At 44.2% G+C, this 72,089-nt stretch overlaps 1 protein-coding gene across 1 annotated transcript; it reads right to left on the bottom strand.

The window, feature by feature from the left end:
• Positions 1 to 21,110: 21,110 nt before the first annotated feature.
• Positions 21,111 to 54,577, bottom strand: LOC141133564 (vitelline membrane outer layer protein 1-like). Its single transcript, XM_073623024.1, has 3 exons — positions 54,359 to 54,577; positions 51,189 to 51,301; positions 21,111 to 21,525 (listed from the first exon to the last, which is right to left on the bottom strand). The coding sequence occupies exons 1-3, from the start codon at positions 54,521 to 54,523 to the stop codon at positions 21,237 to 21,239; spliced, it is 567 nt and encodes a 188-aa protein (XP_073479125.1). The 5' UTR covers positions 54,524 to 54,577; the 3' UTR covers positions 21,111 to 21,236.
• Between the last annotated feature and the right edge of the window lie 17,512 nt (positions 54,578 to 72,089).

The raw sequence follows: 72,089 nt of genomic DNA, 5'->3' as shown, positions 1-72,089 counted from the left end.
TCCCAAAAACGCAGTGTTAGCGGGATCAGCCCAGATACCTGCTAGCACCTGCGTTTTGCCCCTCCGCCCAGCCCACCCAAGTGCAGTATCGATCGATCACTGTCACTTACAAAACACTAAACGCATAACTGCAGCGTTCGCAGAGTCAGGCCTGATCCCTGCGATCGCTAACAGTTTTTTTGGTAGCATTTTGGTGAACTGGCAAGCACCAGCCCCAAGCAGCGTCAGATTAGCGCCAGTACCACTAACACCCACGCATGCACCGTACACCTCCCTTAGTGGTATAGTATCTGATCGGATCAATATCTGATCCGATCAGATCTATACTAGCGTCCCCAGCAGTTTAGGGTTCCCAAAAACGCAGTGTTAGTGGGATCAGCCCAGATACCTGCTAGCACCTGCGTTTTGCCCCTCCGCCCGGCCCAGCCCAGCCCACCCAAGTGCAGTATCGATCGATCACTGTCACTTTTTTTTGTAGCGTTTTGGTGAACTGGCAAGCGCCAGCGGCCTAGTACACCCCAGTCGTAGTCATACCAGCACTGCAGTAACACTTGGTGACGTGGCGAGTCCCATAAGTGCAGTTCAAGCTGGTGAGGTGGCAAGCACAAGTAGTGTCCCGCTGCCACCAAAAAGACAAACACAGGCCCGTCGTGCCCATAATGCCCTTCCTGCTGCATTCGCCAATCCTAATTGGGAACCCACCACTTCTGCAGCGCCCGTATTTCCCCCATTCACATCCCCAACCAAATGCAGTCGGCTGCATGAGAGGCATTTATATGTCCTCCCGAGTACCCCTACCCAACGAACCCCCCCAAAAAAGATGTGTCTGCAGCAAGCGCGTATATAGACGTGACACCCGCTATTATTGTCCCTCCTGTCCTGATAATCCTGGTCTTTGCATTGGTGAATGTTTTGAACGCTACCATTCACTAGTTGAGTATTAGCGTAGGGTACAGCATTGCACAGACTAGGCACACTTTCACAGGGTCTCCCAAGATGCCATCGCATTTTGAGAGACCCGAACCTGGAACCGGTTACAGTTATAAAAGTTACAGTTACAAAAAAAAAGTGTAAAAAAAAAAAAAAAACACAAACAAAAATAAAAAAAAATAGTTGTCGTTTTATTGTTCTCTCTCTCTCTATTCTCTCTCTGGTGTTCTGCTCTTTTTTACTGTATTCTATTCTGCAATGTTTTATTGTTATTATGTTTTATCATGTTTGCTTTTCAGGTATGCAATTTTTTATACTTTACCGTTTACTGTGCTTTATTGTTAACCATTTTTTTGTCTTCAGGTACGTCATTCACGACTTTGAGTGGTTATACCAGAATGATGCCTGCAGGTTTAGGTATCATCTTGGTATCATTCTTTTCAGCCAGCGGTCGGCTTTCATGTAAAAGCAATCCTAGTGGCTAATTAGCCTCTAGACTGCTTTTACAAGCAGTGGGAGGGAATGCCCCCCCCCCACCGTCTTCCGTGTTTTTCTCTGGCTCTCCTGTCTCAACAGGGAACCTGAGAATGCAGCCGGTGATTCAGCCAGCTGACCATAGAGCTGATCAGAGACCAGAGTGGCTCCAAACATCTCTATGGCCTAAGAAACCGGAAGCTACGAGCATTTTAGGACTTAGATTTCGCCGGATGTAAACAGCGCCATTGGGAAATTGGGAAAGCATTTTATCACACCGATCTTGGTGTGGTCAGATGCTTTGAGGGCAGAGGAGAAATCTAGGGTCTAATAGACCCCAATTTTTTCAAAAAAGAGTACCTGTCACTACCTATTGCTATCATAGGGGATATTTACATTCCCTGAGATAACAATAAAAATGATTTAAAAAAAATATGAAAGGAACAGTTTAAAAATAAGATAAAAAAGCAAAAAAATAATAAAGAAAAAAAAAAAAAAAAAAAAAAAAGCACCCCTGTCCCCCCTGCTCTCGCGCTAAGGCGAACGCAAGCGTCGGTCTGGCGTCAAATGTAAACAGCAATTGCACCATGCATGTGAGGTATCACCGCGAAGGTCAGATCGAGGGCAGTAATTTTAGCAGTAGACCTCCTCTGTAAATCTAAAGTGGTAACCTGTAAAGGCTTTTAAAGGCTTTTAAAAAGTATTAATTTTGTTGCCACTGCACGTTTGTGCGCAATTGTAAAGCATGTCATGTTTGGTATCCATGTACTCGGCCTAAGATCATCTTTTTTATTTCATCAAACATTTGGGCAATATAGTGTGTTTTAGTGCATTAAAATTTAAAAAAGTGTGTTTTTTCCACAAAAAATGCGTTTGAAAAATCGCTGCGCAATTACTGTGTGAAAAAAAAAAATGAAACACCCACCATTTTAATCTGTAGGGCATTTGCTTTAAAATAATATATAATGTTTGGGGGTTCAAAGTAATTTTCTTGCAAAAAAAAATAATTTTTTCATGTAATCAAAAAGTGTCAGAAAGGGCTTTGTCTTCAAGTGGTTAGAAGAGTGGGTGATGTGTGACGTAAGCTTCTAAATGTTGTGCATAAAATGCCAGGACAGTTCAAACCCCCCCAAATGACCCCATTTTGGAAAGTAGACACCCCAAGCTATTTGCTGAGAGGCATGTCGAGTCCATGGAATATTTTATATTGTGACACAAGTTGCGGGAAAGAGACAAATTTTTTTTTTTTTTTTTTTTTTTTTGCACAAAGTTGTCACTAAATGTTATATTGCTCAAACACACCATGGGGATTTGTGAAATTACACCCCAAAATAAATTCTGTTGCTTCTCCTGAGTACGGGGATACCACATGTGTGGGACTTTTTGGGAGCCTAGCCACGTACGGGACCCCGAAAACCAAGAACCGCCTTCAGGCTTTCTAAGGCCGTAAATTTTTGATTTCACTCTTCACTGCCTATCACAGTTTCGGAGGCCATGGAAAGCCCAGGTGGCACAAAACCCCCCCAAATGACCCCATTATGGAAAGTAGACACCCCAAGCTATTTGCTGAGAGGTATAGTGAGTATTTTGCAGACCTCACTTTTTGTCACAAGGTTTTGAAAATTGAAAAAAGAAAAAAAAAAATTTTTTTTTCTGGTCTTTCTTCATTTTCAAAAACAAATGAGAGCTGCAAAATACTCACCATGCCTCTCAGCAAATAGCTTGGGGTGTCTACTTTCCAAAATGGGGTCATTTGGGGGGGGGGTTGTGCCATCTTGGCATTTTATGGCCTTCAAAACTGTGATAGGTAGTGAGGAGTGAAATCAAAAATGTATGCCCTTAGAAATCCTGAAGGTGGTGCTGGGTTTTCGGGGCCCCGTACGCGGCTAGGCTCCCAAAAAGTGCCACACATGTGGTATCCCCGTACTCAGGAGAAGCAGCTGAATGTATTTTGGGGTGCAATTCCACATATGCCCATGGCCTATGTGAGCAATATATCATTTAGTGACAACTTTTTGTAAATTTTTTTTTTTTTTTTTTTTTTTGTCATTATTCAATCACTTGGGACAAAAAAAATAAATATTCAATGGGCTCAACATGCCTCTCAGCAATTTCCTTGGGGTGTCTACTTTCCAAAATGGGGTCATTTGGGGGGGGGTTTGTACTGCCCTGCCATTTTAGCACCTCAAGAAATGACATAGGCAGTCATAAACTAAAAGCTGTGTAAATTCCAGAAAATGTACCCTAGTTTGTAGACGCTATAACTTTTGCGCAAACCAATAAATATACGCTTATTGACATTTTTTTTACCAAAGACATGTGGCCGAATACATTTTGGCCTAAATGTATGACTAAAATTTAGTTTATTGGATTTTTTTTATAACAAAAAGTAGAAAATATCATTTTTTTTCAAAATTTTCAGTCTTTTTCCGTTTATAGCGCAAAAAATAAAAACGGCAGAGGTGATCAAATACCATCAAAAGAAAGCTCTATTTGTGGGAAGAAAAGGACGCAAATTTCGTTTGGGTAGAGCATTGCATGACCGCGCAATTAGCAGTTAAAGCGACGCAGTGCCGAATTGTAAAAAGTGCTCTGGTCAGGAAGGGGGTAAATCCTTCCGGGGCTGAAGTGGTTAAGTAGTAGTATAATATTAGCTCTCGTCATGGATGTTGGTAGCTTTCCTAATTTAAAGGCAGAATTGAATACCTCCAGCAATTTCGGTAAAATAACCTCCCCATATTGGGTATACACCTCCACTGGGAGCCCATCATCTCCCGGTCAGGGGCGGACTGACCATTCGGTCAGTCGGTCGCTGTCCGAGGGCCCCGTGGTGGGGGGGGCCCGGGCCGGCTCAGTCCGTCCGTCCCTGGAGGTGCCCGCAGCATAATCTGAAAAACAATACCCCTTCCTAAGCAGTGAAGTGTAGCCTTTAAATCCGGTTGATGCGGCTATATGAGCAGAGCTGGCCGGGATGGATCATTCATCAGCTCAGTGGCAAGCCGTCAGCCATTCGGGGATGATTTAATGACAGGCGCTCCGGCCACCTCTCCCCCTGGGGAATTCAGCCGAGGGGGGGGGAGCATTCGTCACTGCCGCGGGGGGACCGGTAAAGAAGCTGGAGGCTGCAGAGCGCGCCGCACAGGCTGAGCAAAGTCATCTGGCATCTGGAGAGAAGAATTTCCCTTTCCCAAAGGAACCCACACTGACCTGCCTTGTGTGCAGCAGCAGGTCAGTGTGATAATGACAAAGAGGAGAGCAGTTGCCAGTTAGTGTATTATGTGTGTTGTAAACGAGAGAGTCATGCTGCTGAGTGTTCCACTTCATTCTTGCCCTGTGCTGTGCCTATTTACCAGGTGGCAGGTGCTATTCACTAGTGCACACTGACATCTGGTACATTGAATGCCACTCAGTGTATAGATATCAGTGTTATATATAGGGAATAGCACTTAGCCCTGGTTCACATTGGAGCAATTTGCCATGCGATTTGACATGGCAAATCGCATGGCAAATCAGCGGCAATTGCCGGCAATGGCACTACCCGAATTAGTGCAATACCGCATTTGTGGCGCAGCACTGATTCCCAAAAGTAGTTTCTGTACAACTTTTGGTGACTTCTGGGTGCGATTTCCATAGACATCTGTGCAGCAACCCGCACAGATGTCTCTGAAATCGCTGCCAAACTCGCACTGACATGCAGGTATGAAATTGTGCGAGTTTAGCTGAACTCACACACTTTCATTCCCGCTGTCAGTGTGAACCTAGGCTAAGTGCGTTTATTATATATATATCACTAAAATCTGTACACTATAAATGTTCCATACATTGGTGGTCAGTGAGAAGAATGTTCCTTACATTGGTGGTCAGTGGGAAGAATGTTCCTTACATTGGTGATCAATGAGAAGAATGCTCCTTACATTGGTGGTCAGTGAGAAGAATGTTCCTTACATTGGTGGTCAGTGAGAAGAATGTTCCTTATATTGGTGGTCAGTGAGAAGAATGTTCCTAACATTGGTGGTCGGTGAGAAGAATGTCCCTTACATTGGTGGTCAGTGGGAAGAATGTTCCTTACATTGGTGGTCAGTGGGAAGAATGTTCCTTACATTGGTGATCAATGAGAAGAATGCTCCTTACATTGGTGATCAGTGAGAAGAATGCTCCTTACATTGGTGATCAGTGAGAAGAATGCTCCTTACAATGGTGATCAGTGAGAAGAATGTTCCTTATATTGGTGGTCAGTGAGAAGAATGTTCCTAACATTGGTGATCGGTGAGAAGAATGTCCCTTACATTGGTGGTCATTGGGAAGAATGTCCCTTACATTGGTGGTCAGTGGAAAGAATGTCCCTTACATTGGTGGTCAGTGGGAAGAATGTCCCTTACATTGGTGGTCAGTGGGAAGAATGTCCCTTACATTGGTGGTCAGTGAGAAGAATGCTCCTTACATTGGTGATCAGTGAGAAGAATGTCCCTTACATTGGTGATCAGTGAGAAGAATGTCCCTTACATTGGTGGTCAGTGAGAAGAATGCTCCTTACATTGGTGATCAGTGAGAAGAATGCTCCTTACATTGGTGATCAGTGAGAAGAATGCTCCTTACAATGGTGATCAGTGAGAAGAATGTTCCTTACATTGGTGGTCAGTGAGAAGAATGCTCCTTACATTGGTGATCAGTGAGAAGAATGCTCCTTACATTGGTGATCAGTGAGAAGAATGCTCCTTACAATGGTGATCAGTGAGAAGAATGTTCCTTACATTGGTGGTCAGTGAGAAGAATGTTCCTTACATTGGTGGTCAGTGAGAAGAATGTTCCTTACATTGGTGGTCAGTGGGAAGAATGTTCCTTACATTGGTGGTCAGTGGGAAGAATGTTCCTTACATTGGTGGTCAGTGGGAAGAATGTTCCTTACATTGGTGATCAGTGAGAAGAATGTTCCTTACATTGGTGATCAATGAGAAGAATGCTCCTTACATTGGTGATCAGTGAGAAGAATGTTCCTTACATTGGTGGTCAGTGAGAAGAATGTTCCTTATATTGGTGGTCAGTGAGAAGAATGTTCCTAACATTGGTGGTCAGTGAGAAGAATGTCCCTTACATTGGTGGTCGGTGAGAAGAATGTCCCTTACATTGGTGGTCATTGGGAAGAATGTCCCTTACATTGGTGATCAGTGGGAAGAATGTTCCTTACATTGGTGGTCAGTGGGAAGAATGTCCCTTACATTGGTGGTCAGTGAGAAGAATGCTCCTTACATTGGTGATCAGTGAGAAGAATGCTCCTTACATTGGTGATCAGTGAGAAGAATGCTCCTTACATTGGTGATCAGTGAGAAGAATGTCCCTTACATTGGTGATCAGTGAGAAGAATGTCCCTTACATTGGTGGTCGGTGAGAAGTATGTCCCTTACATTGGTGGTCATTGGGAAGAATGTCCCTTACATTGGTGATCAGTGGGAAGAATGTCCCTTACATTGGTGGTCAGTGGGAAGAATGTCCCTTACATTGGTGGTCAGTGAGAAGAATGTTCCTTACATTGGTGGTCAGTGAGAAGAATGCTCCTTACATTGGTGGTCAGTGAGAAGAATGTCCCTTACATTGGTGGTCAGTGGGAAGAATGTCCCTTACATTGGTGGTCAGTGAGAAGAATGTCCCTTACATTGGTGGTCAGTGAGAAGAATGTCCCTTACATTGGTGATCAGTGAGAAGAATGTCCCTTACATTGGTGGTCAGTGGGAAGAATGTCCCTTACATTGGTGGTCAGTGAGAAGAATGCTCCTTACGTTGGTGGTCAGTGAGAAGAATGTCCCTTACATTAGTGATCAGTGAGAAGAATGTTCCTTACATTGGTGGTCAGTGAGAAGAATGTCCCTTACATTGGTGATCAGTGGGAAGAATGTCCCTTACATTGGTGGTCAGTGGGAAGAATGTCCCTTACATTGGTGGTCAGTGAGAAGAATGTTCCTTACATTGGTGGTCAGTGAGAAGAATGCTCCTTACATTGGTGGTCAGTGAGAAGAATGTCCCTTACATTGGTGGTCAGTGGGAAGAATGTCCCTTACATTGGTGGTCAGTGAGAAGAATGTCCCTTACATTGGTGGTCAGTGAGAAGAATGTCCCTTACATTGGTGATCAGTGAGAAGAATGTCCCTTACATTGGTGGTCAGTGGGAAGAATGTCCCTTACATTGGTGGTCAGTGAGAAGAATGCTCCTTACGTTGGTGGTCAGTGAGAAGAATGTCCCTTACATTAGTGATCAGTGAGAAGAATGTTCCTTACATTGGTGGTCAGTGAGAAGAATGTCCCTTACATTAGTGATCAGTGGAAAGAATGTCCCTTACATTGGTGGTCAGTGAGAAGAATGTCCCTTACATTGGTGGGCAGTGAGAAGAATGCTCCTTACATTGGTGATCAGTGGGAAGAATGTCCCTTACATTGGTGGTCAGTGAGAAGAATGTTCCTTACATTGGTGATCAGTGAGAAGAATGTCCCTTACATTGGTGATCAGTGGGAAGAATGTTCCTTACATTGGTGGTCAGTGAGAAGAATGTCCCCTACATTGGTGGTCAGTGAGAAGAATGTCCCTTACATTGGTGGTCAGTGAGAAGAATGTCCCTTACATTGGTGATCAGTGAGAAGAATGTCCCTTACATTGGTGATCAGTGAGAAGAATCTCTCTTACATTGGTGGTCAGTGGGAAGAATGTTCTTTACATTGGTGATCAGTGAGAAGAATGTTCCTTACATTGGTGATCAGATGAATGTTCCTTACATTGGTGGTCAGTGGGAAGAATGTCCCTTACATTGGTGGTCAGTGGGAAGAATGTCCCTTACATTGGTGGTCAGTGAGAAGAATGTTCCTTACATTGGTGGTCAGTGAGAAGAATGTTCCTTACATTGGTGATCAGTGAGAAGAATGTTCCTTACATTGGTGGTCAGTGGGAAGAATGTTCCTTACATTGGTGGTCAGTGAGAAGAATGTTCCTTACATTTGTGGTCAGTGAGAAGAATGTTCCTTACATTGGTGGTCAGTGAGAAGAATGTTCCTTACATTGGTGGTCAGTGAGAAGAATGTTCCTTACATTTGTGGTCAGTGAGAAGAATGTTCCTTACATTGGTGGTCAGTGAGAAGAATGTTCCTTACATTGGTGATCAGTGAGAAGAATGTTCCTTACATTGGTGGTCAGTGAGAAGAATGTTCCTTACATTTGTGGTCAGTGAGAAGAATGTTCCTTACATTGGTGGTCAGTGAGAAGAATGTTCCTTACATTGGTGATCAGTGAGAAGAATGTTCCTTACATTGGTGGTCAGTGGGAAGAATGTTCCTTACATTGGTGGTCAGTGAGAAGAATGTTCCTTACATTGGTGGTCAGTGAGAAGAATGTTCCTTACATTGGTGATCAGTGAGAAGAATGTTCCTTACATTGGTGGTCAGTGAGAAGAATGTTCCTTACATTTGTGGTCAGTGAGAAGAATGTTCCTTACATTGGTGGTCAGTGAGAAGAATGTTCCTTACATTGGTGATCAGTGAGAAGAATGTTCCTTACATTGGTGGTCAGTGGGAAGAATGTTCCTTACATTGGTGGTCAGTGAGAAGAATGTTCCTTACATTGGTGATCAGTGAGAAGAATGTTCCTTACATTGGTGGTCAGTGAGAAGAATGTTCCTTACATTGGTGATCAGTGAGAAGAATGTTCCTTACATTGGTGGTCAGTGAGAAGAATGTTCCTTACATTGGTGATCAGTGAGAAGAATGTTCCTTACATTAGCAGTCAGTGGGAAGAATGTTCCTTCCATTGGTGATCAGTGGGAAGAATGTTCCTTCCATTGGTGGTCAGTGAGAAGAATGTTCCTTACATTGGTGATCAGTGAGAAGAATGTTCCTTACATTGGTGATCAGTGAGAAGAATGTTCCTTACATTGGTGATCAGTGAGAAGAATGTTCCTTACATTGGTGATCGGTGAGAAGAATGTTCCTTACATTGGTGATCAGTGGGAAGAATGTTCCTTCCATTGGTGGTCAGTGAGAAGAATGTTCCTTACATTGGTGATCAGTGAAAATTATATAAAGTTAATAAAAATAATTTAAAAAAAATGTAAAGCACCCCCATGATCCCCACACATGCTCTATATGAAAAGCTTTATGTAGGATGAGCACATGTATGTAAACATGTGTCTATAGACGCAAATGCTGGACACGGGAGCCCACCTGCAAGGTAACCCCCCCCGGAGAGCGCTTCTCCTAGGAAGTTATCTGATGTGGGGAGGAGCTGCGAGAGCCACCCCCAGATGTCGAGGTTCGGGGCCACTCTGTGCAAAACGAGCTGCACAGTGGAGGTAAGTATGATATGTTTGTTATTTAAAAAAAAAAAAAAAAACGAGCCTTTACAATCACTTTAATTTTGGAAAGGTACTGTTGTTGCACTTTAATGTAATTCTGTGACGAACGCATGTAGTGTGGGCAGTGCAAAATGTAGGTGGGGATTTGTGGGGGTGTGGCTGGAGTGTGGGTGGGAACACATGAGCGGGGACAGGGGGCCCCAGGATCTCCTATTGCCCGGGGGCCCCATGAGTTGTCAGTCCGCCCCTGCTCCCGGTGCCTTGCACGTAGAAAAGGAGGCAGCCACCTCCCTTAATTCGTCCAATGTGAGTGGGGCCTCAAGCTCTATGCGCGCCTGGCTCGACAGGGCAGGTAAAGATATTGTGTCTAAGTATTTCTGTAGTGCCTCATCTGTGTAATTTTCACATGGCTTGTATAGGTTTTCATAGAAGGATGCTAGTTCTGTAATTATCAATTCGGGGTCATTTACTAGTCTTCCAGTTGAGCATCTTATGGCTCCTATTGCCGGTGAGGACTGTTGAGACTTTGCTATTCTAGCCAATAGTCGATCAGTCTTTTCCCCTTCCTCGTAAAAAGCTTGCTTAGTAAAAAAACGCTTCCGTTCTGCAGCGGAGGATCTCGGGAATCCTGTCCCGATATCCATGCCTCCCTCACAGAGTCGGATGGGTCCGTCACATATGTTAGCTCAAGCCGTTGCACCTGGTCTTCAACCTGTTTCAGAAGGGCTGTTGAATTATGTTTAATGGCTTCTATTTCAGTTATAAACGTACCTCTAAGGCATGCCTTAAAAGCATCCCATTTAGTTGTAACATCAGGATGGCCTCAGTTGTCATAAAAGTATTGTTCAATTTGTTTGCTTACTCTTTCTTGAGATGTAAAAAGTTTTAGCCAGAATGCATTAAGTTTCCAAGGGGCTTTAGGCAAAGAAACTACTGGGCGCATTGTCACATGTGCAACTATTGGGGAGTGGTCTGACACCCCTCTGGGTAAATATTCCACTTTAGTGATAAGGTTCACAACATGGGAGGACCCCACGCATAAATCGATGCGTGAGAGCGAGCCATGTTCTCGGCTTCTTTATCCCCTTTACGGTGCTTCATGGGGTCTGTACAGCACCGGGTGAGCACTGCGGAGTTCACAGGGGTGTCCGGTGGCAGATGGGAGCGGTAGGGGTCCAGATCAGTAGCGGGAAGAGGATCAAAGGAGGATTAACAGCGGGAGCTCCGTGAAGTGCGACCGCTCACATGCCCTGCTCAGGCCACGCCCCCTTGGTGCTGTTATATGCATGCATGCATGCACTAAAGCGGCAATATGCTTACTCCAGTTGGGCTTTTGCTCAGAGGTTAGGGTCCCCAACATATTAAGAAGAGTTCTATTAAACCTCTCCGGCTGAGGGTCTCCTTGCGGATGATAGGGTGTAGTTCTGGACTTTTTGAATTCCCAATAGATCCAGCAATCTCCTGATGAGTGTACTCTCAAAGTCCCTTCCCTGATCTGAGTGGATCCTCTGTGGTAAGCCGTAATGGACGAAGAACTTCTCCACTAATGTCTTTGCCACTGTGACTGCCTTCTGATCTTTTGTAGAGAAAGCTTGAGCATATCTGGAAAATGGTCTGTGACTACCAGAACATTTCCTTGCCCACTCAAGTCAGATTCTAGACACAGGAAATCTATGCAAACTAGATCCATGGGACCTTGGCTTGATAAATGTCCCATCGGGGCTGCCCGTTGCGGCAGAGTCTTTCTCTGGATACACCTATGGCAGGAGTGACAGTAACTCTCCACTTATTTTCTCATGTAAGGCCAGTAGAATCTCTTATCAATTGAAGAGTTCTTTCTGACCCCAAATGTCCATGACAATCATGTAGAGCGATTAACACTGTCTCTCTGTGCTTCTCTGGCAGAAACAGTTTCCACTTCTCCTCCGGATCTTCAGAGGGGCCCCTTCGGTAGACCACCCCCTGCAACAACTGCAACCGATCCCACTCTTAATGTAACAACAGAGCTTCTTTTTGGGTGCTTCTCAAAAGTAAATCAGGGTGTTTTCCCTCCAGAGCTTCCAATACCAAGCTGCAGAGTGGATCTGCTTGTTGATCTTTCCTAAGATCTTTCCTTGATAACTTAGGTAAACCCTCTGCAGCAATCTGGGAGACATTACAGTAATACCTGGGTACTCCTGCTGTAGTCACTCCAATCTCTTCAGCTCTGGCTCCGCCTTTCTCCTGCTTTTCTGCTCCTTCACAAAGGGCTCTTACCCCTTCGGGGGGCAAGTTGAGTCCAATCCTCTTGGGAGCTCAGGGGACTGTGGGGTCTTCTTGACAGCGCATCTGCATCTCTGTTACCCACTCCCGGTCTGTATTTGAGGCTGAAGGAGAATGTTGAGAGAGCAGCCAACCACCTATGGCCTGTGGCATCCAATTTTGTGGTGGTGAGTAAGTATGTGGGGGGGTTGTTATCTGTTTTAACCACAAATTCGGCACCATACAGATAATCTCTCAACTTGTCTACCACGACCCACTTCAAGGCCAGAAACTCAAGTTTATGAGTTGGGTAGTTCTTCTCAGCAGGAGACAGGCTCCGGCTCACATAAGCAACAGGCCTTAAATGTCCATTATGATCCTGATAAAGCACTCCGCCTAGCCCATCTCGGCTGGCATCCACATGCAGTTCATAGGGCTTGGTAGGATCCGCATAAGCTAACACTGGAGCAGTTGTAAGACTCTTCTTCAATTGACTGAATGTCTCTTCACATTCCTGAGTCCACTGATCCAGGATAGATTCCTTTTTCTTCCGGGGCCCTTCTTTTTGCCTCCCAGGTTTCTCCGAATCCACATCAGCCTCTTCCTGATTCTTCAATAGTTCTGTGAGTGGGTGGGCTATCTTTGCGAACCTCTCCACAAACCTCCGGTAGTAGGAGCAGAATCCTAGGAATGACCTGAGCTCAGTCGCATTCATGGGCCTTGGCCAAGAGGTAACAGCTTCCAATTTCTCAGGGTCAGTTGCTATCCCTTCTTTAGACACAATGTGCCCCAGATAGTTCAATGAAGATTGATAGAACTGACATTTCTCCATTGAAAGTTTCAAACCCTCTTCATGTAATCTCTTTAGAACCTTTTCCAGTCGCTCTTCAGGATCTTCAACAGTTCGGCCAAATACAATGATATCGTCTAAGTATACTAAGACCTCAATCAAGTTCATGTCGCCTACTGTCTTCTCCATGAGCCACTGGAAAGTTGCTGGGCCCCAGACAGACCTTGTGGCATTCGGTTGAATTCATAGAACCTCACAGCAGTGATGAAAGCAGTCTTCTCCTTATCCTCAGGACTCATGGGGATCTGATAATAACAACTCTTCAAATCTAATACACTGAACCACTTCGCCCCTGACAGGCTCTGTAGGGCATCTTCTATACGAGGGGTAGTGTATTGATCAGGAATGGTCGGTTCAGAGTCCTGTAGTCGATACACAGCCGGAGTGACCCATTTTTCTTCCTCACTACCACTATCGGAGAGGCGTATGGACTCCTGGACTCCTTGATAATCCCAGTCCTTTTCAGTTCAGCCAGTTGTTCTCGGAGGTCTTCAAGATCTCCCAATGGGATCTTCCTAACCCTTTCCCAGAAAGGTTTGTCTTCTTCCAGCCGGATCTTATGCTCTGCACTCCTGGCATACCCCACATCAAACTCACTCTTTGAGAAAACTTCTTTCCATCTCATGAGCTGGGCTTTGGCCCTCTCCATCCACGCAGGCGTAAGGGAGGTGTTTTTCGGGTTAAAATTCTCTATGGGAATCTCCTCTTCTGGTCCCCTTTTTACATCTCTTGGCGAAACCGGGGTTGCTTGATTCGCCTGCCCAAGCAGCATTCTTGCTGGTATCTTCACAGGCAAGGCTGTCGTGTTCCGAACACTGACTGAGACTCTCCCCCTACTTCTCTTAAGTGCCTTAGTAGATAACACTTTTGGGAGTATCTCCAGACCCACATCTTCTTCCTGAGTGTCCGTCTCCAAGACAATGAAAGGACCAGGTTGTCTCCAACTCAACTTGACAGAGGCTCTCATGCATACCACTTTACCCGGTTGTAGCAGTTCTTCACCTCGGTCTAAACGCCAAACCTTTCTCACCCCTTCTGGTGGGGCCTTCTGCTCATGTACTATGTCCTCATACACTTGGGTTAGCATGGAGTGCACTTTCATAGCCAGGGTACTTTCCTTTTGTACAAGTGGTGTACAGGAGTCTTCTGACCAGATCAGTATTTGTTCCGATGATAAGGTAACTTCTATGGGCCCCAGGGGATCGGGGACATACAACCGCCAGAGTGTCGAAAGTCTCCGCCTTTCCAGCCACACTTGGGTCAAAGGTGAGTTTGATAGGGATATATCCCTCATAAGGAAAGTTCTGGGTACCTAGGCCCCATATCTCCAATTCTTCCAACTTTTGCAGGGGCAGATGCCTGAGGTGCTTCATGTAGAAATCTTTATACAATAAGGTCACTTGGGCCCCAGTATCCAGCAGTGCCTTGGCATAGATTCCTTCTACCTGGATTGGGATGATTGGAGAGGGTCCCACTAAATTGCGGGGAAATTCACCCTGAGTGTTCGGGTTCTTCTGCCTGTTAGTGCGCATCTTGACTTCTCTTTTCCATGGACGCTCACTCAACTTCATTCCTCCTCTTACCCTCAAAACTTTGGGAACTTGGGTTTCGTTGGAGTTGACGACAGTTACAGGGCACCCAGTTGACTCCTTCACTGGGGCCTTTTGAAGTTTTCCGCCGGTTTTTGACGTTGTACTGCTGCCCTTGGACTTGGGCACACGTTCCCGAAATGTCCAACCCCTCCACAGTTGAAACAAAGTCCAGATTGGCTTCTGAAGGTGGAGCCTGATACTCTCTTCAATTTTTTTGTTCCTCCATTGGGCGGATTTGGGGGTCTTGTGGTCAGCAAAGCCATCATTTGCATTAACTGAGCCACCTGAGTCTTAAAGCGGGGTTCCACCCAAATTTTGAACAATATCTGTATGTATTCTCTTCCTTGCCTAGATGCTGACATGCCGTTTAAAAAAATTTAAATCGCCGTAATTACCTTTTATTTTTCTATTCTTCTTTGCACTTCCTGGTCATCCTCCCGTGGGAGTAGGTTTGTTTCTAGCCTCTCCCAGACTCCTGAGAGCTAGTCTCAGGCTTCCCAGGATGCCACTGAGCATGTGCAGGAACGAGCGGTGAATGCTGGGAGCACAGCATTCACCACATCCAGGAAATAAATGCTTGTGGGCTTCAAATGCCCACAATGAAGATGGAAACCGCCTGCAGTGAATAATATAAGTTATTCTTTCCGATGAAATCTGACACAGGCGGACATATTACACACAATATGTGAGTATGTAATGCTGAGAAGAAAAGTTTGTGAATGAACTCAAAAAAAAAAAAAAAACGATAGATAGGTGGACCCCCGCTTTAAGAAGCTCAATCTGGGGATCCTCCTCCATCACACTAACTGTTCGGACTCCAACAGTGTGCTTTGGTTCTTGAATGTTCTCCTTCTTCCTTTCTAGAATAGCCTCTTCCTCCTGTACAATCCGAATTTGATCTGGGTGCTTCAAGATGCCTCCATCTTGGCGAGTTCTTAACTGGAGGGTGATGGGGTCCAAAGGCTGGGCACCCCTTAAGACTTGTTTGGCTCAAATTCATCCACTTTACTAGGATCTAATCTCTTCTTTAGCAGTATCTGGTGAATAACCTTGTCCAGCCATCTCATATATTCTGACAACTTCTCTCCTGTTTCTTGGTAGGTGTGTTCTAATTGATAAATTAGGTCAGAGACCTTTTCAGTACGTCCGAACACATCTTGCAGGATATCTAAGTAGTCTTGGGCTACACAATTCTGTTTACTGAGCTTTAAATTTCGAATGGCCTCTGAAGCAGGTCCTTTCAGACTCTCAGTAATCCGCTGTTTCTTTTGGGACATCAGGGATGTCCTACTCATCCAACACTTGCGTGGCCTGTTCCAACTACTCTTCAAAGGTGTCTTCTCCTTTGGGTACAGGCCGTTGGCCCGAGAAAATGCCCAGTTTTCGGTACCCAGTACCTGAATATGTTGGGTTCCCTTTTTGACATTGGGACACCAAATTTCCCAGGGCTGTGATGAGTTCTGGCTCAATTGCAGCCGGTGCTGACTGTGATGGAACCTTAATTTCCGCTGAACTCATCTGGGGGAAGGTGGCAAGATTCTCCCCTTCTTCCCTTAGGTGGGTCAGATAAAATTTGGTCTTGTCAGCGAGTTCAACACTTGCACCCCTGAAATTTTCTGAAACTCCCTTCCTCCACTCCAATAATGCATAAGTATGGAATGTCTCATGATTGGGTCTTACTGCGACCACCTTGGCTCTTTGTTCTGGGGATAGTGTTTTTACCACTCGGTTAATGTGTTCCTTCTCCCAGATATCTCCCCAGAGTTCCATGGCCACGCTCGCTTCTGAGCGGGTGCCTTCCGCCTCACACCACTGTGCCACAGTGGGGGGATCCATTCTTTGGTTATTAAGGGGGTGCTTGATTTCAGAGTGACAGTGATCCCGGACGAGCCCCTACATGTAGCAATAACTCTCGGTGGAGCTGATGGTTTAAAGCGGACCTGTCCTCTTTGCTCTCCACCCCTCTTAAATAGTTCAATCCCCTTGGCACAGCTGTAGTGCATTGTTGTAATGATATGAGTATCAACTTTAACCCACCATATACACTTATATTTATATTTACCTCTACCTGGGTGCTGGTAACTCCACCTGCAGGAGAAATAACAACACTGCACACAAACTTTAGTAATAACCAAAAATAACTTATTTCTTTGTCTAAATAATATATTTATGTAAAGGGTTATTACAATGACTACACTATCACACCAACGTAGTGCAATAGTATAGTAAATAGTTATGACAATTGGTAACATACACAAATATACCTAATTGTATATATCTATACCAGGGAGCTCCCCCCTGCTCTAAACTGTAAAGTCACTATCCTTGGTAACTAAATGCAGGGCCCTGCAATAAAAGAGATAGTCCTGACTTCTTCAGTCTTCGCTAGCTTTTGTAATTGTAATCCACAAAGGGTTCCTCCTGTGTGTTGCGCAGTGTAATGTAATACACTAAGACAATTGTAATCCAGCAGATTGACTAATGCCCCGTACACACGGTCGGATTTTCCAATGGAAAATGTGTGATAGGACCTTGTTGTCAGAAATTCCGACCGTGTGTAGGCTCCATCACACATTTTCCATCGGATTTTTCGACACACAAAGTTTGAGAGCAGGCTATAAAATTTTCCGACAACAAAATCCGTTGTTGGAATTTCCGATCGTGTTTACACAAATCCGACGCACGCAGTGCCACGCATGCTCAGAATAAATAAAGAGATGAAAGCTATTGGCTACTGCCCCGTTTATAGTCCCGACGTACGTGTTTTACGTCACCGCGTTCAGAATGATCGGATTTTCCGACAACTTTGTGTGACCGTGTGTATGCAAGACAAATTTGAGCCAACATCCATCGGAAAAAATCCTAGGATTTTGTTGTCGGAATGTCCAATCAATGTCCGACCATGTGTACGGGGCATTAGTGTTCTTATATGAAGAAGACAAACATCTAGCATCCGTTCTTGAATACTGAAGTCTATTCAGATGCAAGGTTCTCCAACTTAACTTGTACCGTGGGACTATCAGTCCCAGCAACACTCTGTAACAGTTCTAAATGTGTGTGTATTATTTAAACAAACTTCTGGGTGTTTACCCTCTCACCACACGGGATCCGGGCGGATGGATGCCTCTGTTTCAACAGTTCTCAGTCCGTATGGAACCACCGCCACACCATCACACTGCTCCGTTCACTAACGACCAGGAGTCCTTGGTTACCTTCCCACAGGTCTCCGGAATGATCACTTCAGCTGCTCCAGCACACTGTGATACGATGACAGGATCCCTGCTGCTGCTCCTCCGAAAGGTAGGCCACAACCCTATGGGACACACACACCCACAGAGTTCTGCAGGCAGCCCACGCGTCCCAGGAACAAGAAACTTAAGATGGCCACTCCCAGCCCTTTTATATCCTCCCACAATGCATTTCAGTTCTCCTTTTGTCCAGGAGCATTGTGGGTAGGTCATAGTTAAAGTTCAGAAGTAAACAATCAATTACTTCCATGTCACTTCTCTTAATCATGAAACATAACAGTATTGTACCTTTTCAATTGTCCACAAGATGGCACTATAACAACTTATGTCCTGTATAACACACATATGGCTAAAAACAAAAGTTGTCAGCGCTACACTTGTGCTGTAAACGTTTTCATAAAACAATGAAAGAGAGATAAATAAATAAATAAATAAAGATTGAAAGAGAGAGAGAGAGAGAGAGAGAGAGAGAGAGAGAGAGAGAGAGAGAGAGAGAGAGTGAGAGAGAAAGAGAGAAAAAACAAAGAATGAGAGAAAGAAAGAGATAAATAATTAAATAAATAAAGAATGAATGAGAGAGAGAGTGAGAGAGAGAAAGAGAAAGAAAGAGAGAGAGAGAGAGAGAGAGATAAATAAAGAATGAAAGAGAGAGCGAGAGTGAGAGAGAGAAAGAAAGAGAGCGAGAGAGAAATAACAACAGATAGATAGATAGATAGATAGATAGATAGATAGATAGATAGATAGATAGATAGATAGATAGATAGATAGATATGGGCAACTTGAGCGATCTGAAAGTGCGTTCTCTCTCTGCTGTTACTGAAATTACCGCAGGGGATCCTATATCTGGCACCCCCCACCTTGAAATGTAAAAACATCACATTGTGCCCCCTGCACCCTTCAATATCATTTTGTCACTACTGTGTACCCCCTCTCCACAACTGCACCTCTGGACCCCTTCACATTACACAGAACCCTGCACCTATGCACCCCTTTACATTACACAGCCCTTGTACCTCTGGACCCCTTTACATTATACGGCACCCTGCACCTCTGGACCCCTTCACATTACACAGCACCCTACACCTCTGGACCCCTTTACATTACACAGCCCCCCACAGTTCTGGATGCCTGTATGTTACACAGACACCCCCCTAACATTTCTGGACCCCCTGCATGTTACACAGATCCCCTAGAGGGCAGACCCTCTCCCTAAAGTGCAGACCCCCCCTACAGTACAGACCCCCCAGTACAGACACCCCCTACAGTGCACAGACCCCTGCTACAGTGCAGACCCCCCACTACAGTACAGACCCCTGATACAGTGCAGACCCCCCACTACAGTACAGACCCCGCTACAGTGCGGACCCCCCACTACAGTGCAGACCCCCCCACTACAGTACAGACCCCCCACTACAGTACAGACACCGCTACAGTACAGACCCCCCCACTACAGTACAGACCCCCACTACAGTGCAGACCCCCCACTACAGTACAGACCCCGGCTACAGTGCAGACCCCCTGCTACAGTACAGACCCCCTGCTACAGTGCAGACCCCCCGCTAGAGTACAGACCCCTGCTACAGTGCAGACCCCCCACTACAGTGCAGACCCCCCACTACAGTGCAGACCCCTCACTACAGTACAGACCCCCCACTACAGTACAGACCCCTGCTACAGTGCAGACCCCCCACTACAGTGTAGACCCCCCGCTACAGTACAGATGCCCGCTACAGTGCAGACCCCCCACTACAGACCCCACACTACAGTGCAGACCCCCCACTACAGTACAGACCCCCCCTACAGTACAGACACATGCTACAGTGCAGACCCCCACTACAGTGCAGACCCCCCACTACAGTGCAGACCCCCCACTACAGTACAGACCCCCCACTACAGTGCAGACCCCCCACTACAGTACAGACCCCCGCTACAGTGCAGACCCCCCGCTACAGTGCAGACCCCCCACTACAGTACAGTCCTCCCACTACAGTACAGATCCCCACTACAGTGCAGACCCCCCACTACAGTACAGACCCCCCACTACAGTGCAGACCCCCGAATACAGTACAGATACCCGCTACAGTGCAGACCCCCCACTACAGTGCAGACCCCCGCTACAGTGCAGACCCCGCACTACAGTACAAACACCCACTACACTACAGACCCCCCACTACAGTGCAGACCCCTCACTACAGTACAGACCCCCCACTACAGTACAGACCCCCCACTACAGTACAGACCCCTGCTACAGTGCAGACCCCCACTACAGTACAGACCCCCCACAACAGTACAGACCCCCCTACTACAGTACAGACCCCCACTACAGTGCAGACCCCCCACTACAGTACAGACCCCCCGCTACAGTGCAGACTCCCGCTACAGTGCAGAACCCCCACTACAGTGCAGACCCCCCACTACAGTACAGACCCCCCACTATAGTACAGACCCCCACTACAGTACAGACCCCCACTACAGTACAGACCCCCGCTACAGTGCAGACCCCCCACTACAGACCCCACACTACAGTGCAGACCCCCCACTACAGTACAGACCGCTCACTACAGTACAGACCCCCCACTACAGTACAGACCCCCACTACAGTGCAGACCCCCACTACAGTGCAGACCCCCCCAACACAATACAGCCCCCCTACAATACAGACCCCCCTTTCAGAACACACACGGAGAGCCCGAGGTAGTGGCTTCACACCCGATCCCCTTCTCTCTCTGGTCGCGGCTCTGATCAGTCTCCGCAGCGGCTGTCACAGCCGAGCAGAGTGAAGCCACCTCCCCCGCCTCCTGCATGCACAGCATTGTGTAGACATAAAGGAGGAGGGGGAGGCAGCTTCACTCTGCTGTGACAGCCGCTGCCGAGACTGATCAGAGCCATGACCAGAGAAGGGGATCATTGTGCCGACTGGCCTCACACCCCCCCCCCTGCAAAGCCACTACCTCGAGTCGGGCGGGCTCTCCGTGTGTGATGTGTGTTCTGTCATTACCGTACTCATTGTAATAGGCGTACACACTTTTTTTTTGGCGGCTGGCTAGACCGTGCATTTTCAAACCACAGCTGGGTTGACCGCAGTGTGTGAAGGGGATCTCACTGGTCAAAGACCAATGTGTATGTGAAGGGGGATCTCACTGGTCAAAGACCAATGTGTATGTGAAGGGGGATCTCACTGGGGAAGGACCAATGTGTGTGCTGGACTTATGTGTCAGTACTGGAGAATGCTCTGCATTCAAAATTGGAAACATAATCCACCAGTGACACATGGCAAAATTAAATTAGAACTTATGCATTATATCAGTAAGGATATTCCATACCCAATGTCATATTTAGATTAAACTTTTATTCATATCCTTTAAGTTCTCGTTTTGTTATTTGATACGCATTTATTGTAATGTATCACAACACATTGATCATATTTAAACACAACACAACACACTGACCATCTCATCTGATTTATTTATTAAAGTATTATTTATTTAAAACAATAGCATGAATCATTTTATTTCAAGTAAATCTTCATATTACTCTTATTTTTTTTTTTTTTTTTATTGTGATCCTGATTTTAACAGCATCTGAACTTGACATCATTCAGGGCCGTGTCATCTCCACCTCCTTGGTCAGGCTCCACTCTGGTTATGATGCCACAAATTCCAGATTGGCAGATGTCACTCAAGTAACTAAATGTTCCCCATCTTCCACCATTACCTGTCAGGATATTATTATCAGAGCATTGGAACATGATATTGTTGGCTGCAGTATCGTCACCATCGCCCTGGGACGGCTCAACTTGCAGAGCAAATTTGACAAGAAACCCAGAGGGACACCACTGAATACCAGTCCAACTTCCCCATCTGTAGTGAAAAACAAAAATAATTTCATTGCTGGTCTATGGAGATCTGCTTATTTTGCACTGCAGCAATACTAGGCAATTGGCTTTACATTCAAGTTACATTTGAACTTTGACTATGCACCTAGAAGCTTACAGCCACTGCTTATACACACCTCCCCTTTCACTGTTCTGAAAAGAAGAACACCAATGTAAACTTCAAGCCAATCTAAGGACTGTCCTGCATGGGAAAATCACAAGTTCGCTTTTAAAGACAAGCAGAACTTCTGTGAAGTTGTCCTTTAATCAATGCTCCCACTTACTTGAGAGTAGCTCATCTGGTAATATACAAACCTTCAGCTCTAATCCAGCGATGTTCTCTGTGTGGCCAACTCTGGTGCCAAACGTTCTTCAAATAGAAAGCCTCTGACTGTCTTTTTCTTCTTCTTTCATGAGCACTACGCCCCTATTAACTCTTATGGGGCAGTTGTGCTCTACAGAAACACTGGAGGCCACCATCAATACAGCTAACCCATAGGAATGAATGAGGTGGTGGTCACATGCACAGTGTGAATAGGAGCCAGTTGGTATTCTTTCTGGAGGCTGTATGATGCCGATCAGAACTATACAGCAAAAATTACTAGATTAAGGCTGAAGGTAAGCACGGTATTGGGTAAGCTGCACTCAATGGGGTGAGGGAATTTATTAACCCCCTGAGTGACTGAGGGTAAAACAAATCCTAACGCCTGAGCACAATTTTTCAGCTTTGACTTGTGTTAGTAAAACTGTATATATCTTCAGTTCACAACTGCTTTGTGTATGCAGGTGGATTATACAATGTTTTTTTTCAGGAAAAATTGGGCTTTCTTTGTGTGGTATATTGTTATGGATATCTCCTGAATTTTTTTATTATCAAAGCCAGTGGCAGCCGCTCATAAGGGGCACAGGGAAGCCGCCCCCCCCAATCTTTGCGCCCGGCCCCTGATCTCCATGCAGGGCGCCGGATAATTTTTTGAAGCACATGATTAGTGTCTGAGGTTCTAATTGGCTTCAAAAAGGGTGGGCTTGCCACCATTGCCTGCCACCAGATGCAGAGTGCCACCGTCACTTGCCACCAGATGCAGAGTGCCACTTGCCACCACCGCCTGCCACCAGATTCAGAGTGCCACCGTTGCCTGTCACTAGATGCATAGTGCCACTTGCCACTGTCGCCTGCCACCAGATGCAGCATGTCACTTGCCACCATCGCCTGCCACCAGAGGAAGAGTGCCACAGTCACCTGCCGCCAGATGCAGCTTGTCACTTGCCACCGTCGCCTGCTACCAGATGCAGCGTGTCACTTGCCACCGTCACCTGCCACCAGATGCAGCTTGTCACTGGCCACCATCACCTGCCACCAGAAGCAGAGTGCCATTGTTGCCCGCCACCAGATGCAGAGTTCCACCGTTGTTTGCCACCAGATACAGAGTGCCACTTGCCACCGTCGCTTGCCACCAGATGCAGTGTGTGAAAGACCAGTCTGTGTTCAAGGGGTGGGAATGGGATCTAACGTGGAGAAGGATCTGTGTGCTGGAGGTGGGATTTTACTGAGAAAAGAACAATGTGCGTGTGAGCTGGGGTAGGGATCTCAGCAGGGAATGGCCATTTTGTTTGCTTACCACCACTCAATATTCAATTGACCAATGTGTGCTGGGGATGGGACCTCACTAATGCAGGCCAAACACAGAGCAAATTTCTTTCCTGCAACCACGGTTTCATAGACACAGAAAGTATTGGCAGGCCGCCAAGCCATTGTATTGTGCTGGCGGGAAAGGGGGAGCAGGGGAAGCCATCCCCACCAGGAAAAGACAGTGATTATTGCTAGTGGCCATACTAGCCGCTACAGCGACTTTACTTCCAAGTGCACTTTCAGTGCGCTTTCAAGTGCATTTGCAGTGCAAAGTGGATTTTCCTTTAGTAAATAACCCCCAATGCATCTTTCTCTCCATTCATAAAAAAAGTAAACCCTTGGGTGGACTGCCCAGTGTCCGATCACTGTGATAGCCAATCAGAGACTATCACAGCGATCAGGTGACCGAGAACCGGGAGTCCAGGGTCCTATTTGTTAGTACAGTACCTGGGGCTCCTGGTGAGAGCCTGGCCTCTGTGAGGGAACATATCTGTGTATCATCAGTGGGAAAGGGTTAAAGGACAACTTCACCAAACACTGTAATCAAAGCGAATTCTGATTGTGGTTGGTGTTAGCACAGCAATGAACTAGGCTTGTATCACAATCCACTTCTCACCTTATGTACACAGGATCAGAAATTCGGCCCTCAAAAGACCGATGAGAGTTTTTCATCGGAAAATGCATCCGTGTGTATGCTCCATCGGACTTTTGCTGGTGGAATTCCAGCCAGCAAAAGATTGAGAGCATGTTCTCAATTTTTCGGCCGGAAAAAGTTCCTATCCGAAAATGCGATCGTCTGTAGCAATTCCGACAAGCAAAATTCCTACGCATGCTCGGAAACAATTCGACGTATGCTCGGAAGCATTGAGCTTCAATTTCTCGGCTCGTCGTAGTGTTGTACGTCACCGCGTTCTTGACGGTCGTAAGTTCAGCGAACTTTTGCGTGACCGTGTGTATGCAAGGCAAACTTGAGCGGAATCCCGTCGGAAAAGCCGTCATATCTTTTTCCGATGAGAAGTCCGATCATTTGTACGTGGCATTATGCCGCGTACACACAGGTGGACTTTTCCACAGAATAGGTCCGGCAGACTTTGACGGACTTTCTGGCAGACTTTCCAACGGACTTTCGAATGAACGGACTTGCCTTTACACGATCAACCAAAGTCCGACGGATTCTTACGTGATGACGTATGACCGGACTAAAATAAGGAAGTTGATAGCCAGTAGCCAATAGCTGCCCTAGTGTCGGTTTTTGTCCATCGGACTAGTATACAGACAAGCGGCCTTTTCGACCGGACTCAAAAAGTCAGTCGGAAAGATTTGAAACATGTTTTATTTCTAGGTCCGTCATACTTTTGGGAAAAAAAACTCCCCTGGAGCCCACACATGGTCCAATTGTCCGACGGAGTCCAGTCCGCCGGACCTAGTCCGTTGAAAAGTCTGCTCGTGTGTACGCGGCATTAGAGTTGCGATGGAGGAATTTCTCTGCAATCTAAATGTTTGAGAAGAAGACAAATCCAGTCTCCTTCAAGGGTCTGACCATCCCATTCATTTGGATTATTTTTATGGCAGTTCATTGGGAAAACCATATATATATATATATATATATATATATATATATATATATATATATATACACAGTCAGGTCCATAAATATTGGGACATCGACACAATTCTAATGTTTTTGGCTCTATACACGACCACATTGGATTTGAAATGAATTGAACAAGATGTGCTTTAATTGCAGATTTTCAACTTTAATCTGAAGGTATTTACATCCAATTCAGGTGAACAGTGTAGAAATTACAACAGTTTGTATATGTGCCTCCCACTTTTTAAGGGACCAAAAGTAATGGGACAATTGGCTGCTCAGCTGTTTCATGGCCAGGTGTGTGTTATTCCCTCATTATCCCATTTACAAGGAGCAGATAAAAGGTCCAGAGTTCATTTCAAGTGTGCTATTTGCATTTGGAATCTGTTGCTGTCAACTCTCAATATGAGATCCAAAGAGCTGTCACTATCAGTGAAGCAAGCCATCATTAGGCTGAAACAAAACAAACCCATCAGAGAGATAGCCAAAACATTAGGTGTGGCCAAATCAACTGTTTGGAACATCCTTAAAAAGAAAGAACGCACCGGTGAGCTCAGCAACACCAAAAGACCCGGAAGACCGCGGAAAACAACTGTGGTGGATGACCGAATAATTCTTTCCCTTGTGAGGAAAACACCTTTCACAACAGTTGGCCAGATCAAGAACACTCTCCAGGAGGTAGGTGTATGTGTGTCAAAGTCAACAATCAAGAGGAGACTTCACCAGAGTGAATACAGAGGGTTCACCACAAGATGTAAATCATTGGGGAGCCTCAAAAACAGGAAGGCCAGATTAGAGTTTGCCAAACAACATCTAAAAAAGCCTTCACAGTTCTGGAACAAAATCCTATGGACAGATGAGACCAATATCAACTTGTACCAGAGTGATGGGAAGAGAAGAGTATGGAGAAGGAAAGGAACTGCTCATTATCCAAAGCATACCATCTCATCAGTGAAGCATGGTGGTGGTAGTTAGAAAAATAAATTTGGGCTTGGGACTTTCTTGGCACAATAAACACTATAATACTATAGTTAAAAGTTCAATTTATTGAAAGTTATTTAAAAGTATATAAAAAAGGGGGACAAGGACAGACATAAGTTCATACCCATACATTTACAGTTTATGCACTCCATACACAGCTCTATAATAGGATATCATTTATGCAGTAATTGGGGTTACCAATATACATACAATCATGTAGAATTTAAGAAGGAGCTATGCAGAAATAGTAACTGATGGTACGAAATCGCTCAACATGTTGCACGCCAAAGCGCTTCTTCAGGAGCACAGAACAAATTACATGAGGAGGTTTTTATGTATGTATAGGTTAAATTACATATATGTAATTAGAGATACAGAATCTCTCCACTGGGTTATAGACCTTTAGTCCAATATTAAGAGGATAAGCCACAGCTGGCGGATGACACGGATGGATACTGTCTCAGTAGGTGGCAATATTAGAGATATGTTTGTATCAAGCCTCTGGTACAGCTTGGAGGGGTTGATCCATAGCCAGGTCAGATAACTTAGTGAATAAAGATTGAAAGCAGACACAATAAGCGTCAGAACAGCAGGTAATAGCCACAACGCCACTCGGGTATGGAGTGCAACATGTTGAGCGATTTCGTACCATCAATTACTATTTCTGCATAGCTCCTTCTTAAATTCTACATGATTGTATGTATATTGGTAACCCCAATTACTGCATAAATGATATCCTATTATAGAGCTGTGTATGGAGTGCATAAACTGTAAATGTATGGGTATGAACTTATGTCTGTCCTTGTCCCCCCTTTTTTATATACTTTTAAATAACTTTCAATAAATTGAACTTTTAACTATAGTATTATAGTGTTTATTGTGCCAAGAAAGTCCCAAGCCCAAATTTCTTTTTCTATGTACATAATATGTATGGCACTGAGTATTTTCCGGTATCCACATGACCACTATGTGCTGATACTTCAATCTCTTTAAATGATGGTGGTAGTGTCATGGCGTGGGCATCTATGGCTGCCAATGGAACTGGTTCTCTTGTATTTATTGATGATGTGACTGCTGACAAAAGCAGCAGGATGAATTCTGAAGTGTTTCCGGCAATATTATCTGCTTATATTCAGCAAAATGCTTCAGAACTCATTGGACGGTGCTTCACAGTGCAGATGGACAATGACCCGAAGCATACTGTGAAAGCAACCAAAGAGTTTTTTAAGGGAAAGAAGTGGAATGTTATGTAATGACCAAGTTAATCACCTGACCTGAATCCGATTGAGCATGCATTTCACTTGCTGAAGACAAAACTGAAGGGAAAATGCCCCAAGAACAAGCAGAAACTGAAGACAGTTGCAGTAGAGGCCTGGCAGAGCATCACCAGGGATGAAACCCAGCATCTGGTGAGGTCTATGCATTCCAGACTTCAGGCTGTAATTGACTGCAAAGGATTTGCAACCAAGTATTAGAAAGTGAAAGTTTGATGGGTGATTGTTAACCTGTCCCATTACTTTTGGTCCCTTAAAAAATGGGAGGCACAGATACAAACTGTTGTAATACCTACACCGTTCACCTGATTTGGATGTAAATACCCTCAAATTAAAGCTGAAAGTCTGCAGTTAAAGCACATCTTGTTTCATTTCAAATCCATTGTGGCGGTGTATAGAGCCAAAAAGATTAGAATTGTGTCGATGTCCCAATATTTATGGACCTGGCTGTATATACCAAAGAAAAGAGGACGCACTCACAAGTGTTTATAAATTACAGTATATCATAAATAAAGAATCCTAAAATAAATAAAAAATGATAATATTCAAATATTCCCTTATAAAGTTGCACTTATCTAAAAATTTAGTAAATAAAGAAAAAAATGAATAAGAAAAAAGTCCAAATAGAGACAAAGCCTTTCAGACAATATGTGCACCATCCATCACCAGAAATTGCGTGATCCTGAGTATAAGCCTCCACTTTACAGAATGCTTGCTTACCAACTACTAATGACCTCCTATTACGGAAGGTCAATTTTGCTTGTGGCTCAAAAACCCAGCCAGGTTCATTATCCATTCAGGAAGACTTTAGAGACGTAGATAGGAAATACACCACTTTAGGAAGAAAAACTTGCCATAGCATAAAATCCTTTACACGTTTACTTCCAAATAAAAAGATTGTGCTTACAAAATTTACTTTCAAATACGCATAACATATAAAAGCCGTCCGGCTTCGAATAGCAACCTGTCCTTCTGTGAATTGCATACGTGGTGACTTCAGCACCTCGCTCCGTCCGACGCATTTCGTCACAATATGTTAATAAAAGTCGTTTTAATCTTGCTTCACCGACGCTCAAGTCAGAAATTACATCTGTGCATTCAAATCCATCACCTATGGAAAGCAGCTCACCATTTTAATATGACTCACTGTAATCACTGTAGTGATGTAGTTGTAGCAGGATGAATATTAATTTTTATAATTCAAGTTAATTCTGCAGCAATCGGTTCATCCAAAGAGATGAGAGAGGTATTTATTGAGTCCCAGCACAGAAAAAAAGTTCACAAGATACTTGCAACAGAGTACAAAATCCAACAGAGTAAATATTACAATGAACAGCAACCTTCAGATTCTCATTCGTCCTAGCATATATTAGCAAGCCTAGAGACACTACAATCCAGCATATGTCCCGTCTGTAATATGCACCTATATATCGTTCATGCATTCAAGAATGTGTATTATAATCTAGACCTGTGCTCTCATCTTGAATAGGGATGAACTTCATGTTCGACTCGAACATCGTCTGTTCGCCCGTTCGCCGAATTGCAAATGATATGGGCCGTTCGCGCCAAATTCGTGTGGTGCGTCACGGCCCATAATTCACTGCGGCATTGCAGTGCATTGCTGGCTGATGATTGGCCAAGCATGCACTATGACCCGCATGCTTGGCCAATCACAGTGCCGTCTGAACAGAAAGACGTAATTGGCCAAAGCCAAGGAGGCTTTGGCCAATTATGGCTCAGGGGATTTAGTACACGCCCCACACTAAATAAGGCCGCCTGCACGGTGGCCCTGTGTAGTGTGTGTTCCGGCGTTGAAAGAGATAGACAGAGAGACAGTGTCATTTGATTTGAGTTAGATAGATTAGGCAGAACAGTCAGTCAGTTAGCTGCACTTACAGTGTATTGTGTATATATATGCATCCCAGGTGTTGCATATATATATATATATATATATATATATATATATGTATATATATATACACTGTATTCAGTTTAGCTAGATCCGTTCCTGTTTCCTACTGACAGGCAGGCTTGTCTTGTTACAGTATTTACAGCTACCTGAAGAAAATTGCTGGTGTTCTTTTGATCCTATTAGTACCACAGTCAGGCAGCTAGACTATTTACAGTTAGTGCAGTGCGTCCTGCTCACAGTGTTCAGCTAAAACTACAAGTTAGTGTAGTGCGTCCTGCTCACAGTGTTCAGCTAAACCTACAAGTTAGTGGGGTGTGTCCTGCTCACAGTGTTCAGCTAAACCTACAAGTTAGTGAGGTGCGTCCTGCTCACAGTGTTCAGCTAAAACTACAAGTTAGTGCTGTGCGTCCTGCTCACAGTGTTCAGCTAAACCTATAAGTTAGTGCGGTGCGTCCTGCTCACAGTGTTCAGCTAAAACTACATGTTAGTGCTGTGCGTCCTGCTCACAGTGTTCAGCTAAACCTACAAGTTAGTGTAGTGAGACCTCTGCACAGTGTTCATCTAAAGCTACAAGTTAGTGCAGTGTTCAGCTAGATCCGTTCCTGTTATCTTCTTACTGACAGGCAGGCTTGTCTTGTTACAGTATTTACAGCTACCTGAAGAAAATTGCTGGTGTTCTTTTGATCCTATTAGTACCACAGTCAGGCAGCTAGACTATTTACAGTTAGTGGGGTGCGTCCTGCTCACAGTGTTCAGCTAAACCTACAAGTTAGTGTGGTGCGTCCACCTCACAGTGTTCAGCTAAACCTACAAGTTAGTGTGGTGCATCCTGCTCACAGTGTTCAGCTAAAACTACAAGTTAGTGCGGTGCGTCCACCTCACAGTGTTCAGCTAAACCTACAAGTTAGTGCGGTGCGTCCTGCTCACAGTGTTCAGCTAAAACTACAAGTTAGTGGGGTGCGTCCTGCTCACAGTGTTCAGCTAAACCTACAAGTTAGTGTGGTGCGTCCACCTCACAGTGTTCAGCTAAACCTACAAGTTATTTTTTTGCGAGCTCTGCACAGTGTTCACCTAAAGCTACCTGTAGAAGGTTGGTGGTGTTTTCCTGATCCTATCACTACCGCAGGCAGCTAAAAAAGCTACAAGTTAGTTTTTTGCGAGCTCTGCACAGTGTTCAGCTAAAGCTACCTGTAGAAGGTTGGTGGTGTTCTCATACTACAGGCAGGCAGTTGATTTTGCTAGCTGCAGTATCAGTACATATATATAAATATATATATATCCCAGCTTAGTGCAGCTACAGGCCATTAGTATGTCTGGAAGGCCAAGAAGGAGAGGTAGACAGTCACAAGCCAATAAGAGAGGGCAAGCAGGCTCTGTGTCTAGTGCTGGTCATGGAGACGGTGCATCCTCATCAGCATGTGGCCGTGGGACACGCTTGGCCTTTTTTTCGGCAGCTGGCCGTGTTGAGCCGCAACATGCGGAAGACTTGGTCGAGTGGATGACCAAGCCGTCCTCATCCTCCTCATCCTCTCTCACCCATGCCCAGGATACTTTGTCTGGCAAAGCAGCGGCCTCTTCCCTCGGCTCAATGTCATCAGTGACTCCTTCCATAGCCCCACCATGTCCTCCTGAGGAGTCCCTCAAACTGTTTGACCACAGTGTTGGGTACATGCTCCAGGAGGATGCCCAGCGTTTGGAGGGCTCTGATGATGATACTGAGCTTGATGAAGGCAGTAACATGAGCACAGACAGAGGGGGTGCCCAAGAAGGACAGCAATCTGGCAGTCATGCTCCCCCTGCTGCAGCATACTGCCAGGTTTGCTCCAGTGATGAGGAGGGAGGGGATGATGAGGTCACTGACTCAACGTGGGTGCCTGATAGGAGAGAGGAGGAGGAGGAGGAGGAGGCGGCACATCACCAATGAGGCAGGATGCCCTCCAGGGGCCAGCCTAAGGGCAGCACATTGACTGCATCACACCCCAAAGCTCCACATGTGCAGGGCGCTGCAGTCTCTGCGCGTTATTCAAAAAGTTCTTTGGTGTGGGCCTTTTTTGAGATGAGTGCATCAGATCGCACCGCTGCAATTTGCAACATATGTCTCAAGCGTATGTCGCGTGGCCAAAACATCTCCCGCTTGGGTACCACATGCTTGACCAGACATATGTTGACCTGCCATGCAGTTCGTTGGCAAGCGTATCTAAAAGACCCACACCAAAGAACAAAGAGGACCTCTCCTTGCTCCTCATCAGCTGAGATCTCCAACCCCACTAGACCTTCAGTCCTCTCTGAGACCTGCACTGAGAGGAATGAAGGTGTAGAATTAGGTGTGTCACAGCCAAGTACTTGTGGGCAATCTGCTTTTGGTACACCGACGTCAGATTGTACCAGGCAAATTTCCCTGCCCCAGCTGCTGCACCGCCGAAAGAAGTTTGCTCCCAGCCATCCACATGCCCAGCGGTTGAATGCTAGCTTGGCAAAATTGCTAGCACTTCAACTGCTGCCTTTTCAGTTGGTAGACTCTGCCCCCTTCCGTGAGTTTGTGGAATGTGCAGTTCCTCAGTGGCAGGTACCCAAACGCCACTTTTTCTCACGGAAGGCGATTCCGGCTCTCTACCGGCATGTGGAAGGCAATGTCCATGCCTCGCTGGACAGGGCGGTCAGCGGTAAGGTGCATATTACCGCTGACTCATGGTCCAGCAGGCATGGACAGGGACGTTACCTAAGTTTCACGGCGCATTGGGTGACTCTGCTGGCAGCTGGGAAGGATGCAGGACAAGGTGCAGTAGTGTTGGAGGTTGTTCCGCCACCACGCCTCCAAAATGCTAATGATTGTGACACACCTCTCTCCTCCACCCCCTCCTCTTCTTCATCCTCCATGGCCTCTTCCTGTGCTTTGTCCTCGGAACCAGCGGTGCTCCATAGCCGTTCAAGGGGCTACGCAAGTACGCAGGCCAAAAGATGCCATGCGGTGCTTGAGCTGGTGTGCTTGGGAGACAGGAGTCACACTGGGGCAGAGGTTCTGTCAGCTCTGCAGGGGCAGGTTCAGAGGTGGTTGACGCCACGCCAACTTAAGGCAGGAATGGTGGTTGGCGACAATGGCACCAACCTCCTCTCTGCCCTCCGACAGGGACAAATGACCCATGTGCCCTGTTTGGCTCACGTCCTTAACTTGGTGGTGCAGCGGTTCTTGGGCAGGTACCCGGGCTTACAGGATGTCCTGAGGCAGGCCAGGAAAGTCTGTGTGCATTTCCGCCGGTCATATAATGCCAGTGCTCGGCTGGCGGACCTCCAAAAGGAGTTTAACCTGCCCAAGAACCGCCTAATCTGTGACATGCCCACCAGGTGGACCTCAACATTGGCCATGCTGCAGCGGCTGCACACACAGCAGAGGGCCATCAATGAGTACCTGTGCGACTATGGCACCAGGACAGGGTCAGGGGAGCTTGGTTTTTTTTTCCCCACGCCAATGGGCCATGATCAGGGATGCATGCACTGTCCTGTCACCATTTGAGGAGGCCACGAGGATGGTGAGCAGTGACAGTGCATGCATCAGTTACACTGTCCCCCTTGTCCACCTGTTGGAGCACACGCTGCGTGGAATAATGGACAGGGCACTTGAGGCAGAACAGAGGCAGGAAGAGGAGGACTTCCTTAGCTCTCAAGGCCCCCTTTGTCCAGACAGTGTTCCTGCGTGCCCGCCGATCACACAGGAAGAGGAGGAGGAGGAGGAGGAAGATTGTGTCAGTATGGAGGTGGAGCCTGGCACTCAGCATCAGCAGCAATCTTTAAGGGATCAGTCCCAAGAAACACATGGACTTGTACGTGGCTGGGAGGAGGTGGCTGCGGACCATGTCGTCCTTAGTGACCCAGAGGACTCCGGACCGAATGCCTCAGCAAACCTACGCTGCATGGCCTCCCTGATCCTGTAAAGCCTGTGTAAGGATCCTTGTATTCGTGGTATCAAGGAGAAGGACCAATACTGGCTGGCAACCCTCCTTGATCCACTTTACAAGGGTAAGGTTGTGGGCCTTATCTTGCCATCGCAGAGGGAGCAGAGGATGAAACATCTTCGGGAGGCCTTGCAGAAAGGTCTGTGCAACGCGTTCCCAGAGACTGGGAGGTTACAAACTCCTGTTTCTGGACAACGTGTTGCTGAGGCTTCGGTCAGTCAAAGAAGGAGCGGTGGAGAAGGTGGCCGTCTGACCATCGCCAGCGTCTGTTTTACATGGTGCAGGAATACCTAGGGGCAAGATCTGACTTGGACACCTTTCCCACCGAAAATCCTCTGGTTTACTGGGTCTTGAGGATGGATCACTGGCCAGAGCTTGCACAGTATGCAATTGAGCTACTGGCCTGTCCTGCATCCAACGTTCTTTCGGAACGCACATTCAGTGCTGCTGAAGGCTTTGTAACCGATCACAGGGTGCGTCTGTCCACCGACTCGGTCGATCGACTGACCTTCATAAAAATGAATCAGTCTTGGATCACCACCAGCTACCAAGCACCTGATGCTGATGTAACCGAATAATTTTTTTTGAAATCTCAGATCCCTTCAAAGACTGCCTATGCTGATGCTGAGTGACTATCCCTGAGTAATTATCCTCTTCCTCCTCAATCATCACGCTGATAGCTTGTAAGAACATTTTTGGTTCTGGGCGCCACCACCAGTGCCTAAGGCACAATTTTTCAGCCCCTGTTTAACAGGGGCGTGTAATTACAATTTTTGATGCAATACTTTGCAGCAGGGCTTGTTCCTGCGTTACAACTATAGTATCTGTGAGGGGTTGCAGTGTTGCGGCACCTGCACCAGTGCCTAAGGCCCAATTTTTCAGCTCTTGTTTAACAGGGGCGTGTAATTACAATTTTTGATGCAATACTTTGCAGCAGGGTTCGTTCCTGCGTTCCAACTAGAGTGTCTGTGAGGGGTTGCAGTGTTGTAGCACCAGTGCCTAAGGCCTAATTTTTCAGCACCTGTTCAACAGGGGCATGTAACTACAATTCTTGATCTAATATTTCACAGCAGGGCCCATTTCTGCACCCACCAAGAGCGAGTGAGGATTTACAGTGTTGTGGCACCAGCACCACCACCACCACCAAAGGCCCAATTTTTCTGCCCCTGTTCAACAGGGGCATGTAATTACAATTCTTGATCTAATATTTTCACAGCAGGGCCCTGTTAGGGCTTACAGTGTTGTGGCCACAACAACACCTAAGGCCCAAATTTCTGCTGAGTATATAGGGCAGGCCCCTACTTTCAAACATCTAACTTACAAACGACTCCTACTTGCAAACGGAAGGAGACAACAGGAAGTGAGATGAAATCTACCCCTAGGAAGGGAAATTCTCTCCTGTAAGAGTTAATATGGGAAAAACATTTCTCCTTTCCACTGATGCTTTCCAATCCTTGTTCCACAAAAAAACCCAAATTTTCAAAAAACATTTGTCATTGGGACAAAAAGTGAGGTGAAATCTTCTGAAGAGGAGGAAAGACAGCAAAACAAATGTCACAGGGGTGATAACCCTTCCCTATGTTTTCCAAAAAGCTTAAAAAATATTTTTTAGCTGGAGCTAAACACGTTAAAAATGTACCCATTCAAAATGACAAACAGATTCTACTTAACAACAAACCTACAGTCCCTGTCTTGTTTGCACCGCCTGTATACTGCTGTTCAAAGTATATAGGGCCTGGTGGCCCCACACCTTTCCTTATTTTAATTTATGTGTGGGGTTCCCCTTAATATCCATACAAGACCCAAAGGGCCTGGTAATGGACTGGGGGGGTACCCATGCCGTTTGTCTCACTGATTTTCATCCATATTGCCAGGACCCGACATTACATTAAAGCCACAAGCAGTTTTAAATGAGATTTTTTCCTTTAAAAATGACATTTTGTGCAGGGACTGTTTTAAACACGGGAAACACGCGCCACTTTACAGGCATACTATAGACACCCCCCAGGTATGATATTTAAAGGAATATTTCACTTTTTTTTTTTTTACTTTAAGCATCATTAAAATCACTGCTCCCGAAAAAATGGCCGTTTTTAAAAGTTTTTTTTGCATTGATACATGTCCCCTGGGGTAGGACCCGGGTCCCCAAACCCTTTTTAGGACAATACCATGCAAATTAGCCTTTAAAATGAGCACTTTTGATTTCGAACGTTCGAGTCCCATAGACATCAATGGGGTTCTAACGTTCGTGTGAATTTTCGGTCCGTTCGCAGGTTCTGGTGCGAACCGAACCGGGGGGTGTTCGGCTCATCCCTAATCTTGAAGAAGGAATGAATGTCGGTTCATCTTCCTCTGAAATACTAGTCTGACACTGGGGGGTTTCTGCTTGGTCAACCCAACATACTCTTTGATCTTATTGTTAATCAAAGTGAAAAGACTCTACTGGTAATTACTGGCAATAGCCTTTTAAAGTCTCATTAGTGTTTACTAAGTAAACAGACTTTCCTTTCAAGTCTGATCAGAAAAATCTACATTTTACAATCCCTTTTAGGTAACTGCTTTGGCCCTTTTGATATGTAAAAATACAACTTGTCTGCCAGCTGTGTTAGACCGTAAATCATAACCTACAGAACACACCCATGTACATATTTAAAAAAAAACTGTGTATATAAAATATCCTACATAAATTGTCTAAAAATCATGTTTGATTGTTCTGGTCTGTTCTGTGTTTCAGGCTGCATAGTTGACTGCTTCCCCCTGGTTGTCCATAAATGATCTGGAGGTTAGTGGACAGGAAGAGTCTAAATCAGCAGCTGAATATTTATGTGGCTCTGGCCAATCCTCTGACAGTTGGAGGTGTCTGATCTTTTCCCTGAGGAGGAGATCAAAGCCTATGGGGAGGTTTAGCCCCCTAGGTCATTCTTCCATGTGCTTGTGGGTTATCACGGCCTTAGTGAAGCTAGCTTTGCTGAGAGTTTGCTAAAGCTGAGGGACTGTTATCTGAGGATCTAGTCTGGTACCATGGGTGAAATTTTATGGAGGATATTGGAAGGAAGCAACTAATTTTCCAAAGATATTAGTGGCCACAGACTGGTGAGAGAGATCCTAGAGACTGTGTGCTATTGCCATCTCTCTTATGCTAGTGTCAGCGTATTTAAAAGGGGACATTGTGTCTTGAGTCCTGAAGAGCTCAGTCTATTTAATTCACAGTGAAAGAAATTTGATTGGATGCCCAAAGAGGAAGAGCAAGTTGCCATCATCTACTTGTGCAAGGACTTGGCTCACAGTTCTACAAAGAAATGTTAGTGTCCTCAAATAGTTACTAGTGGTTACTGGAGTATCCTACCATTACCTACTGCCTATCCAAGTTCTCATTAAAGCCTCAGAAAAACCATACCCCTAGACCGGTTAATGTGTTTGAAGAGTGATCAGAATTGTGTTCTTGGCTGCAAGGAAACTTCTGGTAAAAGGAATACTGGCATCTACTTAATGGCACCTACGGGGTTAATGCTACATTTGGGAGCTCGTCCATAAGAAAATTGCAGCAGTTACTACTGGTAACTGATAGAAGAAAATGGAATAGAAATTCAGGCCAAAATGTATTCTGCTACACGTTTTCCCAATAAGTGTACATTATTTGGTTTATGCAAAAAAATTATAGTCTCTACAAACTATGGGATTTATACTGGAATTTACACAGATATAGACGCTATACACTTAGGCCCCTTTCACACTGGGGCGGTAGGGGGCGTCGGCGGTAAAACAGCGCTATTTTTAGCGCTGTTTTACCGCGGTATTCGGCCGCTAGCGGTGCGGTTTTAACCCCCCGCTGGCGGCCGGAAAAGGGTTAAAACCACCCATACAGTGCGGCTATAGCCGCGGTATTGCCGCGGTATAGCCGCGCTGTCCCATTGATTTCAATGGACAGGAGCGGTGAAGGAGCGGTGAATACATCGCTCCTTCACCGCTCCAAAGATGCGGCTTGCAGGAGATTTTTTTTTGCTCCTGCCAGCGCACTGCTTCAGTGTGAAAGCCCTCAGGCTTTCATACTGAACAAACAGCGGAGGCTGTTTAGGGGCGGTTTGCAGGCCGTATTTTTAGCGCAATAACGCCTGCAAACTGCCCCAGTGTGAAAGGGGCCTAATGGTGGTAATCAGCTGCTTATAGTGGGACTGTGATAGGGTGGCGGACAATCTGGCTCTAACAGACACTATCTGGAAGGGTCACTAACTGGCATTGATAGTGACACTAATAATAGTGATTAGTGATAAGACTCTACACTGACACTGTACTAATGACACTGGCTGGGAAGGAGTTAACATCTATGGACAATCAAGAAGGGGTTAACTGTGTGTCTAACAATGTGTAATGTGTGCTCCTTTTACTTTCTGATCTGACTATTTTATTTCCCTGCTTTTCAGTGAGAAGAAACAGCCGGATCGCCGTTCCTATGGACGCAGAGTTACAGTATGTGTGTTTGTAAACGCAGAACTCTGTGTTATTAGTTAGAAAAAGTTTATTAAAAAATATATGAATCAATGTTCTAGGTATGAACATTGATATTGATTTAAATTGTTTCATTTCTAACTATTAAATGTTGATTGTGATGGTGTTCAAATCCTTTTTTATCCTATTATTTTTTATCCTATTATTTTAATGGTCTTATTGTTAGTATATATTTTGATTTACGTCAATTATATATTTTTTTTTATCAATATTGGTTTGTAATATAAATTTTTTCCACTATATGGCATGTGGAGGCCAGTTTGCTAATGGCAATATAATTATTGGCCTCCAGGGGGAGTTATTTCTTAACACCCATTGGAATTACTATTTTATTCTTATTTTTATTTATTCATATATTTTTTTAATAAACTTTTTCCAACTAATAATAAACGTATCCGTTTGTTTAGGGAGTAGGGATGAGCTTCGTGTTCGAATCGAACGCATGTTCGTCTCGAACATTGCCTGTTCGGTCGTTCGCCGAATTCGGAACGATATGAGCCGTTCGCGCCAAATTCGAGTGGCGCATCACGGCCCATAATTCACTGCGGCATCGCAGTGCATTGCTGGCTGATGTTTGGCCAAGCATGCACCATGACCCGCATGCTTGGCCAATCACAGCGCCTTCAGTACAGAGAGCCGTAATTGGCCAAAGCCATGGTGGCTTTGGCCAATTATGGCTCAGGGGGTTTAGTACACGCCCCACACTATATAAGGCCACCTGCACAGCGGTCCTGTGTAGTGTGTTCTGGCGTTGAGAGAGCAATAGACAGAGAGACAGTGTCATTTGATTTAAGTTAGATAGAGTAGGCAGGCGAGTTAGTTAGCTGCACTTACAGTGTATTGTGTATACATATACATCCTAGGTGTTGTATGTATATATATATATATATATATATATATATATATATATATATACACTGTATTCAGTTTAGCTAGATCCGTTCCTGTTATTCTCTTCCTACTACTGACAGGAAGGCGTTTTTACAGTATTTACAGCTACCTGAAGAAAATTGCTGGTGTTCTTCTAATCCTGTTAGTCCTATTAGCTACATTATTTACAGTAAGTGTATTGCGTCCTCCGCACAGTGTGCACCTAAAGCTACCTGAAGAAAATTGGTGGTGTTCTTCTGATCCTATTAGTACAGTACCGCAGACAGCTGCAGTATTTACAAGTTAGTGTAGTACATCCTCTGCACAGTGTGCACCTAAAGCTACCTGAAAAAAATTAGTGGTGTTCTTCTGATCCTATTAGTACAGTACCACAGGCAGCTGTAGTATTTAGAAGTTAGTGTTGTGCGTCCTCTGCACAGTGTGCACCTAAAGCTACCTGAAGAAAATTAGTGGGGTTCTTCTGATCCTATTAGTACAGTACCACAGGCAGTTGCAATATTTACAAGTTATTGTAGTGTGTCCTCTGCACAGTGTGCACCTAAAGCTACCTGAAGAAAATTAGTGGTGTTCTTCTGATCCTATTAGTATAGTACCACAGGCAGCTGTAGTATTTACAAGTTAGTGTAGTGCGTCCTCTGCACAGTGTGCACCTAAAGCTACCTGAAGAAAATTAGTGGTGTTCTTCTGATTCTATTAGTACAGTACCGCAGGCAGCTACAGTATTTACAATTTAGTGTAGTGCATCCCCTGCACAGTGTGCACCTAAAGCTACCTGAAGAAAATGAGTGGTGTTCTTCTGATCCTATTAATACCACAGGCAGGCAGCTGCAGTATTTACAGTTAGTGTAGTGCGTCCTCTGCACAGTGTGCACCTAAAGCTACCTGGAGACAATTGCTGTTGTTCTGCTGCTAATAATACCACAGGCAGGCAGCTACAGTATTTACAGTTAGTGCACTGTGTCCTCTGCACAGTGTGCACCTAAAGCTACCTGAAGAAAATTAGTGGTGTTCTTCTGATCCTATTAATACCACAGGCAGGCAGCTACAGCATTTACAGTTAGTGTAGTGCGTCCTCTGCACAGTGTGCACCTAAAGCTACCTGGAGACAATTGTTGTTGTTCTGCTCCCATTAATACCACAGACAGGCAGCTACAGTATTTACAGTTAGTGTACTGTTTCCTCTGCACAGTGTGCACCTAAAGCTACCTGAATGAAATTGGTGGTGTTCTTCTGATCCTATATTAATACCACAGGCAGGCAGCTACAGTATTTACAGTTAGTGTACTGTGTCCTCTGCACAGTGTGCACCTAAATCTACCTAAAGAAAATTGGTAGTGTTCTTCTATTCCTATATTAATACCACAGGCAGGCAGCTACAGTATTTACAGTTAGTGTACTGCGTCCTCTGCACAGTGTGCACCTAAAGCTACCTGAATAAAATTAGTGGTGTTCTTCTGCTCCTATTAATACCACAGGCAAGCAGCTACAGTATTTACAGTTAGTGTACTGTGTCCTCTGCACAGTGTGCACCTAAAGCTACCTGAAGAAAATTGATGTTGTTATGCTCCTATTAATACCACAGGCAGGCAGTTACAGTATTTACAGTTAGTGTACTGTGTCCTCTGCACAGTGTGCACCTAAAGCTACCTGAAGACAATTGCTGGTGTTCTCATAATAATAATACTACAGGCAGGCAGTTGATTCTGCTAGCTGCAGTATTAGCATATATATATATACATCCCAGCTTTGTGCAGCTACATCTCACTGCAGGCCATTAGTATGTCTGAAAGGCCAACAAGGAGAGGCAGACAGTCACAAGCAAATAAAAGAGGACAATCAGGCTCTGTGTCTAGAGGCAACAGTGCTGGTTGTGGAGAAGGTGCATCTTCATCAGCACGTGGCCGTGGGACACTCTTGTCCTTTTTTTTGGCAGCTGGCCGTGTTGAGCCGAAACATGCGGAAGACTTGGTAGAGTGGATGACCAAGCCGTCCTCATCCTCCTCATCCTCTCTCACCCAGGCTCAGGGTACTTTGTCTGGCAAAGCAGCGGCCTCTTCCCTCAGCTCAATGGCATCAGTCACTCCTTCCCTAGCCCCACCATGTCCTCCTGAAGTCCCCCTAACTGTTTGACTTAGAAAAATTGAATCGCGCTGAGGAGGGAGCTGATGACCATACTAATGACCATCAATCCTCCTTCAAATGAATGAATAAAAATTATGTGTGTAAAACATATGAATGAGCTACCAATGTAAATGGATAAATGACAAATAAATAGTCCATCAAAAATACATTGTTCATGTGCAACAGTGATAAAAGTTATATAAAAGTCCATGTGTAGACAATAAATCACCCAGATGATAACTAAAAATCAATTGAAGTCCTGCTGGATAAGGACAAGGTGCTTGGTCCACCACCATATATAGAGAGACTGGCCGCTTACCAGAAACTCGTGACCCCCCACTACAGAGGGTCAGAGTAAGCTGTATGGACTGTTACTCCGGGCCACCACCGAAAAGACCAAAATGGCACTGGGAAGGAACATCAGGGGCCTTTGGTGTGATTATGGAATGGTTCACACTTGCGGGATTTATGACGTCAAACTCTCAGCAGAGTGGATTAATATAAAATGGAAAAGGCTCCAATAGTGTAAAATCGTTTGGCTTTATTATAAAATCAAAGAAAGAAAACACTCACATATAAGTATTCAATGTTGAGCGCCTAGAAAAGACGTCTGGAGCGCCGGCCGGAAGCTCACACACAGCCCGTCCTACTGGTGTCACAGCAGCGGTGGGAGGTGACGCGAACACATCGCTCAGCCCTACATGGCGTTTCGTAATAAGGTTACGTCGTCCAGGGGCACGGGCGGCGCGTCGCATCACCTCCCTATATAGTACAGCAAATGACCTAACCAAGCCTCACTCTGAGTTCCGCTACATCAGCGGACTTCCGCAATGGGTCTGAATCGCAAACATTGAGTGATCCGAGTGCGCAGGTGCACCCATATTCAATGAGGATTCAGTATAGCCCATAAGATTAACATGATTTTACTCGCAGAAGGAGGAATATGGGGTCAGAAATTAAGAAGACATGAGGCACATAAAAAGTTCAATCGTTCAGGATCCTAATAAAAGTGCCATACATGCGTCAATAGCAGATATGGTACAATTAGCCAACTAATAAAAATCAGTGGCTTAGAAATAAATAAATAAAAGGTTAGATAATTATTTGTTGAAAAAGTGTGCATCCAAATTCACGAACCCACTAACAAAGCGGGGTCAGAAGAGGGATGTATTTGGATCCGGACATAAACAGACCGCAGCGGAGTCGGAGATATTAAAATCATGACACTCAACACGGTCCGTGACACGGACCGAAAGTGATCAAATATAGGTCCAAGGGGACACACTCAAAAAAACAATGGTCACCTAGTGGCCATATTGGTAATTGCAAACAAAAATAAAAATATAAATAAAATAAACCCGGAACAAACCAGATCTTAATAATTGAATGCAATAATAACCAAATAGTAAGAAAAAAATAATAAAAATATAAAAGCAAGTAGGCATCAAAAGAAAAAAGAAAAACATATGGGTCCTAAGACAAAAAACTATAATGCCCTTATGTGATACGGGCATATTTAAGTCTCAAGACCATATAAAAAATTATAGAATCCTAATAAGGGTATCTGTACAATATCCCTGAAAGGTATTTTTTGAAAAAAGAAGAATAAAAAAATGAACATTAAATAAAATTTTAAATAATTTCAAAATTTTTTTCGGACTGAAAAGCCCAAAATCTGCTTGTTGTAAACAAATGGGGGCCAGGCACAGCAAAAAATGGTGGTGGGAATTCCAGAATGTCCCCACACTTCTATTAAATTATAACTACCACAATAGTCCGGATGGATAAGAACTCAGAATAGAGGCTTTCACAATAAAATTACTTAATTAGCAAAATCATATTCAAAATGCAATGACAAATCTTGTACAGAACGTAACTAGGCCCTAGATTGATCTGACCATTCACTGTCTATATGAATTATAAAGGGTAGACCAAGCCCTAGACTAATCTGACCATTCACTATCTATATGAATTATAAAAGGTAGGGGGCAACCTAAACCAAACTGTTTGACCACAGTGTTGGGTACATGCTCCAGGAGGATGCCCAGCGTTTTGAAGGCTCCGATGATGGTACCCAGCTAGAGGAAGGCAGAAACAGAGCCCAGAGAGAGGGGGTGCCTAAGAAGGACAGCAATCTGGCAGTCATGTTCCCCCAGATGCAGCATACTGCCAGCTTTGCTCCAGTGATGAGGTGGGAGGGGATGATGAGGTCACTGACTCAACGTGGGTGCCTGACAGGAGAGGGGAGGAGGAGGAGGCACATCACCAATGAGGCAGAATGCCCTCCAGGGGCCAGCTTAAGGGCAGCACACCGACTGCATAACACCACAGAGCTCCGCATGTGCAGGGCGCTGCTGTCTCTGCGCGTTATTCCAAAAGTTCTTTGGTGTGGGTCTTTTTTGAGACGAGTGCATCAGATCCCACCGCTGCTATTTGCAACATATGTCTCAAGCGTATCTCTCGTGGCCAAAACATCTCCCGCTTGGGCACCACATGCTTGACCAGACATATGTTGACCTGCCGTGCAGTTCATTGGCAAGCATACCTAAAAGACCCACACCAAAGAACAAAGAGGACCTCTCCTTGCTCCTCATCAGCTGGGATCTCCAACCCCACTATACTTTCAGTCCTCTCTGAGACCTGCACTGAGAGGAATGAAGGTGTAGAATTAGGTGTGTCACAACCAAGTACTTGGGGGCAATCTGCTATTGGTACACCAACGTCAGATTGTAGCAGGCAAATTTCCCTGCCCCAGCTGCTGCACTGTCGAAAGAAGTTCACTCCCAGCCATCCACATGCCCAACGGTTGAATGCTAGCTTGGCTAAATTGCTAGCACTTCAACTGCTGCCTTTTCAGTTGGTAGACTCTGCCCCCTTCCATGAGTTTGTGGAATGTGCGGTTCCTCAGTGGCAGGTTCCCAAACGCCACTTTTTCTCACGGAAGGTGATTCCGGCTCTCTACTGGCATGTGGAAAGCATTATCTTGGCCTCGCTGGACAGGGCGGTCAGCAGTAAGGTGCATATTACCGCTGACTCATGGTCCAGCAGGCATGGACAGGGACGTTACCTATCTTTCACCGTGCACTGGGTGACTCTTCTGGCAGCTGGGAAGGATGCAGGACAGGGTGCAGTAGTGTTGGAGGTTGTTCTGCCACCACGCCTCCAAAATACTACTAGTGGTGATTCTGCCACAACTCTCTCCTCCACCCCCTCCTTTTCTTCTTCCTCCATGGCCTCTTCCTGTGCTGATTTGACTTCGGAAGCAGTGGTGCTCCGTAGGCGTTCAAGGGGCTACGCAAGCACGCAGGCCAAAAGATGCCATGCGGTGCTTGAGCTGGTGTGCTTGGGGGACAGGAGCCACACTGGGGCAGAGATTCTGTCAGCTCTGCAGGGGCAGGTTCAGAGGTGGTTGACGCCATGCCAGCTTAAGGCAGGTATGGTGGTTTGCGGCAATGGCACCAACCTCCTCTCCGCCCTCCGACAGGGACAACTGACCCATGTGCCCTGTTTGGCTCACGTCCTTAACTTGGTGGTGCAGTGGTTCTTGGGCAGGTACCCCGACTTACAGGATGTCCTGAGGCAGGCCAGGAAAGTCTGTGCATTTTCGCAGGTCATATAATGCCAGTGCTTGGCTGGCTGACCTCCAAAAGGAATTTAACCTGCCCAAGAACCGCCTAATCTGTGACATGCCCACCAGGTGGAACTCAACGTTGGCCATGCTGCAGCGGCTACACACGCAGCAGAGGGCCATCAATGAGTACCTGTGCGACTATGGCACCAGGACAGGGTCAGGGGAGCTTGGTTTTTTTTCCCCATGCCAGTGGGCCATGATCAGGGATGCATGCACTGTCCTGTCACCATTTGAGGAGGCCACGAGGATGGTGAGCAGTGACAGTGCATGCATCAGTGACACTGTCCCCCTTGTCCACCTGTTGGAGCACACGCTGCGTGGAATAATGGACAGGGCACTTGAAGCAGAACAGAGGCAGGAAGAGGAGGACTTCCTTAGCTCTCAAGGCCCCCTTTATCCAGACAGTTTTCCTGCATGCCCGCCGATCACACAGGAAGAGGAGGAGGAAGATTGTGTCAGCATGGAGGTGGAGCCTGGCACTCAGCATCAGCATCAGCAGCAGTCTTTAAGGGATCATTTACAGTCCCAAGAAACCCATGGACTTGTACGTGGCTGGGAGGAGGTGGCTGCGGATCATGTCGTCTTTAGGGACCCAGAGGACTCCGGACCGAATGCCTCAGTAAACCTACGCTGCATGGCCTCCCTGATCCTGCAAAGCCTGTGGAAGGATCCTCGAATTCGTGGTATCAAGGAGAGGGATCAATACTGGCTGGCAACCCTCCTTGATCCAGGTTACAAGGGTAAGGTTGCGGAGGGAGCAGAGGATGAAACATCTTCGGGAGGCCTTGCAGAAAGGTCTGTGCAACGCATTCCCAGAGACTGGGAAGTTACAAACTCCTGTTCCTGGACAACGTGTTGCTGAGGCTTCGGTCAGTCAAAGAAGGAGCGGTGGAGAAGGTGGCCGTCTGACCGATGTGTTCAGACAATTTTTTAGTTCGTAGCCCCAAGGTATGATCGGTTCCAGCAACCATCACCAGCGTCTGTTTTACATGGTGCAGGAATACCTAGGGGCAAGATTTGACTTGGACACCTTTCCCACCAAATATCCTCTGGGTTACTGGGTCTTGAGGATGGATCACTGGCCAGAGCTTGCTCAGTATGCAATTCAACTACTGGCCTGTCCTGCATCCAGCGTTCTTTCGGAACGCACATTCAGTGCTGCTGGAGGTTTTGTAACCGATCACAGGGTGCGCCTGTCCACTGACTCGGTCAATCGACTGACCTTCATAAAAATGAATCAGTCTTGGATCACCAGCAGCTACCAAGCACCTGATGCTGATGTAACCGAATAATTTTTTTTGAAATGTCAGATCTCTTCAAGACTGCCTATGCTGATGCTGAGTGACTATCCTGTTATGCTGAGTGACTATCCTCTTCCTCCTCAATGATCATGCTGATAGCTTGTAAGAATATTTTTGGTTCTGGGTGCCGCCGCCAGTGGCTAAGGCCCAATTTTTCAGCCCCTGTTTAACAGGGGCGTGTAATTACAATTTTTGATGCAATATTTTGCAAGGAGGGTTCATTGCTGCACTCAACTAGAGTATTTGTGAGGGGTTGCAGTGTTGTGGCACCAGCACCAGTGCCTAAGGCTCAATTTTTCAGCCCTGCCCTGTTTAGAAGGGGCGAGTAATTACAATTTTTGATGCAATACTTAGGGCTCGTTCCTGCGCTCCAACTAGAGTATCTGTGAGGGGTTGCAGTGTTGTGGCACCAGCACCAGTGCCTAAGGCCCAATTTTTCAACCCCTGTTTAACAGGGGCGTCTAACTACAATTTTTGATGCAATATTTTGCAGGAGGGCTCATTCCTGCGCTCCAACTGGAGTATCTGTGAGGGGCTGCAGTGTTGTGGCACCAGTGCCTAAGGCCCAATTTTTCTGCCCCTGTTCAACAGGGACATGTAATTACAATTCTTGATCTAATATTTCACAGCAGGGCCCGTTTCTGCACCCACCAAGAGTAACTGTGAGGACTTACAGTGTTGTGGCACCAGCACCACCATCACCAAAGGCCCAATTTTTCTGCCCCTGTTCAACAGGCGCATGTAATTACAATTCTTGATCTAATATTTCACAGCAGAGCCCATTCCTGTGCTCACCAAGAGTAACTATGAGGGCTTATGCCCTGTACACACGGTCGGACTTTGTTTGGACATTCCGACAACAAAATCCTAGGATTTTTTCCGACGGATGTTGGCTCAAACTTGTTTTGTCTACACACGGTCGCACAAAGTTGTCGGAAAATCCGATCGTTCTAAACGCGGTGACGTAAAACACGTACGTCGGGACTATAAACGGGGCAGTGGCCAATAGCTTTCATCTCTTTATTTATTCTGAGCATGCGTGGCACTTTGTCCGTCGGATTTGTGTACACACGATCGGAATTTCCGACAACGGATTTTGTTGTCGGAAAATTTTATCTCCTGTTCTCCAACTTTGTGTGTCGGAAAATCCGATGGAAAATGTCCAATGGAGCCCACACACGGTCGGAATTTCCGACAACACGCTCCGATCGGACATTTTCCATCGGAAAATCCGACCGTCTGTACGGGGCATTACAGTGTTGTGGCAACACCAACACCTAAGGCCCCAATTTCTGCTGAGTATATAGGGCAGGCCCCTACTTTCAAACATCCAACTTACAAACGACTCCTACTTGCAAACGGAAGGAGACAACAGGAAGTGAAATCTACCCCTAGGAAGGGAAATTCTCTCCTGTAAGAGTTAATATGGGAAAAACGTGTCTCCTTTCCACCGATGCTTTATCACCAATCCTTGTTTCACTAAAAACCCCAAATTGTCAAAAAACATTTGTCATTGGGACAGGAAGTGAGGTAAAATCTTCTGAAGAGGTGCACAGACAGCAAAACAAATGTCACAGGGGTGATAACCCTTCCCTATGTTTTCCAAAAAGCTTAAAAATCGATTTTTTGACTGGAGCTTTAAAAATGTACCAGTTCAAAATTACAAACGGATTCTACTTAACAACAAACCTACAGTCCCTGTCTTGTTTGCACCGCCTGTATACTGCTGTTCAGAGTATATAGGGCCTGGTGGCCCCACACCTTTCCTTTTTTTAATTTGGGTTCCCCTTAATATCTATACAAGACCCAAAGGGCCTGGTAATGGACTGGGGGGGGGGGGGTACCCATACCGTTTGTCTCACTGATTTTCATCCATATTACTGGGACCGGACATTACATTAAAGCCGTAAGCAGTTTTAAATGACTTTTATTACTTTAAAAATAACATTTTGTGCAGGGACTGTTCTAAGCACGGGAAACACGCGCCACTTTACAGGCATATAGACACCCCCCAGATACGATATTTAAAGAAATATTTCAATTTTTTTTTCACTTTAACCACTTACCGACCGGCTCCTGTACATATACGTCGGCACTTTGAAGGTGGATATCTTGGTAACAGCAGCAGCTGCTGCCACAACCGAGGTATCCACCTTTACAGGAGCATCGTGTTTCCGATAATGGTGGTCTCTGAGGTGGGTTCGCCGCAAGATCACCATTATCAGCGGCGGGAGAGGTGTCACCCCCCTCCCGCCGCTCTCCCGCGCCCTCCGCCGCTTGCCGGAGCCGTCGGTAGCGGAGGAGGCGATCGGGACCTGTCAGTTCCTGGGTATGGAGACAAGTGAGGCTAAGATGGCCCCCACCCATCTCCATGCCATAGGAGGGCGGAAGCGATGTCATAACGTCAGCTCCGCCCATTTGCCTTAAAGGCATATTTTTTTGTTGTCATTTTTTTTTTTTTGTATTGCATTTAGGTCCAAATATGAGATCTGAGGACTTAGAGACTAAAAGTGATCCAAATTTTTGTTTTAAAAAAAACTGTGAAAAAATAAATAAAATAAAGTAAAATAAATAAGAAAAAAAAATTTTTTTTTAAAGCGCCCTGTCCTGATGAGCTCGCGCGCAGAAGCGAACGCATACGCGAGTATCACCCGCATATGAAAACGGGTGGTCAACCCACACATGTGAGGTATCACCGCGACCGGTAGAGCGAGAGCAATAATTCTAGCCCTAGACTCCCTCTGTAACGCAAAACATGCAACCTGTAGAATTTTCTAAACGTCGCCTATGGAGATTTTTAAGGGTAAAAGTTTGATGCCATTCCACGAGCGGGCGCAATTTTGAAGCGTGACATGTTGGGTATCAATTTACTTGGCATAACATTATATTTCACAATATAAAAAAAATGGGCTAACTTTACTGTTGTCTTTTTTTTTTATTCAAAAAAGTGATTTTTTTCCAAAAAGAGTGCACTTACAAGCTGCGCAAATACGGTGTGAAAAAAAGTATTGTATTGACTGCCATTTTCTTTTCTAGGGTGTTAGAAAAAAAATATATAATGTTTGGGGGTTCTAAGTAATTTTCTAGCAAAAAAACAGTTTTAAACATGTAAACACCTAAAGTCCAAAACGAGGCTAGTACTTAAAGTGGAGTTCCACCCACTTTTACAACTCTTCAGCATCCCTCACTAAACTGTGCACTGTAAACAAATTGGATATATTTTTATTTTTTTTCTCAGCACCTACTGTATACCTGCTGTATTCATTTTTCACTTCCTCCTCCCTGGCCGCGGCCCATCGCATCATTTCCTGTTTGCAATGCCTTCTGGGAAGGGGCGGCAACTTCCTCTGAAACTGCCGTTGCTATGGAAACCCTGACCTTAAACCTATTACACTGCTTGTGCTGAACTGAGCATGTGCGAGATCTGCAAGGATGAGATCCAGGAAGAAATACAGTCTGGCTTCAGATGCCCACACTTAAGATGGCCACGGCCTGCTGTAAGTTTATAAAATAACAAACTACTGCTATAAACTAACAAAACAGACCTTAGTTTACAGACTAACTTTACTAGAATACATTAAGCTTGTGTATTATAGGGCTATTTTTATTTAAAAACTATAATTTCGACCGGAACACCACTTTAAGTGGCTAAGCATCATTAAAATCACTGCTCCCGAAAAAACAGACATTTTAAAAACTTTGTTTTGCATTGATACATGTCCCCTGGGGCAGGACCCGGTCCCCAAACCCTTTTTTAGAACAATACCGTGCAAATTAGCCTTTAAAATTAGCACTTTTGATTTTGAACATTCGAGTCCCATAGACTTCCATGGGGTTCTAATGTTCGTGCGAATTTTTGGTCCGTTCACAGGTTCAAACCGGGGGGGTGTTCAGCTCATCCCTATTAGGGAGTCTTCTTATAAATGTAAATGAGTCCGGAATGCTTACCAGCTGTGAGGATTACAATGGATTAGTTATCCTTTTTTATGGCAGTGTATAAAGGAAGGAGGTGATGGGCTCTATCACATGATCCCTGATGATGGCAGATGCTGCTGACGAAATTTGCGCAGGATCCCGTGATACGTGCCACGTCAATTCCACCACTGTTTGGAACGCAGATGGTGTCCCTGCTTTGTTTATGAGCATGATCTTATCAACTGTCTTGTAAGTGTAATTCTGTCGTTTAATAATAAATCTTTTAACAAAACTGCACCATGAGGAGTTTTATTCTTTCTTCCTGATATATACATACCACTCATCTGGCAGTCGTGTTATTCCTGAGCTGCTGTTATCTGGAGAGAATCTGTTTGCTGTTGTTGACTACCTGTAATGGGTGTCAATCCCATCTGGTGAGTAGGATACTTACCTAAAAGTCGGATGAAGGATTTTGCACATTTGAAGATATCACAATCAAATTTGTTTGATGATCAGCAGACTGCACTAGCACTTTGTGGGAACCATTTGGTGGTTATTGGACTTTTAATACTGTAATAATATTGTATAACTTCACATTCATCATATTTTTGTGTTAGCGCGGTATGGAATCACTATTGTTTTCTTTACACATTTGAGGCTTTGAGCTTTACTACCTGCTGATTATAATATATATATATTTATTATAATTATTTCATGTTATATCATTTGTGCACTATATATATATATATATATATATATATATATATATATATATATTTCCAGGGTGCACAGGCGGGAGGGGTTTGTAGATTCCTTCACATTTTTTTCAGAACTCTGTGTATGATTGGACACAGCCTGTCTGTTATCAAGCTCATGCTGTGTCAGATCACAGCACGGTTTGGCAGGCGGCGTGCTCATATAGGTACATTGTCCGCCCTGCCTGTGCCACCTGTCCGCAGTGAATCTACTGTGGGCAAGGTATCAGTATACTTTACAACATGGTTGTACAACCTCTGTACAATCTCCTTTAGAATTAACAAAAATCTGAGGGTTTACCTATACAGTAAAACCTTGATTTGAGAGCAACTTGGTTTGAGAGCGTTTTTGCAAGACAAGCAAAACTTTTAAATAAATTTTAATTTGATATACAAGCGATGTCTTGATATACAAGTAGCGTCATGTCACAAGTGAGTATGAAAGAGAATAGAGGCTCCTCTAAGTTTAGCAATATGGTTAAATTTAATGAAGGTTCAACATTTAGCCACATATTGCTACACTTAGAGGCGCCTCTCTTCTCTGTTATACTCTGTATTTTCTTGTTGGATTTTGCTTCTAATTCCCTTGTGGAGGCTTCCATTTGTGGATGGACATTTTATGGTTACACAACCTGGTCACATTGCTATAATCTTTTTATATGGACTACAAACTGAAGGATTTATGAATAATGGTTGTGGAACGAATCATTTGAGTTTCCATTATTTGTTATGGGGAAATTCGCTTTGATATACAAGTGCTTTGGATTACAAGCATGTTTCTGGAACAAATTATGCGTGCAATCCAAGGTTTTACTGTATAATCTATTCAATTTATTTCCAACCAGACAGGCCTTTGTACCCCGTAGTTAAAGGAAATTGTATAATCAGATTGTGTAACGTGTAATCAGCTTTACTATCTCAGAAAATCACACATGTATGTGAACCAGCTGTTGGAATATGTTGTGATCCTTTCTGCACTTTTTAAAGTATTTTTAGGATAATAAAAACATCTTAATCAGTGACGGATACAAGCCCTTTCTTCTTTGTATATTTGGATCTAGTACTGTATATCTGTCTGAGAACTGCGGGGAGTTTGTGAGTCTCAGATTGCCTGACTGAGGAAATGTCAAGATGGACTTGTTTTATTGTTGGGTTTTGCATAAGGTAAAAAAGTTAAGTGTATGGGCATACCTTCCAGTGGTCGATGTTATTTCTGCATAAATGCCACTCTCCCAACGTTTTGTACATAACAGTTTGATTGCATTTAGCGCCGTGTCATCTCCTTTTCCTTGAGATGGCTCCACCTTAAACAAATACAAAAGTTTCATGAAAATATCTTTTTGTTTACTTCTTGGATAATTATTTTTAAAAATATAGCCTTTGCAATGAGAGCATGTTTAGTGCGTGTTTAGAGCGTGAATTTATTTAGAAAGATTATTGCAACCTTCCCCCTATGTGCCTACTTTTCCATGTTTTTGTTATTGGATTAGACATTAATGTGTGAAGATAATAAGGTCTGAGCAGCAGCGGCCCATCCATAAGGGGCGCAGGGGCGCCACCCCCCTAATCTCTATGCGCCTGGCCCCTAATCTCCATGCTGGATGCCTGAACGTATAGAGTTCTACGGGGTTTTTTTTGTGAAGCACATGATTAGAGCTGGAGGCTCTAATTGGCGTCAAAAAGGTTGGGCTCGGGGTGCAGAGCACTGCGCCCTGAGCCCACCCACTTATGACGATAGCGAATCAACATTCGCTATTGTCTTCCTGCTTCTCCTCCCGTCCAATCCCGGAAGCGAGTCCTGAGACAGGATTGTCCGGTAGGAGAAGCCAGGGAAGCCGCCGAAGTCGCCCGGGACCTGGGTGGTGTAAGTGTGTGGCTGGCGAGCGGTCTTGTGAGCGGGGCTGGCAGGGGGGGCAGTTGTTTGCCACCCCCCCCCCAAAAAAATTGGAGACCCGCTGGGTCTGAGTACAGTAAACTCAGTCAGAATGGGGTGTCATAAATTTATATTCCACAATCAAATTATAAGATTCAATGGACTTTAGCTTTAAACATAAACAAGTTATAATAAAAAGTTATTTAGAAAAAGCAGCCAAGAGGGCCTCATTGTTCCAAGCAACCTCTGCTGCCAGAGTACGTAATTCAATGGCATAGTCGGCAACAGTTCTCGTACTCTGTTTGATGGACATTAGGCACTTGGCAGCAGAAGGGGAGCATGCGGGAACATCAAATACCCTTTTAAAAGAAGCCACAAACTCAGGGTAACTCAAGACAACAGGTTTTTGCGTTTCCCATAGAGGGTTTGCCCAGGCCAAGGCTCTCTCAGAAAGCAAAGATATCACAAAACCTACTTTGCTTCTGTCCGTGGGAATTGCCTGGGGCAACATATCAAAGTATATCTCAACCTGGTTGAGAAACCCTCTGCATTGGACTGGATCGTTCCCAAATCGCTGGGGAACCAGACATACCTCTTATAGAGGTAATACCAGGGGCGTAACTACCACCCATGGGGCCCGCAGCCGAGTGGGGCCCAGTGAGGATAAGAGCACCGCCGGCACAGTCTCCCAGCCAGGGGAAGAGAGAGGAAAGGAAGAGGCGAGCTGTCTGTATCAGCAGAGAGCTGAATTGCCCAATGTAATAGCTTTCATTAGAACTTCCAGTGTTCCCAGGGCTCACGTCACATAGCTCCATCTTTTGGCCCGGTGCCTTTGATAGACAGAATGCCGATCCAATGCGGGACATGTAATGTCATCAAAGGCATCGGGCCAAGAGGTGGGGCTATGTGACGATGAGCCCCGGGAAGGCAGGAAATTTAAATGAAAGCTATTACAGCGGGCAATCCCGCTCTCTGCTGATCCGGGTGGCTTGCCTCTTCCTCTGCATAGGTGGGGCTGTATGGGGCACAGGCCACGCTGTATTGGGCACAGGTCACGCTGCATTGGGCACAGGTCACGCTGTATGTGGCACAGGTCACGCTGCATTGACACTAGGGCAGCTGAGGGGGGGGGCTGTTTGCAGGGGGGCCCCATACAACATTTTGCTATGGGGCCCTGCTATTTCTAGTAATGGGTAATACTCAAGGCGGGTGCCTGCACGTACCTCTTATAGGGGTAATACTCAAGGCAGGTGCCTGCACAGAGACTGGGGCAGCAGCAGGGACGGCCTGCAACACAGGTTGTACCGAAGCAGCCACAGTGGGAGATACCAGGTGAGCCGCGTGAGACTCAAGAGCATTTGTAACGCCATGGCAAACTGATCCATGAGGTGATCCTACTCATGAAAAAAATATTACCAACAAGTGGATTGACTGCATCTTCTGAATTCATGGCCTTCGCCTACTGTCAGAAACCATGAATCAGACTGAGACAGAAGTACAGTTAAATCTCACTTGTTTAATAATAATAAAAAGGTAAACACAGTAAACATAGTCAAAACATAGCCAGAGTTTAGGAACTGGAACGGATAGTCAGACAAGCCAAAACATCAGGGAACCAGAGATGAGCGTAGTAGAACAGCAAGCAGGATCTGGAGCCAGAAGGAATGTCAGCCAAGCAAACCTTTAACAGGAACACAGGTGAGTATCTCTAGAGATGTGACCAAGGCGAAGGCAGAGATCATCTGGGCTGGACGTCTTAAGTAAGCAGGACTGACGAGAAGGATATCATCAACAGGTGAGTCACTGTGGAGAGATAGGAGCTTGGAATTAGCCGACAGCTGAGCGGCCAGCTTTCAGAATGCAGGGCTGAGCCCAGCCCTGACATATACCTGCTGAAAGTAACATGGGGTATAATTGCAGCCACAGCATGTGAACATGCCCAGCTGCTGCCTCTACAGCTAAAAGATGGTAGTGGTTAAAGTGGTTGAAAACCCACAAAAAAAAAAACACCTGCATAATGAGCTAGTATGCATAGCATACTAAATGAGCTAGTATGCATAGCATACTAGCTCATTATGTATTACTTACCTTAGATCAAAGCCCTCGCAGTGATCCCAGTACACAGCTCTGGCCGGCAACATCGCTCTCAGGGTTACTTCCGGTTAACGCGGGCTCCGGCGCTGTGATTGACATCACTCCCACGCATGCGCGCAGTAACGGCACACTAGCTAAAGCAACTGCACGAAAGAACCATTGCTTCAGTGTGCATGGAGAAATCGGTATATATTGCGCTGACAAGATAATCAAATAGCAGCCAGCACAACACCAAACAAAGTGTAAACCAAAAAATTTATATAGAAATTATACACAGTATGATTCCAGGAAAAACAAAAACAAAAAAAAAACAAACATCTCTTTTAAAGTTGGACTTTCAGATTTTGGGGCAGGGTTCTCTTTCAGTCAAATGCAAAATTTTGGGATCGCTTACCTTCAAATCAAAGCCTGTTGCTACTGTTCCAGGTGGGCACATATCCATCCATCCCCAGTCACCCCAATTACCACCGTTGTTTACATTAATGTCTTTGCCATGGGTCAGCGTGGTGTGGAGGAGGATCAAGGTGACAGTCCAGCTCAGCAGCATCTTCCTTACCATGGTTCCTCAGAGTAGAAATTCTGGGTCTATTCTACTGAATTCCCATATTTATAGCACCGATACAATGTCAGCCAAAGGACATTGGGTGGGTACTTACTGGAATTGTTAAAGGTTTACTAAAATGTTCGATTGCCAAGAGCAAATACAAACACAGGTATTACCGTAAATGTAAAAAAAAGCTGGGGACTGTCAGTTAAATATTTACTGTCTGGGATTATATGTACAGACAAGATAAAAAAAAATATATGGACTTTTCCCCAAGTCGTATCCATTTAAGGTTTAATTAGGTATAATTAAAGGTAAAACGTTTTATTTATTTATTTTAATTTTGGATAGAGTGGAGAGGGATTGAGCTAGTGAATAAGATGGTGCTGGAACCTTCGGTAGATGTTGCTTGGTAAATGCAATTGATCTTATCAAAACTAAACTGATAATATCCCAGTCGGGCAATTTGGACGATATGTGGGTTGCTTCCAGGGGAGGGCTGGCAGCCTTAGGCCTGGGGGGCAAGTTCAGTCAAGTTGCCCATTTAATCACCAAATTAGCTCCACATCACCCGCACAGAGAGAGAAATCATTCCACACTTCCGGCACAGAGAGAGAAATCGATTCACATCGCCGGGACAGAGAGAAATCGTCCACATTGCCGGAACAGAGAGAGAAATCACTCCACATTGCCGGCACAGAGAGAGAAATCGCTCCACATTGCCGGCACAGAGAGAGAAATCGCTCCACATTGCCAGCACAGAGAGAGAAATCGCTCCACATTGCCGGAACAGAGAGAGAAATCGCTCCACATTGAAGGTTAACTAAAATGTTTGATTGCCAAGAGCAAATACAAACACAGGTATTATCGTAAATGTAAAAAAAAGCTGGGGACTGTCAGCTGAAGATTTACTGTCTGAGATTATATGTACAGGCAAAATAAAAAAAAATATATATCAACCTTTCCCCAAGTCGTATCCGTTTAAGGAATAATTAAAGGTAAAACGTTTTATTTATTTATTTTAATTTTGGATAGAGTGGAGAGGGATTGAGCTAGTAGGTTAAATCCCCCTCAGCTTTGAACGCTGGGCAATGCCAGGGAGTCGCGACTGTGACGTCACTGGTTGCTAGACGCCAAGCGTCTCTAGCAACTAATGACCCATCTACGGTTGGGGTGGAGCCAGTGCTATAGCGGCTTTGTCTGCCTCTGTTGCCTGCATTCTGGCACTGCTCTGTGTCATTGCGGGACATGGCAGTGGCGGCTTTTTTTCCTTCATCCAAGAGGGGGAATGTGGCTTCTCTGGACCCCCCACACAAAGTGCCGCCCTAGGCCTGGACCTTATTGGCCTAAGCCAGGATACAGCCCTGGGTAAACTTTTCCAGCTGCCTTGGCCCCTCCTATGTGTAAGTCACTCTGTGTCTATTAGGGGCGCAGGGCGAGCAAAAGGCCCAGTCTGATCTGCACTAACCAGACTCATAGTACAACCACATCGAAATCTGCATTTCCTTTTACTCCTGTCTTATATGTGTGGTTTGTGTTGAAAGTTGGAGAGGCTCCTTCACTTGGGACAGTAAGATCCCTTTCACACTGGAGCGTTTTGCAGGCGCTATAGTGTTAAAAATTGCGCATGCAAAACGCCCTAAAACAGCTGCTCCATGCATTCCATGCTTTCACACTGGAGCGTTGCGCTGGCAGGACGCTAAAAAAAAGTCCTGCTAGCAGCTTCTTTGGAGCGGTGAACTTGCCGCTTCTCCCCATTGAAATCAATGGGGCAGCACTGTGATACCGCCGGCAAAACGCTGCTCCAGCGGCGTTTTGCAGGTGGGTTTAAGCGTTTTAGCGGTGCTATTCGTCCGCTAGTGGGGGGGGGGGCGGTTTTATTGCGCGCTAGCGGCCGAATAGCACAGCTAAAACAAAGATAAAAATAGCGCTGCTTTATCGCTGACACCTGGGCATCGGCAGTGTAAAAGGGGGCTAATAGTTATCAACAATATCCAAAGATAAATTGATTCTACCTATCATGCTGCTGGAATATTGTAGGAGTGTCTCATAGACTGTTGCAGATAGTGTGAGGTGGGGTTTGTTATGTGTTTGTTTATCCCATTGTTCAATTGTTTGTCTGCCTTGGGAGCAACCTTTTATGTGATGTATATAGGGTTGCCACCTCATCCCTTTAAACCTGAACACATATTAATTACACAGGTTCTGTGGCTGATTAAGGTGGTAATTAAACTCACTTGGTGCCTTATCTGCATTCAATTAGCCTCAGAACCCGTGTAATTCATATGTGTTCGGGTTTAAAGGGATGAGGTGGCAACTCTAGATGTATATGTTTGTGAATTGGCTTATGGGTTAATGAAATCACGGTCAGCTATTGGCATCCCTTCCTAAAGGCTGTCTGGGTGCCCTGTTACTGATTTAATTATTTGTTAAGTTGAGTATACTTGTTTATCCTATTGCTCAATATAGTTTACCCCACCCTGTCTCATTCGTCAAATAAGTGGCATTGTCCCAGAGTTTATATCTTCTCTCTCTTTTTTTTTTTTTTAACCAGTGCTAATGAAAACTTTGCTGGGGCATACGTCTGAGACTTTACAAAAAATATATACTCATACATTTTACCTTCACAGGCTTTGCATTTTGTTTCCGCCCATTGCATAGCAGTCCGGATCTCTCAGGCTCCCCCACCATTGAGTAATATCTTAATAATCCTAATTGATGAGGCATATATCAATTTAGATGGATAAAGAACATTTTGTATTAATGCTTATATATTATAATAATGGAATTTTTCAATGTTCATTATATTTCCTAAAGTAGGCAGTTACAGACAACTGCAAAACATAATAAGACTATAAATTTCCTTACCTCTATTAAACTATTTATTTTTTGGCTTCATCAAGATATGTGCATTTGTTTATTACTAAGATCTTACAAAACTGTGTGTATAGGTTTTGATGCTCAACGTTGGCTGATATTGGTCTGCTACATTTTTAGGTATGGAGAAGAAGTGGGAAGAGGTCTCTTGGTATCTTCCTCTCTGGTGGGAGCATACCCATCAGGGTTTTCTAAAAATCAACAAGGGAACCTTCGTAAGTACGCCTCCAAATTCACACTAAATGGTGAGTATCAGAAATGCAATCTGTTGGACTGGTTTGGTAAGATCGCTCTTTAATGAATACAGCTTTTAATGTCCACTTTCATTATAGATGGAAACCTCTTCTATGGCAACCGAAGAGCCATCCAAACCAAAGAGGAGGCAAAGAAAATATTCTTTGAATTTCATCATACTCCAATTGGGGCGAAACATACACTAAAGCAGCCAAGGCAGCAAAGTGTAGCAAGAGAGGTGGTACTTTAAATGAAGCTCGTGGTGACAAAAAGAACAAAGTGGTAGACGGTAAAAATTGTTTAATATTGCATAGAAACATATTTAACCAACTTAAAATTGCACATACATGAGGATGCACCCATAACTAGGCGCCAGACTCTATAGTAGCAACAACTGGTAATAACATGTTTACAATCATGTACAATAATAGTAAAATTTAGGGAGTCTGCCAGTGTTCATGCAATGTAAAAACATTCAAGAGGTAACAACTGCACAGTCAATAGTTCATAGATCCTTCATAGGTAGAATTGTAAAAACTTTCATAACATAATGGGTGTATAAATGGTTTACAACATCAATTAGCTCGACGCGTTTTGCGGCTTAAAACCGCTCTTCAGGAGCAGATATGCGAATTGTCTGTAATAAAAAATGTGTAGATACTCAATAACGAAGTTGGGGGAGTATGGGTAAACTTCTACCCAAGAACCTGCGTAGGGCATGTAAACTTACTAGGTATGTACACCAAGACACATGACGTCCAGGTGAGCAGGCCAGCCCACGGTCAGTAACGGGAGCCGAGAGGGTGCTTCCAATGGCGGCAACCAACACAGACAGCAAACACGGCAGACCAGCACTCCCAGGCTCACCTGGTGTGAAAAAAATGGTAGAAAAACCTCAAAGTGTGGGACAATGTGAAAAAAACAAACAAATGTGGATGCAATGGTAAGAAAATAGGAATAGGAGGGGGGGAGGGGGAAAAAGGGGGAGCAAACTAGAGGGGAAAGTGGTGGAGGGGGGAAAAAGATGATTGATGGTCAATCAGAGGTGAAGGTGAGAGACCATGGTAGAGGGTCAACACCAAAACGCCCAGTGTGGGGGAGAGAAAGAAGTGGGAGAGGCTGGGAAGTGTACCTGATGGAAAGGAAGGAATGAGCAGTCCAACCAAAACTGTGGAGCCTGACTGTCAGGGAGCTCAGGGAGCAGGGGAACACGCCGGGGCCGCCGCCCGCATATATGCGCCACCATGGACCCGCTCACAACACCACAGCACACGAGTGTAAGGGGAGGGGCGTCCGGACGTCGACGCACAGGCAAAGAGTTGCCCGGCGACCGACGCCGAACTGATCCCTCCCACCGCTTGCGCAGATGGAAAGCAACCGCCGTAAGGGCCACGTCACAGACGCTGCACATCCGGCGTGCGTGAGTGACATCGATGCGCAGTGGTGGCGTGGCCACCCCCCGAGCATCAGACGATGGGCGGGGGGAGGAGGGCCCCAGTACGCATCACGGCTCCCGCACTAAGACATCGCAGGCAGCCGTACGGCCAGGACCATCCAGTGGCCGGTGCAAAATACAGCAAGGCATGATGGGATATCAGACACATCATAGCATACTCCAAGCTATACAACAAAGGGTCAAATGGTTAACAAGGTAGTCAAGGAAAGAAAACTACTGAGCCAGTAAGGCTGATTGCAGAGATAAGGTTATACCAATGTATAGGTAGATGTCACCAAGAGCTTCCATCCCTAATGCATATCAAAAAAGGGGGGAATTGGGAAATTGGGACTTTAAATGAGGCTATTATATATAACATAAACTGATAATCTGACATAATTGCGTACACTAACATGGCGGACGACAACACAATTAACCACCCAAAAATGGCCGCCATTCTTGTGGACCCATCGGTATAGAGGGTATCAGACATTGTGAAAAATACCAGTAACTACAAGAACATGGCCGACAATTAATAAATATTTTTCGTATATTGCTCATACAGTAATTGAACAGGATTGTACTTCATTTACACTTCCCCCTTACTAAACAAGATTGACCCATATTATATGTTATAAAAAGCAAGAGCACTGTTAGAGCTCGCACACATCAGCGCGCCTAATTTGGCTTGATCCTCCAAAATATGGCCGCTGTTCCGCACAAATTGCCACCTGCAAGATGGCCGCGACAACACAAACACATTTAACCACAACAAAAATGGTCGCTATGGCATTTCCGGTACCACAACATAAATGACATCCCTCTCGGGCCAATCCGGTTCCCCAGATGAAGTCACGAGCGGTGACGTAACGCGTAGGGCGTGGCAGAGAGCAGACGTAACCGGAAGTCAGTAACGAGGCGCCTCAGACGCCGCTCTTATGAATCCTTTTGCTATTCATGCTGTTTTTAACTTATTTTAATGTAAGAGACCACCTTATCACTTAATAAACTCTATTATATTTAACATTACTACACCATTGGAGGCCTTTTTCTCTCCCTTCCCCGTATATTCCACCGGATCGGTGCAGCCCAGGTGGGCAACCCCTCCTTTATTTTGATAGGTATCTGTATACCGGAAGGATGATCTAGCCATCAGAGAAGTCCCACCTGAACAACTGATAAGCTACACCATACAGCATCTACCAAAGAACCTATTTGATGCCTATATTTGCTTTTCTTAAGGTGAGAGTTTAGAGAGCCCGGCTTCACTGGATCCCTCCATATTAAGAACATTACCATCATTCTCTCTCATATTTGATCCCAGTGGATGTGGCACATTATTATGAACTTTTCCTTTGTTTTGATTTATGAAGAGACAATCTATGCACATCAGCACATTTGGATTATTTTGTTCTCACTGTGTGTACATATTGACTGACTGCACCTATTTTTACAGCTATCATAGCTGCACACACAAGATCACATTAATGTTAGTTTATGTATTTATATGTGATAGATTTTAAGCGCAAAATCCCTTTATTATTATCTTTACTTCAGAATATACACTGTACAGTGGACCACTTCTCTAAGTCAGGAGTGATCCCGATTACAAGTGATTTTAGACTTTTATATAAACTTCTAGCATTACATGCTATGGCGGGCAAAAGCCCAAAGTTACACGTCACAAGTACGCATTTCACAAAGTATTTCAACACAGGTTCTGGCTAACTTTCTGGGTTACTTTGACCCAAAATATTTTAATGTGACAAGTTGTTTTGACAGAAGGGAAGAATAATTATTTGGGAAAGGTCAATTTGACTTTTAGACAGGGACTTTCTATGTCAACATCCCATATCACATCCTTTCCGAGTATTGTGTCATATCATTGGCAGAACATTTGATTTCAACTGGTCAGCCACATGTGTTGCAATACCAAAAGAATTCAGAAACATTTTACAGAAAAACAAGTACCGTATATACTCAAGTATAAGTCATTCCGAGTATAAGTCGAGGCCCTAATTTACCACAAAAAAATGGGAAAAACTTAGTGACCCGAGCATAAGACGAGGGTGAGAATGCACAGCTACTGTAAGTGGAAAAGAGGGTCAACAATGCCCATTTGCAGCCTCACTGTGCCCATTTGCATGCCTCACTGTGCCCATTTGCAGCCATAGGTCCCCCGAACTTCAAACTCGGTAGTTAAGGGTTCCTAGATGCCCCCTAGCTGCAGCCAAAATTTGGGGTCTCTGAACCCAAATGGTCTCGAAATGACATTGCTGCAGATGGACACTTTTGACCGACTTTGGGGCCCCGTATCTCAGGGCCACTTAGATCTAGGAACCCCAAATTTGGTGTGAAAACTCAGTGAAACTGGTACTACAACATATCCAAAGCTGGGGTTCCTAGCCCAAAGTGGCCCTGAGATACGGGGCCCCAAAGTCGGTTCAGAAAATGAAATTTTTTGCTGCAGAAAAGTGCTTGACTCGAGTATAAGTCGAGGGGGGCACTTTCAGCACAAAAAAATGTGCTGAAAACCTCGACTTATACTCGAGTATATACGGTATAAGAATTATCAGAAATACAAAAGAAAGTTGAAGAGGAACTCTGGATACATAGAAAGATATGGTTCATATCTTCATAAGAGCTGTCACTGGAGGGCCCTCACACAGGACACGTCAGGCAGGGCGATGGGGTTGGCACACTCGGGGTGATCAGGTTTCTGTTCTTAGTGGAGATGGGGGTCCCAGTACCCAGTGGAGAATGGGTACCTGCCCCCAGGGGAGATGGAGTGGGTAATGGGATGGTGTGGGGGATATGCCATTTGGTCAATCACCATGACCAAGTCTGTAGGGCCCTCATTAAAAGTCACCTGGGCTCCTTCAAGAAGCATAACAGATAGGCGATCAGCATATTCCCAGGGAGCACAGCTATGGCTTGACATGCTCTATCTATGTAAAGCACACTTGTCAAAAGAACACAGAGTAAACAGAAATAAACTATGTCATTTTAATCTATTCCAAGCTCTTGGGAACAGGAATCTCTGAGGGGCTTTCTTAAACTGCAGTGTAGGTCACTTACACATACATAGCTATTCAGTACCCCACCCCCCTCTCGAAACACACACCTTGGCCCTCCCACTGGCACCGCTGTGTCAATACAAGCTCCCCTGAGAAATACACTGCTAATGCACTGGGCCTCCCTTACATCAGTGTTCACTGCAGAGTTCTCGCTTTCGGCAGTGTTCACAGGAGACACTGTGGGCAGTGAGCCCATAGGCTCCTGCTACTGTCAGTCAAACTCCAGTGAGGAGGGACCGGGGGAGTGACCTACAAGCACTGTGTGCATGTGTCTATGGACTCGCACAGCCCATCTTGGAATCGCACGTGCATGGGTGCTTGCTTAGCACCCAGCATGCTACAGTAACACCCAGAGAAGGAGGCAGCGTCAGTCAGGGACTGCCAGAAGAGTTCGTATTTTGACCAAAAAAAAAACAGCCTTTAGTATCACACTTTAAAGGGGTTGTAAAGCCTCGAGGTTTTTTTACCTTAATGCATTCTATGGGAAACCAGAAAAGGAGGATCGGGGCCACTCTGTGCAAAACCCTTGCACAGATGAGGCAAGTATACCAGTTTCTTATTAATAAAAAAAATTAACAAAAAAATATAAAACTTTAAAACCCCTTTAATTTCAAATTTTAAGTGGTTATAAACCCTCTTCCTATACCCAGTGAAGTGTACAGCTTCAGATGAGACACAGAGATGAAACAAATTCTCCTTCATAAGTTTTACATGTATATCTGCTGTCTTTGCCTTTCAACATTCTTTGGAAAGTGCACATCATGTTTGAAATCTTTATTCCGGTTTCAACAGTGAGTGTGCAGTCTTGGCATACACCTTGTGAGAGCTGATTGGAGGAAAAGCACCCCCCTCCCCTCCACATAGGCAGAGGAACAATAAAAAAAAAAAAATTCAGAGCTGTACTGTGAATAAACAAACTCTCTGCTTATCTGTCTATATGTTCTCTCCCCGACAAAAAAATTCCAGCTGATTTTATCTCCTGAGTCAGAGAGCTTGTCAGAAGTTATCATAACAGAGGAACGGAACTGCATAAAGACACGGCACTCACAGCTTTGGAGAGTGATAAGTAAACATTACAGATATATGTGCCCAGGTCAGATTTCATGAATGGGGTTTACATACACTAAGGATTTTTGGAAGTACACCCTTAAAATAAAAGTGAACCATCCATGTAATTTGGTGTTCAAACATTTGATTTTCCAGAACCTGGTGAAATCACTGTGGTAAAAAGCTTTTGTTGCCTGCTAGCACTGTGATGACATGGACTTCTTGATTACTCCACATCACACATAAACATTCAGTACACATAGAGAGATATAACATCAGCTTTAAATCAGAGTAAGTGTTTCAAATGTACCTGTTGCTGTGTTTGTACTAAAGAGTCTAACTACTCGATAATAACTGCTTAGAAGTCTTTCACTGGATCTTTCTGCATGAAAGAAAAAAAAAAAAATTTATTAAAGGTTGAATGAAAACTGACAAGTATGCAATTTATTTAGGCTGACGCAGTTGTGTGAAAGAATCCTCTCTCCTATCTTCCATGTTAAAAAACGTCTTTCACAGCTGCACAGATCAGAACGTTAATTGAAGCATCCCCCCCAGCAACCCCTTTAATATTTACCCGAGCCCCCTCTCGATTCATCGCTATCTTCAAGAAACTTGCCTATCTGGGGACTTGAACTCCTGATTGGCTTCCGCCAATTACAGCCACTGAGCCTATCAACAGACAAAGGGGGGGCAGGACCAAGCTGCAACTCAGTGTGTGTGAATGGACACAAACCCACGGCTTGGGAGTACGTCTGCCTGGGTGCCCCCACAGCAAGAAGCTTGCTGTGGGGGGCACACAGCGGGAGAGAAGGGCCAAGAGCACTGGTGTGGGACCCGAGAAGAGGAAGATTTGGGCTGCTCTGTACAAAACCACTACAGAAAAGAGGTACGTAAAGTTTTCCTTTATCTCAGTGTTCCCTGCGGAGTGCTCCCTTACCTCAGTATTCCCTGCGGAGTTGTCCTTTACCTCAGTATTCACAGCGGAGTTCTCCTTTACCTCAGTGTTACCTTCGGGGTTCTCCTTTACATCCGTATTCCCTGCGGAGTTCTCCCTTACGTCAGTGTTCCCTGCGGAGTTCTCCCTTACGTCAGTGTTCCCTGCGGAGTTCTCCCTTTCGTCAGTATTCCCTGTGGAGTTCTCTCTTACGTCAGTGTTCTCTTTCCGCGCGCTCCCGTGGCTTGCCTCTTGTCGAAAAATGCATACGACGAACTGCGCATGCCCAGTCGATACGTCATGCCACAGAGAGCGAGGCAGAATCTTAGATTTAAAGCGGAGGTTCACACAAAAATTGAACCTCCGCTTTTCGGAACCCTCCCCCCTCCGGTGTCACATTTGGCACCTTTCAGGGGGGAGGGGGGTGCAGATACCTGTCTAAGACAGGTATTTGCACCTACTTCCGGCGTAGACTCCCACGGGAGTTTACGCCCCCCTCCCATCCCCCCCGCGCTGTCTGCTGGGACACACACAGGTCCCAGAGACAGCGGGGACAAGTAAGGAAGCGCAGCGCGACTTCCCTTACAGAGAATGGCGGCGGCAGCACCCGAGGACCGAGGGACGATTCGGTCTCGGGTGCCGACATCGCTGGACCCTGGGACAGGTGAGTGTCCTTATTTTAAAAGTCATCACCTGCAGTATTTGTAGCTGCTGACTTTTAATTTTTTTTTTGCGGGAAGTGTAGACCTCGCCGCCTCCTCAGCATGGGTTAGCAAAAATACTAATTTGTTGAGTGTAAAAAACAAAAATATACATAGCGTGATACCGTCAAGGTTAAATATATACCAAAAATAGTGACACTCACTATAAGGACAGCCAGGGTGAACAAAAAGCTTAAATTAAACACCCAGTGAAAAGGATAAAACTAGATGCCCCATCACCAGACAAAAGATCTCCTTACCAGATTTAGATAAAAAAGAGCATTGGAATAGGAAAAAGCAAAAATCCACCCAGTGGAAAAAACGATTCAAGTGGGGCCGTCACCATACAGAGAGCCTCCTTACCAGATGTTAGGTCAAACTAAGCAAGTAACAGCACCAACAGGATGCCAGGTCACGATAGGAGACTTGTGTAAGGTGTAGATCAATCACTCAGCAGATAGGGGAATGATCCCACTGAGCCATATTAACATCAGATGGTACCTTTGTCTCCGGCTTCACTGTGTCTCCAGCTCTGTGGTGTTGAATACTGTTTCTCTGCATAGGACTGTGTTATCCCACCTAAGCGCTATGCGTCTTCTTAAAGAGACAGTAACCATGCTGATTTGACACAGATACTTCATGACTCTGACCACAAAGAAGTACAGGAGCAGATTCTGCAGGAATCACCGAACAAAGTGTAAGACGCAAATGCACAATAATACCAACACAGGAACTTAGAGAAAACTATAAAACCACTAGAGATGAGTTCTCCAACAATCTGTCAGATCTACGGGATAGAACTACATACTGCCTGCCAACAGATGCAGCTTGTCACTTGCCGCCATCGCCTGCCACCAGATACGGAGTGCCACTTGCCACCGTTGCCTACCACCTTTCCCGTTCACCAGATGCAGTGTGTCACTTGCCACTGTGGCCTAAATAATGATATTTGAAGCGCTTCACAATGTGCATGAAAATGAATATATAAGAATAAATATAAATAGTCAAATAAATCCAGCGGTGAGTAAAAATTCCTAAAAAATCCAGCAATCAAAATAGTGTAAAATTATAAAAAATTAGTGACACCAAATGTGTAAAAAAATTCACATAAAAAATCCACATAAAAATAAATATATAGGGATGTATTCAGAAGGTTCAATTATACAGGTGTAGAATCCTGATTGGTATAGAGCTTTTGATCACTAGCAAAGCTGTTTAAAAACACTTGCTTAATTAAGGTGCTCATTGACCTTCATAGTAACAATGTGCTTTTTGCTTCTATTCACAACCAATGTGAGAATCATAAACAGGCAGATAAGAGAAAAAACCAATCATTGTGCAATAGTTAGGATACCAAGGTACACAGGCAAACTTCAATCCACTCACGTGTGCCTTATAATGATAAGGCATATGCAGGTTTTACTATAGCAGTCAGCCGCCTTAGACAGGAGCAGATTCAGTGCAGTACACTGTGTGATACTGCTGATCTGCACAGAGCGTCCTTGGCTCCTCCCACGCGTTACATCACAGTCACGTGACTTTTTCAAGGATAATACAAGCTCTGAAGGACTCAGCTTTATAGCACAACAGCAGAGTGGTTGCCATGGCTACAGCATGAGTTTAACATCATCCTGCTTCCTGCATAGACTTCAATCCTGTTAAAACCTACTTTTATTAGACATGTAATTCATATGAATATCGTTGGTTTATCAAAACCACGATTCCATGTGTAAAAAACGCAGTGTGTAAAAAGTAAAAAATATATATATTGATATCTCTAATCACGTTTACTTTTTCAACTCCCTCCAGTGGTCACAATTGGTATAACATCTCACAGAGGGACTATATGGCAAAGCGTTGTCTCTAATGGTTTTGATAATTGACCAGTGCCCCATGATATCACAAAAATGGGGTATCCACATGCTCTGCTCATAAATGTATGGAAAACGGAGTAAACAAGATGACAGGATATATATATATATATATATATATATATATATATATATATATATATAAAATATACATATATAAAATTAAAATAAGATATGATATAAGAAATAGGGAAATAATATTAAAATGTAAAATTAAAATCTAAAAATTCCATGATAGAATATTGCAAAAATGGATGATGACCATTATTTATATGCTAGAACTGGACCAAATATTGCCACTCAGAAAAAACTGGTATTGGACAAATAACGAGAATATTGGACCAAAAAATAAATAAAAATAAAAAATAAAATATAAAAAATAAAATTAAAATATATACCATAAAAATATATATATAAATCTGACAAACCTCTAAAAATCAGAAATAAAACAATTCAGGTCGAATTCAATGTTCAAACCATGGGGTTCTAATGTACCCATCTGGAATATCCATTTGGATTCATTCTTGCTGAGTTCCCTCACTTTATGGGAACCCCTCCAATGAGCCTTATACTTTTGAATAGCCCAGAATTGGAGACCCCTAGGGTCTCTGTTATGATACCTATCAAAATGTTTTGAAACACTGTGTTTTGGATAGCCTTTTCTAATGTTCTGGATATGCTCTCTTATTCTCTTCCACATTGGTCGCTTCGTTCTGCCAATGTATTGGAGGGAGCAGGAGCACTGTAAAGCATATACCACCCCCTCAGTCCTGCAAGATATAAAATCCTTTATTTCAAGTTCTTGTCCAGTATTTGTTGAAGAAAATTTCTGACATTTGTATCCATTTTGATTAGTATTTATGCAGGCATAACACCTTTTACAGGGATAGAATCCTTTACCCTGAAAAAAGGTCAAATCAGTTATTCTCTTGGGTGGGTTGGGTACATTTTTAGCTATGATGTCCCTTAGAGTTGGAGCTCGTCTATAAATGAATCTCGGTTTTTCTGGGAGTATATTTGCCAAAGTAGTGTCAGTTTTTAAAATAGACCAATGTCTTTTTATAATCCTCTCCATCCTCCTGTGTTGTATACTGAAGTCCATTATCAGAGGTATGTCATCTGTTTTGTCATTTACCTTGATTTTATCTTGGATCAGCGCTTCCCTTGAGGTTTGATTGACTTCTGTTATTTTTTCTTCTATAAAACATTTATTGTACCCTTTTTCTTCAAACCTCTTACCTATCCACTGAGCTTGTTTAAGATAGTCATTATTTTCTGAACAATTTCTCCGTAAGCGAATAAACTGGCCCTTCGGAATGTTGATTAACCATGGCTCATAGTGGCAACTCGTTACTGGTATATAGCTGTTCCTTTCCACCGGTTTGAAGAAAGTTTTTGTGCTGATGATATTGGCTGTTAGTTCTATTTCAAGATCAAGGGACTGGATTTTAGTCTCACTAATTTGATGTTCAAGTTTAATATTTTTTTGGTTCATATTCAAACGTTGGAAAAAGGATCTTAAACTCAGTTCATCACCCTTCCAAATAATAATACAATCGTCTATGAATCTTTTATATAGAACCAGTTCTTTCGGAGTATTTAAAAAGATGGCATCCTCCTCCCATTTTGCCATGAATATGTTGGCTACACTTGGGGCATATTTAGCTCCCATCCCAATACCCGTTAGTTGTCGAAAATAATTGTCATTATACCAGAAGTAGTTATGTTGAATACCAAAGGCCAGGCTTCTAAGAAGAAATCTTTTCTGTTTAGAAATGAGATGGCTGAATGAATCCATAGCCCATTTAGATGCTTCTATTGCATCGCTATGTTCAATGATTGTGTACAGTGAAGCAACATCAGCAGTTGCTAACAGATATCTTCCATTAGGGTCCAGGGTCAGAGATTTTAATATTTGTAATAAATGTTTGGTATCACGTAGATAAGCTTTAGTGTTAGGTACTAGGGGTTGCAAGAATTTGTCCACATATTCCCCTAGTCTTGCATTGATCGATTGAATCCCATTTATGATGGGTCTTCCTGGTGGTGCCTCAGCATTCTTATGGATCTTCGGGATGGTGTAAATGATTGGAACTCTACATGTATCCGGTACTAAATATCTAGATTCTTTTTTGGATAGAATATTTTTGTTGATTCCTTTTTGAATCAAAGAGGACAGATCTCGTTTGTATTCTCTAGTAGGATTGCTACTGAGTTTCAGATATGTGTTATTATCATTAAGTTGTCCCATCAGTTCCTGGTGGTAGTATTCCTTAGTTAGTACTACAATGGCGCCCCCTTTGTCGGCCGGTCTAATTATAATGTCTTACACAGGAGGATGGAGAGGATTATAAAAAGACATTGGTCTATTTTAAAAACTGACACTACTTTGGCAAATATACTCCCAGAAAAACCGAGATTCATTTATAGACGAGCTCCAACTCTAAGGGACATCATAGCTAAAAATGTACCCAACCCACCCAAGAGAATAACTGATTTAACCTTTTTTCAGGGTAAAGGATTCTATCCCTGTAAAAGGTGTTATGCCTGCATAAATACTAATCAAAATGGATACAAATGTCAGAAATTTTCTTCAACAAATACTGGACAAGAATTTGAAATAAAGGATTTTATATCTTGCAGGACTGAGGGGGTGGTATATGCTTTACAGTGCTCCTGCTCCCTCCAATACATTGGCAGAACGAAGCGACCAATGTGGAAGAGAATAAGAGAGCATATCCAGAACATTAGAAAAGGCTATCCAAAACACAGTGTTTCAAAACATTTTGATAGGTATCATAACAGAGACCCTAGGGGTCTCCAATTCTGGGCTATTCAAAAGTATAAGGCTCATTGGAGGGGTTCCCATAAAGTGAGGGAACTCAGCAAGAATGAATCCAAATGGATATTCCAGATGGGTACATTAGAACCCCATGGTTTGAACATTGAATTCGACCTGAATTGTTTTATTTCTGATTTTTAGAGGTTTGTCAGATTTATATATATATTTTTATGGTATATATTTTAATTTTATTTTTTATATTTTATTTTTTATTTTTATTTATTTTTTGGTCCAATATTCTCGTTATTTGTCCAATACCAGTTTTTTCTGAGTGGCAATATTTGGTTCAGTTCTAGCATATAAATAATGGTCATCATCCATTTTTGCAATATTCTATCATGGAATTTTTAGATTTTAATTTTACATTTTAATATTATTTCCCTATTTCTTATATCATATCTTATTTTAATTTTATATATGTATATTTTATATATATATATATATCCTGTCATCTTGTTTACTCCGTTTTCCATACATTTATGAGCAGAGCATGTGGATACCCCATTTTTGTGATATCATGGGGCACTGGTCAATTATCAAAACCATTAGAGACAACGCTTTGCCATATAGTCCCTCTGTGAGATGTTATACCAATTGTGACCACTGGAGGGAGTTGAAAAAGTAAACGTGATTAGAGATATCAACATATATATATTTTTTACTTTTTACACACTGCGTTTTTTACACATGGAATCGTGGTTTTGATAAACCAACGATATTCATATGAATTACATGTCTAATAAAAGTAGGTTTTAACAGGATTGAAGTCTATGCAGGAAGCAGGATGATGTTAAACTCATGCTGTAGCCATGGCAACCACTCTGCTGTTGCGCTATAAAGCTGAGTCCTTCAGAGCTTGTATTATCCTTGAAAAAGTCACGTGACTGTGATGTAACGCGTGGGAGGAGCCAAGGACACTCTGTGCAGATCAGCAGTATCACACAGTGTAGTGCACTGAATCTGCTCCTGTCTAAGGCGGCTGACTGCTATAGTAAAACCTGCATATGCCTTATCATTATAAGGCACACGTGAGTGGATTGAAGTTTGCCTGTGTACCTTGGTATCCTAACTATTGCACAATGATTGTTTTTTTCTCTTATCTGCCTGTTTATGATTCTCACATTGGTTGTGAATAGAAGCAAAAAGCACATTGTTACTATGAAGGTCAATGAGCACCTTGATTAAGCAAGTGTTTTTAAACAGCTTTGCTAGTGATCAAAAGCTCTATACTAATCAGGATTCTACACCTGTATAATTGAACCTTCTGAATACATCCCTATATATTTATTTTTATGTGGATTTTTTATGTGAATTTTTTTTACACATTTGGTGTCACTAATTTTTTATAATTTTACACTATTTTGATTGCTGGATTTTTTAGGAATTTTTACTCACCGCTGGATTTATTTGACTATTTATATTTATTCTTATATATTCATTTTCATGCACATTGTGAAGCGCTTCAAATATCATTATTTATTCTTTTTAAGTGACTCTGAAAACACTCTCTTTTGATAGCAGCCTCACTTGGTTTTATGTGTAATTATCAGCTATTTAGCATCACAGCGCTTTGTGTTTTATATATATTTTTTGCACTTATTTTTCAGTTTTTTCACATATAGCTGCAGTGATGGATATTTTTGATTTTATTGAAAAACGCACAATTAATTTGGAAAATGTTTTTTCCACTGCACCTAGCACCGATAAGGGTGATCTAGACACCAATTTTAGGAAATTCGGCCACCTAATGGAAAAAAAGGTGAGCCTATGGTGGGACATAGCTGCTCATGAACAATACATTAAAGATAAAATTGTCCCGAGAAGATTGAGATGGGATGTACCTATCTGTGATGGTTTGACAGATCAAGACGCAACTAATGAGTGGTATAAATTTTTTAACGATAAAGGTCTGGATCTAGTACATTTTGCCTTAAAAAGGAAACAAAGGAAATTAAACGTGATTAACCAGCAAATTGTTGAATGCAAAACCACACTGGACCCTTTTAAAGAGACAGCACCTTTTTCATCACTAACTCAACAACTGAATAAAGTGTTAGAACAGAAAGATGTTGAATTGAAACAAAGGAAAAAGAGAAAATACCTCAGAGATACCAATGATTATCAGTTAGAACAGGTTTTCAATTGGCAAATCAATGCCAAACAAGGTAAAACTGGGTCTATAGCCTCATCACCAGATAGAGAGGTGAGGATAGTTAGCCCCAGGAGAAATACATATTATAGGACTCCAGAAAGGAGATCCAGGACACCAGAAACCCCAAGATATAACCAACAGAAACAATGGGAACAAAGTAACACACATGACAATGGATCAAGAACACCAAAACCTTGGTGGAGGAACAAAACAAAAAATAAATCACCAAGAAGACCTTACTGGAAAAATAATGCCAATAAAAGACCAAACAAACCCCACTATCCACCCTACAACCAATCAAGATCACACCAAACAGGTAATGAATCGCAATATGATCAGGTGGAAAATGGCAGGTACCCCAGGTATGGGGAACAAGGATACTATCAACATTCAACTAGAACTGAACCAAGA

Source organism: Aquarana catesbeiana, linkage group LG03 (assembly GCF_042186555.1).
Source record: "Aquarana catesbeiana isolate 2022-GZ linkage group LG03, ASM4218655v1, whole genome shotgun sequence".
Taxonomy (NCBI): Eukaryota; Metazoa; Chordata; class Amphibia; order Anura; family Ranidae; genus Aquarana; species Aquarana catesbeiana.
Note: the sequence above shows the minus strand (reverse complement) of the source record. Positions and strands in the feature narration are given on the sequence as shown.

Coding starts and splice junctions, on each gene's coding strand:
- LOC141133564 (XM_073623024.1), bottom strand. CDS start 54,523: ATGGTAAGGAAGATGCTGCTGAGCTGGACTGTCACCTTGATCCTCCTC. Junction 51,302..54,358: donor CAACAGGCTTTGATTTGAAG/GTAAGCGATCCC, acceptor TATTTGTTTAAG/GTGGAGCCATCTCAAGGAAA. Junction 21,526..51,188: donor ATAACATCGACCACTGGAAG/GTATGCCCATAC, acceptor TTTTCACTACAG/ATGGGGAAGTTGGACTGGTA.